The 70,497-nt window shown below is 51.2% G+C and overlaps 2 protein-coding genes across 2 annotated transcripts; both read right to left on the reverse strand.

The window, feature by feature from the left end:
• Nucleotides 1-1,281: 1,281 nt before the first annotated feature.
• On the reverse strand, nt 1,282-3,531 carry CST3 (cystatin C). The gene is made up of 3 exons (XM_040981004.1): nt 3,202-3,531; nt 2,287-2,400; nt 1,282-1,603 (listed from the first exon to the last, which is right to left on the reverse strand). Exons 1-3 carry the CDS (start codon nt 3,436-3,438, stop codon nt 1,520-1,522), a joined length of 435 nt encoding a protein of 144 aa, XP_040836938.1. The 5' UTR covers nt 3,439-3,531; the 3' UTR covers nt 1,282-1,519.
• Nucleotides 3,532-27,681: 24,150 nt separating this feature from the next.
• Nucleotides 27,682-32,537, reverse strand: LOC121157181 (cystatin-like 1). Its single transcript, XM_040981209.1, has 4 exons — nt 32,397-32,537; nt 31,860-32,114; nt 28,314-28,424; nt 27,682-27,765 (listed from the first exon to the last, which is right to left on the reverse strand). Exons 2-4 carry the CDS (start codon nt 32,076-32,078, stop codon nt 27,682-27,684), a joined length of 414 nt encoding a protein of 137 aa, XP_040837143.1. The 5' UTR covers nt 32,079-32,114; nt 32,397-32,537.
• Between the last annotated feature and the right edge of the window lie 37,960 nt (nt 32,538-70,497).

Consider the following 70,497-nt stretch of genomic DNA (forward strand, 5'->3'; position numbering starts at 1 on the left):
TGTCTGCATGAATTTCAAAGGCATTTGGCCCCTAAATAAACTTAGCATGCTACTTTTCCATGACCTTTCTGAAATCCCTGCAGTGCACATGCCCAGGGTTCCTCCCAGAGCCATCACTGTTCCCTCCTGGGGTGTTCATGCCCAGGGACCCTCCCAGAGCCATCACTGTTCCCTCCTGGGGTGTCCATGCCCAGGGACCCTCCCAGAGCCATCACAGTTCCCTCCTGGGGTGTCCATGCCCAGGGACCCTCCCAGAGCCATTACTGCTGCCCCCAGGGGAGCACATGTGCAGCAGGCTGGAGTCTAGGGTGTGGCCGACTTCGACTCGGGCATTCTGAGGAGAGACGTGGGGTGTCCCAACTGGCATCTTCATTGTTTAGGAAAATATCCACCCTCTAAACACATTGAGAAAACCAAAGATTTAAAAAAAAAAAAAAAAAAAAAGAGTGACCACTTTATTAAAGTGTCATAGTTGGCAAAAAAGCGGGAACAAAGAAAAGGAATCAGCCAGACTGAAGAAACTGACATGTGATGCTATAGGGAACTACTGCAAGATTATGGCTCCTTGAAGCAGGATCTGGAAGTTTCCTAGACTTTTAAGATGATCACTTATTTGCTTGAAAGGCAGAGATAGACAGTCAAAACTCTGGCACCTGCTGGACCCCTCCCCTGGTGCCTCTGACAGCAGGGGCAGGGCCCGGCCAAAGCCAGGAGCCCAGAACCCAGTCCAGAGCTCCCCTGTTCCCTTGGAAATCCGATCTCCCTGTAAACAAATGGGATCCGCTATCTGGCTGAGTCCACACAGAGGCCTGGCCCCAGACCCTGGACGCCACCCCCACAGTTCCTGCAGCTCAAGGCCTGGGTTCCCAGCTCCTCATTGCTCTAATATGTCCTGGGTCTCTGACACCTAGGTCCCTGCTTGAGATCTCCACCAGCAGCTGGAACAGGACGCAACAACCAGTGTTGGCGGTGGGTGGGGTAATGGGGGACACTGGCTGTAATGATTGTATTGGGGGGGGTGAGTGTGTTGGCAGGTCTTCAGAATAAGGTGGGCTGCTCCAAAGGTGGTTCTCTACAGGGCTGGCTGCACAGGCCAGACACCAGTTCACCGGCAACACTCCATCAGCCACCTTCCCTGCTCCCCACATACCTGTAGGCCCACAGAGCCCCCAACCTGGACTGCGGACCTCCCCAGCCACATGCTGAGACAAGCCTTCCCTCCAAAATAACTTATCCCGGGCATTTTGGTTCAGGAAGTAACAAAAGGCCGACTAACACAGCAAGAGCTGATGCTGTTTTTTATTCAGTGCAGTTGAGGCAGCACACATGCACCACATGGCAACGCACTTGGTAAGCAAGGAAAGATGAGAACAAGGGTGGAGCCACTCAGCTCTTCAAAACCTGCCTTGTCCAGCCTGCCAGCGGGGCCAGGGGCGCCTGTGGATGACGGGGTGGGCACTGGGAACAAGGGTGGGCACTGGATGGGGCAGCAGGCGAGGTCAGGGCTGCCGCAGATCCCCTAGGCATTCTGGCAGCGGGAATTCAACATGGAGATCTTGTTCAGCCAGGGCACACTGTAGATCTCAAAGGAGCACAGCAGTCTCTGTGAAAGGAAGAGACAGGTGGCTGATGATGCACACAGATGCTCATGCAGATGATCAAAGTGTGGGAGGTCCCGGGAAGGGGGGACTCTATGGGAAGGGGGCAGCCTCGGTCCTTCCTCTCCACCACCCCCCCACCGCCACCCCCGCCTAGCATCATCCTCCGCAAGGCTGCCCAGGGCCCTAAGAGCAGGCCGGCTCCAGGAGGGGTACAGAGGGAAGACCCCAGAGGGCAGGAGGAGGTGGCAAGGGGTTAGCTGTGCTCCCCACCAAATCAACCTTGCAAGAGCTGGCAAGGACCACAGAATAAGCAGGTAGAGGAATGAGAGGGGGCAGCCTCAGGGCGCTGAGCCGCTCACAAGCTCTAATCCCTCCCCTAGTCTGCTCAGCGGGGCTGTGGGGCTGTGAGCAGATGGCCAAGGCTGGGATCACACACAGCTCCCTCCTCTCTTCCTGGCAGCACTCCTGCAGCTGCCTCCCCCAGTCCCACAGATAAGCAGCCCTGCCCTCGCAGTGCCCCAATTCCCAGGCTGGGCTCCCCCAGCAATCCCAATGCATCACATGCACCCATTCCCCTATGCCCCTCTACACACAACACACACCTCCCTGTGTGCAGCCCACCTCTCCCCCCACCCAGCACTGCATGTTGGGTCTCTCCCTTCCCCAACTGCCATCAGGCACATACCCTCTGCATCTCAGGCTGCTCGTGGAAGGGACAGTCGGCCAAGTTCGGCTGCGATTTGGTGCACGTGGTTCGGCCTAGCTCTACATCCAAGTAGTATTTCACGCCAGCAACGATCTGCATGTGTGCAAAGAGCCAGAATCACCAACACTCCCCATGGGTTCACACACACACACACACACACAGAGTCACTCTGTTGCTGGCCAGGGCAGCCCCTGGGTTCCTCTCTGTCAGTCACTCTGTTGCCGGGCCCGGAGAGCCCCTGCAAGTACAAAAAGCAGCGGGGACAGTTTGGGAAAGGGGCCCTGTTGTTGCGCACCATTAGAACGGAAGGCAAGCAGGGTGCGGGCTGACTTTGACAAGTGGCTTTAAAGAGGTAGAGGGAGGCCTTGTTTTCTGACGGTGCACCCCGGGGCGTTTTACTCTCAAAATGTAAACAAGTGGGAGGTAGGATGGAGCCAGGCGAAAGATCTTGAGTAGTACTCTGCAACATTTTGACCACTGTCGGCCTTGCAAATTCGAAATGAAGTCAGGTTAGAAATCTCTTGAAACTATTTAGGGGCAGGCCTGGAGGACACAGCAGTTAAGAGTCGTTTTTCTTCCGACACCCACGGTGAGCCCCGCTGCTCACCAGGCAGGACAGGACAGAGCCAAACCCTGACTCCGCGGCGCCTCCCGATGCCGAGCGCGTGGACGCAGATTAAGACGCCAAGCGCCGGCTTTGCTCGCCAAGCAGGATTCCAGATCGGGCCGGGCCGGGTCGGACAGGGGCCGCCCGGGGACACGCCGGGAGGGCGCGCGGCGAGCGCAGGCGCGCTCACCCCGGGCGGCTCCCTGGACTTTGGGCCCGGCAGCGGAGGCGCAGGGAGGGCCGCTGGCCGTTCCCGCCCGCCCCAGGCCCGGGCGGCCAGCACGCACCTGCCTGCGGGCGCGCACAACCTGCACCGCGCGGCTGTGGTATGCGTCGTTGCTCCCCTTGTTGTACTCGCTGATCGCGAAGCCCACGGCGCGCTGCACGCCCTCCTCGTTCACGTCCACGTCCTCCACGCCACCCAGCCGGCGCGGCGCTTGTCTGGCACCGGCTGCGGGGCTCACGACCAGGCTCACGGCCAGGGCGCCCAGCAGGAGCAGAGGGACGCTCAAAGATCTCGCCATGCTTCGATCGGACACGCACCTACGGCAGGAGAGCTGAAGCTGCCTCCGGCACGACAGTTGGCAGGACCGAGGCGACAGTGTTTTTATGCGATGGGGACTCCGGTCCTCCCCCTGCAACCCCGGCCCCGCCCGGCCCCGCCCGGCCCGCCTCTTCCGGGCCCTCCCCGCCCGTCCTAAGCCAGCGTCCCGCCCCTCCTCCCCAGGCCAACCCCTTTCCTGTCCCTTTGCTTCTCCCCGGAGCGCCCGGATCTTAGGGCCAAAGTACTCTGGGGTGAGGGGCTTTTGCGCTTTCTCAGGGGTCCCGGGAAGACCGAGTCTGGGCTCTGTTCTGTTCTGTACTGGACTCAGGGAGAAAAGAAAGGGGCTGTGGGTTCTCTTTAAGGCCCCGTAGCCCTCAATTAGCAAATCTTTTGCGAGCTCGGCCTCTGGGCCAGGCAGTCTAGAAGCTGGGGCTGCAGGGGTGCGGAGGCGGTGGCTGAAACACGACGGGATAACAGCGCTGCCGGCGCTGCTTCTGCGTTGGCTGCTTGGAAAACATCACCCGGGTGTATTTATTGTTTATTTTCCTACAATACAGATTTATAACCATAGGGGATCAATCATCTCCCTCCCTATAACCTCTCTCATCACTTACCTCCAAGATACTACAATAACATAGTCATTCATTTCAGTTACGGGCTGACTTGATGATGCATAAATGTGTCATGGTGTGGCAGGTATGGAAACGGGAGAAAAATGTAATAACATAAAATTACAAATAATAGTAGCAAGCTTCCTGTAATTCCACAGTAAGGATGCATTCATTATTCCCCACTGTGCAAATTTCCCTTGTAGAGTTTGTAGTGTTTTTTTTCATCCTTTGGTGATCTGTGTACTGTCACATACAAGCAAGAACGCATGGTGTTCCTTGTCGGGCGGTGGCCCAAGCCCTTAGAAGCCTCCTGCTGCTTTCCCAGGGAGCAAGATTGGAGGTAGAGAAGTGAGGACAGACCAGGGATCTGAAAGGGGATGTGCAGGGTGTGGCTTAGGCAGCTCCCCGACCGTGCCGGCCCGACCTGATTTGCAAAATCACCAGAGACAGGTATAATCTCAGACATGCACAGGCACACGCGGCCGCGTCGTCACAGCCTGGGGATTCTGCCTGAGCCTCCACGGCTGCTCCTTCTGCTCTGCTGTGGCCACACCATCCCCGCAGGGCTGTTCTGCTTGTTCGTGAGCTTCTCATAACCAGCATCGTATGGGGGGCGGGCGGGGGGGACATGGGCCTGCCTGCCTCCTTTCTCCTGCCACCCCTCCCCAGTTCTGTCTGGTTAACCTCATTGCTGATTAAGAGGCTGCAGTCAGCTGGGTGTCCTAAGTGGTCACGTAGAAGCCCACAGCTGGGAGAGGGTGCAGGCCTGGGCATGAGTGGAGACGCTGGCAGAGTTTCTGGAATGCATGGTTGACTTCCTTACTTTCTTTCCTTAGCTCCACCCTCTGTGCCTGAAAATGACCACATGGCAAATGATGCGTGTGATGATGGTAGACTTTTCTGGAAACCCCAGGAGGCCCCTGGTCTCTTGGCTTGCGCCATGGGAAAAGTGAGGCCATGGCCACCAGCATAGGCCCAGGGGTGATCCCAGGGCTGGTGCCGGGTGGGCTGCATAAGCTGAGCTCTGTCAGGCAGTGACTGTATTGCTAATGAATCTTTATGTTTCAGGTTACCTCTTGCAGCCTGCTTACCATCCACTAATGCCATAGCTGAGGATAACATAACAGAGTTACAGGGCCAGCTGGCATAATGCTGGCATTGGTCACTCAGTAAACAGGACTGAGCAGGAGGCTTTGCTGGTTGGCTAAGAGAGAGTGGCGATGGACAAGGTGGGGGAAGGCGGGCCTCACTGGCCAGTGTGTTCAGAGTACAGTGGTTAACTCTGATCCAGGGAGATTGGTCGGGTCTGTATTTGTCCTAGGCAGTAGGCATATAAGGAGAGTACGTTGTATTGAGTGTATTTTAATTAAAAACAAACAAACTAACAAAACCACTTTATCTGAAAGCAGAGTTATAGAGATCTTTCTAGAGAGATCTTTCATCAGCTGGTTCTCCGTCCCATCTCCCACCGGGGACAGTAGCCCAACCATTTGCACATCCTCGGCTGCTCTCTCAGTCACATTAGCAGGGAGTTAGATTGGAGGAGGAACCTCCAGAACTAAAAGTTCTACTTCGTGGGGACACTTTCCTGTTACAGAGCCAATACCCCAGTTACGCCCTGCTAGTAGAAGCTGAAAGTCAGGCTGGAACTGGGAGGCTCCGGTGAGTGGCTTTGGTCAACTCTTGCCAAATGAATCAGACTCCCAAATCAGCCAGCTTCCCCGTCTTTTACCTGAGTTTGTAAGTCTAACGCCATGGTTTCTGCAAGACGATCCAGGGTGGAAAGCTACAGCCCACAGGACCAGTACAAACCACTGCCTCACTGATAGCTCAATGATGCCTTCTGTGGAGTTGCTAGCGGGACAGCAGGCCTGAGAGCTCCTGCCCCAATGCCACAGGGAGGCAGGCAGTACCCGCTGCAGGTGCCTCTCGGGAGAAGCAGCAGTGAGAAAAGTAGCTTGGTGCAGGAGAGGATTTGGGTGAGTCCGAGGGAAAGTGCTAGAAGGTCCTTGGTGAGCCAGGCTTGCCTCTCTGGCCAGTAGGCAGTCTGTGGTATTGCAGGGGATCTGGTGACAAAAGGGATGTGTGACATGGAGGTTGTTGCCGGGAGGCTGATCACACCTGGCTGTAGCATCATCACACAGCCCAACGAGGACATAGCACAGCTGGAGGTGAGGCACTCCCTGGCAGACAACCTACAGAGGTCTTCAAGGAAGGAGCTGGCTTGGGAAGGACGTCCTAGCCAATGCAGGGAGGGCGGGTCTTCAGGCGCCCGAGTGAGACAGGAAGAAGTTGCTTGTTCACTGGGCCCAAAGCAGTCACTGACAAGTGAGCGGTGACTTCCGGGGGTTCTGGTTAAAGTGCTCTGGTTTGGTGGCACTAGAAGGCATTGGTCAACGAAGGTGCTGTTACCCCCTTGGCTTGTATTCTGATTCTTGGCACACGTGGGTTTGATGTCACTCGGCATATGGAAGATGGCAGTTTGAAAGAAGCACCAACATCATCAAGTCTGATTTGTTTCGCAGAAGTACCCACAGCCCATTGGAGCCTCGTCGTGTGCCTGGGGCAGCTGCTGAAGTGGCCCAGGTATGCTGGGGAGAGACCACCTGCTTGGCTTAACGACCTTTCTTGGGCACAGAAATTAGCACTGCAAGGGGTGGTCCCCTTTACCCCTCAGAGTTCTGGCCTTTCAGCTTCTACTTAGCAGGAGATAACTGGGTATTGGGTTTGTAACAGGAATGTGTCCCCAGATGGAAAGGTTAGAAATAAAAAGATCAAATAAAGGGCCTGGCACAGTAGCCTAGTGGCTAAAATCCTCATCTTGCATGCACTGGGATCCCATATGAGCAACTCCAGTTTGTATCCTGACTGTTCCAGTTCCCTTCCAGTTCCCTGCTTGTGGTCTGGGAAAGTAGTTGAGGACGGCCCAAAGTCATGGCACCCTGCACCCACATGGGAGTCTCAGAGAAATCTCCAGGTTCCTGACTTCAGGTAGGCTCAGCTTCGTGGCCACTTGGGGAGTAAACCAGTGGATGGAAGTTCTTTCTCTCTATCTCTCCTTCTCTTTGTAAATCTGAGTTGCCAATAAATATAAGCCTTAAAAAAAAAAGATAATATCCAGAATATGATATTTCCGTGCACTGGGGAATGATGTTCCACCTTAAGAGGCTGGACTGAGGGCCAGTGAGTTAAGCCTCTGCCTGCATTGCCAGGTATCCCGTATCAGCACTGGTGCCAGGTCTGGCGTCTCCGCTTTGGATCCAGTTCCCTGCCAGTGAAGCTGGGAAAGCAGCAGAAGATGGCCCACATGAGAAACCTCATGGAATTTTGGGCTCCGGACTTTGGGCTCCTGATGCCATCCTGACTCCTGTAGCCGTCTGAGCAGTGAACCAGTGGATGGAAGCTCGTGCTCTCTGTCTCTCCCTCTCTTGCCAATATGCCATTCAGATAAATGAAACAAGTATTTTAAAAAGAAAGACATTCTGATGCATGCTGCCACTGGTTGGGACTCGGGCTACATGGAAGAAGCCAACACAAAAGCACAGACACTTTACCCTGCAGCAAGAGGCAGGAAGGAAATGGATGGAGCCGGGGAAGAGGGAGGATGGGGGTGCAGATGGAGCGACGGCCCCCAGCCGACCACAGAAAGGTCTGTGCTCCCTCCGCAGCATGCCTGAGCCACTGCAGCAGCCACCCCGACATGAAAAAGGCTCCACTCTGGAGCGCCCCCAGCCCACCTTTCTTCTGTCTGGGAGCAGCTCTCTGTCCTGGAGTATCTTACCTTGTGATGTCATCACGCATCATGCCTATCACTTCTTTCCTTGTGAAGTCATGTCTCACAGTGCCATTTCCTCTCTTCTCACGTGATGCCCTTCCTGACCTCGTGGTAACATTTCTTGTGCAGTCATCTCCTTTTGATATCGTCTCTGGCTTGCAATGTCACCTCTGACCCTGGAATGTCATCTCTGAGCTGGAGCTAATTAAGCTCATTTTTCAAGACTCGGGTCGTTCCCTGTGTTGTGCCGGATTTTGAAATCCCCAGAAAATCATCAAGTCCGAAGTCGGTGCTAAGGCATAAAGGCGGTTTATTCAGGTTAGCCTCGGTCTCCCAGCCACCCCCACCCCAGCCCATTTCAGGCTATTAATTATAGACTCATGATTTAGCAGGCTTCTATTGGTGGATTTGAAGCAAGCAACTTTCTTTTTTTTTTTTTTTAAAGATTTATTTATTTTTTTTTTTATTGGAAAGGGGGATATACAGAGAGGAGAGACAGAGAGGAAGATCTTCCGTCCGATGATTCACTCCCCAAGTGAGCGCAACGGTCGATGCTATGCTGATCCGAAGCCAGGAGCCTCTTCCGGGTCTCCCACGCAGGTGCAGGGTCCCAAAGCTTTGGGCCATCCTCGACTGCTTTCCTGGGCCACAGGCAGGGAGCTGGATGGGAAGCGGGGCCGCCGGGATCAGAAACGGCGCCCATATGGGATCCCAGGCATGCAAGGCGAGGACCTTAACCACTGCACCACAGTGCCAGGCCCAGCAAGCAACTTTCAAAAGCACAAATCGAGGAGCTATAGGGCGGTGAATCTTATCAAACACCAGGTACCTCCTTCCTGAGGAGTGGTCTGCCAGGTGACCTGCCAGGTGTCCTGCCGGGGTGTCACGTAGACTATCAGGCCTGGAGTTCACACAGCCCCCAGCCAAGCGATTAAGGCAGAATCACAGAAAGCAGAGAACACCTAGGTTCTTCACCTGCATGGTGACAACATCCTCTCCTGCCTGTCTCCAGGATCCCCAGCAAGGAAGCACGCCCAGGAGTGAATGGTTCAAAGGTCAGCAAAATGGCCACCCCTTTCTGAGCAAGCTTCCAGCCTCTCCCAGGGCAACCCACCCTTGTGAATTCTGACTCACAGCAAGGCCGAGCAGTGGGATTGCTGGACTACCTGGTTTTGGGGTTTTGGGGTTTTTAAGGTACTGTTTTCAGGAATAACTGTTCTGATTGACACTCCCACTGACAGTGGTTCCCCTTCCCTGTCTTGTTAGCTTTGTGTTGGTTCCAGCCAGTATGCCTGGAGTGACGTAGAATCTCATGGCGGTTTGATGATATATCAAGGGAAACATTTTAAATAATTCTTCTTGGCCATCATGGCATCAGACAGAATCTGCACTTGCATGTGTATTGCACCATTAGTTGCAGTAGCTGAGCTACAGAACCACGTAACTGGCCATCGATGGAAGAAGAGTGGATAAAGAAAAGGTCGCGGGGCCAGCACCATGACGTAACCAGTAAAGCTGCCACATGCAGTGCCAGGATCCCAGTTTGAGTCCCAGTCGCTCCACTTTTGACCCAGCTTCCTGCTAATGCACCTGGGACAAAGGATAGCCCACCTGCTTGGGCTTCTGCACCCACCTAGAAGACCCAGACAAAGGTCCTAGTTCCTGGCCTCAGACCTGCCCAGCTCTAAACATTGTGGCCATTTGGAGAATGAGACAGCAAATGAAAGATATTCTCTCTATCTCTCTTTCTTTCTCTTTCTGTAAATCTTTCAAATAAATAAATATTTTTTTTAAATAAAGAAAGAAAATGCAGTATAAATACATGATGGAGTATTATTCAGCCGTACAAGGCCTGTCATCTGAAAAGATGGAACTGGAACACATCTAGGGTAAGTAAAATCATCCTGACACAAAAAGATACATACTGCATGTCCTCACTCATAGGGAGAAGGAAGTGAAGAATGTCAGATAATGGTTAGGTTACCAGAGTCCGGGCAGGTAGGGAGAGGGGGGTTAGAGGGAGATTGGAAAACAGGTGTCAGAATATGGTGAGATCGGAAGTCTGAATGTTAGTGCTCTACAGCATAGGAGGTTGGCCACAGCTTAGGACTATTTATTACACGTTTTATACAGCACTGGAACATAGAGGCCAATGTGGTGGCATGGCTGGCTGTCATCTACCTGTAGCACCAGCATGGCATATGGGCATTGGATGACGTCCCAGCTGCTCCACTTCTGATCCAAACCCTGCCTATGGCCTGGGAAACCAGCAGATGACCGAGTCCTTGGGTTCCGATACCACACGGGAGACTCCTGGATCCCAGATTCAGACTGGCCCAGCTCTGGCCATTAAAGCCATTTGGAGAGTGAACCAAATAGATGGAAGGTGTGTGTGTGTGTGTGTGTGTGTGTGAGCGCGCATGTGTGTCCTTCTCTAGCTCTCTGTAATTCTTTCAAGTAAAAACAAATAAACTGTTTACAAAGGGTCCGGAAGATAAGGCCCCCCAAGCATTCCAACATGAAGAAAGGAGAGAGAAATGTTAATTGCCCTGTCCTGATCACCACACCTTGCAGACATGTCTCCAGCGATCTCACTGCACCACATACAGATGAGTGCTATGGGCTGATTGAAAAGGAAACAAAAATAAATGTTACAGACCCTGTCCACTGCCACCCTGGGTCCCTGTGTCCACTGCCCTGTCCGTTGGGCACTTGCAGGGAAGGTCAGCCCATCCATTCTTAGCCTGGGCCCAAGCCTGTGATCCTGGCTTAGCAGGGAAGTGAAAGAGGGAAGAAGCAGAGCTGGGCTTCAGTCCAAGCGGGGGGCAGAGATGTGTCTCCTTTTCTAGTCCCCACCCCGTCTCTGAAACAGGAACTGAAAGAGGAATGAGGCATAGGTTCTCTGGACTGGCCCAGGTCTTTATGCCACTTTGCAAGAGGGCTATGTGTTTAGCCAGATGCAAACCAAGGCCTGAACCCCACACGGGTCCTCTCTTGGCGACACATCCTCTGCCAGCGTGTCCCAGCTGCTGTGTCTTCCACACCTGACAATGCTGGTGAGTTCTCAAGTCTCTGGCCTCAGAATTGATTAACAATAAAACCCTTTTTTCTCCCCCTTTCTGTTCCCACAAAGAGAAATTTAAATTCTGGAAGGTATGGAGCTTGCACTTAGTTAAGGAGGAACTCCAGATCCAGCGCTGAAAACTCAGTCTGCGTAAGAAAGCAGAGTTCACAGCGAACCGAGCAGTATTTCCTAACCTCAGACCCCTGTTTTCATCAACTCCAGGACAGGCTCACCACACACACCAATGCCCCTGAGAAGCACAAATCAGATGAAACGTGTGTAAATGAGTATGTGAAAGTGTTGCAATTGGCAGTGATAACCCCTGGTTACTGACATCGGTCATTGTAATTAGCGATCAGCCAGCCATCTGCGAGCTGTCTGCTGCACTGTAATTGGCGAGGCACACACTTGGCTCCCAGGTGCACATGTTCTAACTTTGGGAGCATGCAGGTTTCACAAAGCATCTAGCTCTTTTCCCAGTTCCCTGAAGAACCTCCTCCTTGCCTTTCCAGCCACCCAGCCTGTTGCCCCTGTCTCTGGCACACTTCCCACTTCCACCAAAGATGAACAGCCTTGATCTGGTTTCCCTTTCTGCCTAGATGAGTGTGTGCGGTGCAACTGTCTTCCTAAAACTCCGTTTCGACATCCATACAAACTGAGTGATGCCTCCCAGGGTGGATTGGACCTTGAGTGGGGAGGAGCACATAGCAGGATGTGGTACAGCACCTGGCGATTGCAGATGATGCTAAGCTGTTCATCTTCCTGCCCTATCCTCCACTCCAGCCTCCTCCTTCCTTCCCAGCCTGTCTCCATCCAGCGTATCCCAACTTCCCACGCCTGCTCCGCCTTCTGCTGCTCACAACCTCCATCGCCAGAGATGAATCTCATGAAGTATATTTAATATCTTCCTCAAATATTTTAAGGGGGGGCGGATTTCTCTGCAACTGTATTCTATCAGGGATTTATTCAAATCAAAATCTAAAAAAAAATTTAGCAATTCCCATTCATGAACATTTTTATGTATAAGTCGATTAAAACAGACCACATAGCTTGTCACATAGACATGCACACGTGTAACAAGTAGCTCACGTTACAGGACAATAATGCACTTTCAGTAACAGCTCTTTAAAATTTCAGTGTTTTAAAATTACCAATGGCTTAGAATTACATCTTGCTCGTAGTAACCTAAGTCAATTCAGTACTTTCAGTTGGAACCTGCAGCTTAGGGTTTAACTTCAGCTTTGTCTGCAATGAATGCAACAAGTCTGCTGGAACCTGGAGGATGAAACATCCATGATTAGAATCATAAAAAACAACCAGCAAGCAGAGACTTCTGTCTATTTCACACAGCACTGGCACCATCTGGAGAATTTTACACACACTTGGACATGTTAGGCCTCCAGGCCTTTCTCATTGGGATAACAATGGTGACTAATAATGCAACAGGATCATTAGGCTTCATAAATGCGTGGACATTTGGACCAGTACAGCTTGTTATGTTAACATTTCGTTATTATAACCTATAGTGTGTACCACTTCACATCTTGGCACTACCTTTGACTTAATGCAAATAGCCTAACCAACAGTCATCTCTATAAAATGAGAGATACTTCTTCAACACTTGCAGGATGCCTCGCCGGAAATACCAAAGTCTGCAAATTTGAAAATTTTGAGCTTTTACAGGACTGTCTAGGATGCCAAGAAGGCTTAAATATCTGGTTGGAAGAGGCACAACAAAAATCGATTATTGACACAAAGTGATCACTTAAATACTTCCAACAAGCATACAATTTTTGCTGTTCTTAAACAAAGAGAACTCAAGAAAAACAGAGAACACAAAGATTTCCTCAACAAGACACAAAAAGTATATATTGGGCTTGTCACTAAAACAAACAAAAATCCTTGGATAAGAGCTAGTGCCTTGGTTTGTCTCATACCTTGAAGCAACTTAAGAATCAGAATTAAAACTTACTGGAAGTAGCTAGAAGGTATAGTCACCAATAAGATGGAAATCACTTAAAAGGAGATGTTAAAGCTGTGTTGCTTTAATGGAGGATCAGATTTTTAATTCCAGGCACCAATGATAAATATCTAGAAAATGCTGCAAGCAATATGATCAATTACACCACACATCCTTTAATAATTTTCCATTTTCCTATGGGACAAAATATCTTACAACAATGGTTTTTTTTTGTGTTTTGTTTGTTTGTTTGTTTGTTTTTGTAGATAGGAACTCATGTAATTATCCCACAACATGGAACAGTTTTACAGTTAGAAAACATCCTGACTGGTACACACAGGCACTAATATACAATAACCACTTTTGAAACTTTACCAAAGATCGTTGTAACCATGCAAATTATTCACTCACGTTAATAGAACATACAAGTTCACATGCAGAATTTGCTCCTCCTTATTAGGGCAACAAATTATAACATATTTACAACGTATACTTTGCATGATCTAAATTAACCCAAATGACCATCAGATGATCCAAGTGGAGTCTCATTCTTTGAGCATTCCAGGGATCCTTCTGGAAACCTCAAAGTCGTTTTAGAACTTTGAAGAATTCAGGGGTCCAAGTAATTTGATCACAATGAAGTACATTTAACTGTGCCTATTAACAAACACTATAGGCCAGATCTGATCGGAGTTAGGATAATATTAGAAACAGGTAGATAGCTAACTTTCTAAAGATCCAGTAAACAATAAAAAGGAAGGAAAATCTTTCAAGACACATGAAAGCTCTTTGCTGGTCAGCCGCAGTAGCACAGAAAAACCTTGCTTCAGCACGTGAACCCATTGTTTATAACAGATAAATCATGAGACAAAAAGGTATAGAATCACATACTCTTATAGCCATGGGGTCAGAGGAAATTGCAGCGAAGAGGGAAAAAAAAAAATCTGCCACATTAAAAAGGATTAATGGATTCAAGCCTCTACCGAGCTGGGATGAGGAGCCCAGTCTGGCCAGCTGTTAACTAGCAACATTCCCTTTTGTCCTGAAGACCAACAACCAAGCAGAAACAAAATGAGCTCAGGCTAGATATTTCTGATCGTGCCTGCAAGGATGCAGCCAAGAGAATGGCCAAAAGCAAGACCGAACAGGGAAGGACCAACGTGGATTCAGAAAGCCAGCTGTGTGGTCCTTCATAGAGATAGGACTGGTGGAGCAGTAAAATTACTGCAATCAAGCGATGCAAAGAGGACCCATTTAGGCTAATTCTCTCCATCCACTAGTTCGAAAGCAGATCAGGCAATGATGTAGAAAAAGAATCAGGCGCTTTCTCTTTAAGCTCTCGTGCTCACAGGAATACCCGTGCCTAAGGTGGCACCCCAAGGGGATGTCTCTGTTCAGTTCCCTTTACCAGCAGCATGCTAGAACTGGGATTCTGCCTGGTAGTTTCAGAACAGCACGTGCAGGGAGACTGAAACGAGAGGCTAAACACAGAAGCATCCCCTAGTTCTTGTATCTCCTGAGTTTGAGACCTCTCTCAAGACTCCTCAGCCAGCCTGTGGCGTGCAGACATTCACTGAAGCCCACAGGGTAAGGAGGAAGGTGAGGGGAAAATCAGCACTTGTCACCCGCTGTAGCTCAGCCTTCCACGCCTTTGGGCTGTGTTTGTCAGAATCGCACGTGCAGGGAGTGATCAGTTCCTGTTGCCAGCCCCTTGCAAGATTTGGGCCTTTGCCTGGTCAAATATATCCTGGTTTTACTACCCTTGAGTCAACAACGAGCCTGATTTTAACAATGAGCCTGAGCTTGGAGAGAGAATGTTAATCCTGGCTACTGCTTAGATTGGCAGTTCAGGTGGAAGAACGGATTAAGGGTCACTAAGCTTGCCTGACAACCGAATCCAAAAAAGACACCTCCAAGGAAAAGGAGACACTAGGGATCCTTGCTGAGGACCTAACTGCTTAAGTTCAGATCACCTACTGAGGAGCCTAGTTAGGAAGGCCACCCGCCTATAGAAGAATTATTTAAGCCCTCTTACAGACCTAACAAGATATTTAGCAAACACTGCCTAGTAAAAACCCCAAACCTGAATCCACAGGAATTGAAGAGATGTGCTGGTAGTGAGAAAACACTTTTGGGAGTGTCTAGCAGAAAGAGAAATGGAGGAGCTGTCAGTGACTGGGGCAGGTTGGGGATTCATTGAGGCACACAGCACAAGGCTCATGGCCTCGCTGTGAACTGTACCCAATCTGATCTCCCAAACTGATCTCCGTGGAAGGAAGGACAGAGGCAGATTTCAGCCCAACACCCTGGTGGGCTGTCAGAGTCTGGGATACAGTCAAGGAGCCTCCCTCCAAAATGCCAGAGAGTAGCCCTGACTTGCGACGGGCTTGATCCACAAAAAGAAACTGAGTTTGGACAGGACCAACGTTCTTGGAGCTGATATGAGAACTGCAAGGGGTGGGATCGTCCCCTTCCACGGAGATTGTGGAGGGAAGGTACTAAGCATGAGGAATCCAAGACTCAAGTGCAGTCCCCTATGGAAAGTGCTCCACAGTCCCCTGCCCATGCAGGCTCACTGGGGACTGGAGCCCAGCAGAAGGACTTTCAAAAAACACCAGCGTGTTCTTTGGCCAGAATCCTTAATCATCCCAAGCCCTTCTTCCCATCCTTCACAAGCAGCCTATCTGCAAAAAAGTGTTTTGCAGCAACCCTGCCCAGGCAGGTTCGTTAGGGACTAGAATCCAGCCTAGAGACTTTCAGAACATGCCAGGAGTGTCCGGGCCAACGTCTTCTCCCTGTTCTTCCTGAGATGCTGATCCATGGGAGGAGAAAGATCAGCACAGTGCCCCAGCTCCAGGGGACTGATCCCGCCTCACGAGCAAGCCTGGCTCCTGAGTCTTGTGGGCTCCCAAAAAGAGAAGCTAGAAAAGTCCACTTGTTCGCCATCCGACGAGATGATAGGATGCTGGCTGGTTGATCCAGGTATCACTGGCAATGTCCGAGTCACAACACCAAATCTGTTGCAAGGAACTCGATGTGAAACGCAGCAGCAACCTTATTTCTTGACTCACACAGAAGAAGAATTTTCATGCAGACAACTGTAGTTTGCAAAGCAGGATTTACTTAGGAATGGAAGAAAGAAGACTCCTGTCTCTAGGACAGGAAGGGACTCGGAGGGGGGGGCAAAATTCAAGGTAATGATGGAAATGGTGTCTTATGCACCATCTCAGGGAGGGGGTTCAGTGAGTCACCCCAAGGACAGAAAGAGAAAAAAAACTCACTCGCAGTGGGCAGCAATGTCTACCAACCTCACCCAGAAATAAGAGGGTGAGCCTTGGGGCTTCCTTCTCCCATCCGGAAGACAAGCCTAAAACTAAAGCACCATGCCTTTGATGTTGACCCAGAGAGGAGATCGGCGCGGGCCAGTGGCCTTGCCTTTGATATGACAACAGCCCTAAGAGATGGAGATTGATATGTTAATTCTGTCCCTTTGTTCCCTCGCAGGAGGAGAAGTGCTCCAGGGAGGGTATGGAAATAAGGGAAAGCACCGTTTTGTTTTGTTTTGTTTTGTTTTGTTTTGTTTTGTTTTGTTTTGTTTTACACCTCACAGGATAATTTTACCAGGGACCTGGAGACCCTAACTGCTTACTGTCCAGGCTGACTCTTCACACTATGAAATACCAAGGCATAATTTTTCATAATTTTTTTTTATTGTTGCTTACATTATATTATGTAGTACAGTTTTATAGGCGCTGGGGATCCCCCCCACCCCTCCCATACCCCTCCCCCCATGGTGGATTCCTCCACCTTGTTGCATAACCATAGTTCAAGTTCAGTTGAGATTCATTGCTTGCAAACACATCAAGGCATAATTTTTCAAAAATTAGTTAAACTACCTTTGTATTGACGGTAAAAAATACCTGCTAGTGTTTCCACAGGCACAAGCGGCAACCTCCCACAGTGACAGCTTCTCCCAGTGCCCTCATTGTCCGCTCTCCCACTCCAGGCTGGGCAGCCCCACTTGGGAAATATGCAGGTGTGTTAGAAACCTGACCCTTCCCGTGGCTTTCTCGAGTCCTGTTATCAGAAGTTAGTGACTGGTATTTTTCTTATGGGAAAAGGAAAGGATATGGGGTATGATGTGAGCTGTGCGCTTTTCAATCATTTATCAGGTAATAATTATGCATACAATGGGAAACAGTATGATATTTCAGTACAAGATGAACTGCTCAAAATAGGATGATCAACATTTTTCCTTTTGTACAATCACAGACTTGAAACTCTGTGTTCATGCGCCATGTCCTGGTTATACTGGCCGCACTCTCACTCCCTCGATCTGGTTCTGATTTGGTATCTGCCACCCAGCCGCCTTCCACCCCCTGCCCTCTGCCACCCAGCCGCCTTCCACCCCCTGCCCTCTGCCACCCAGCCGCCTTCCACCCCCTACCCTCTGCTACCCAGCCGCCTTCCACCCCCTACCCTGCACAGCCAGTAGGAATCACCATTCTGTTTCTAAACTGGAGAATGTTGTTTGTTGCTTGGTTTTTAGCTCCCATGTTGGAGTCAAAATATGGTATTAGCCATTCTGTCTGGTTTGTTTTAGTTCCACACATTTTACTACAAATGACAAGCTTTCACTCTGCAGTGGAGGGAGAGAAGGTTGAATTATATTTCACATTTCACACTTTTTAGCCATTTGTCTGATGACGGACGCCACCTTGATTGATGCCGCGTGTGACTGTTGTAAATAGTGCTGCAGGAAACATAGTGAAGCAGGTGTCTTTTTGCTTCAGGGAGGTCACTTTTTTTGGATACATGTCCAACAATGGAACTGTTGGAGCATAGGAAGATTCTATTTCTAGTTTTCAAAGAAATATCGTCCATTTGGTTTCCACAGTGATGGTACCAGTTCGGATTCGGACTAGCCAACACTGCCTGAGTTTCCCGTCCTCCAAATCCTCTGCATTCCTACCTTTTTAGTAATAGCCGTTCTCACAGAGGTGAGGGGCTATCTCATTGTGATCTTGTTGTGCCGGATTTTGAAATCCCCAGAAAATCATCACGTCTGAAGTCGGTGCTAAAGCATAAAGGTGGTTTATTCAAGTTAACCTCGGTCTCCCAGCCGAGGCTACTGCAGGATCCGCAGGGAGGATAGCAAAAAGGAAGAGTGAGCACGAGAGAGCCCCTGTTGAACAGCCCAGCGTTCTTATACATTTTCAGGCTATTAATTGTAGACTCATGATCTAGCAGGCTTCTATTGGTGGATTTGAAGCAAGCAACTTTCAAAAAGCACAAATCGAGGAGCTACAGGGTGGTGAATCTTATCAAACACCAGGTACCTCCTTCCTGAGGAGTGGTCTGCCAGGTGACCTGCCAGGTGTCCTGCCGGGGTGTCACGTAGACTATCAGGCCTGGAGTTCACACAGCCCCCAGCCAAGCGATTAAGGCAGAATTGCAAAAGGCAGAAAACACCTAGGTTCTTCAATTTCAATTGTCTTTCTCTGATTACACGTAATACTCAGTGTTTTTCACATTTTTGGACCACTTTGTTTATCTTCTGAGACTATTTTTTTTTTCCTAAGAATTGTATCTGCTTTTCTGAGGCTTTTGTAAATCATAAGAGTTTTAGAAATGTTTTTTCTAAATGTTTAAAGGATGCCATTCACAGGCTAGTGTGACTGCTCAGTGACTAAATCCTCACCTTGCCAGCACCGGGATCCTGTCTGAGTGCCAGTTCATGTTCCAACTCTTCCATTATCCATCCAACTCTCTGCTTGTGGCCCGAGAAAGCACAGGGAGAGACCTCAAAGCCTTGGATCCTGCATCAATGTGGGAGACCCAAAAGAAGCTCCTGGGTTCTGGCGGTGGCTTGGCTCAGCTCTGGCCATTGTGGCCACTTGGGGAGTGAACCAGTGAGACAGTGTAAAGTCAGTTGGCGATCCTGTCCTCTGCTTGTCTTCTTCTGAAATCACTCATCAGCTAAAGGAAAGAATGAATGACATGATGGCAAAACCAACACGTGTGTCACCCATATTGTCACCTAAGTGAGGGGGAAGGGTGAGGACAATGCAACGATGATGAGAGCACCCCACTGTGATCAAGAAGGTGGAGGAGCCAGCACTGAAGGTGTTCCAGTGTCCTTGTGTCCACACAGCCCCATTCCTGCAGTGCTCACACAGAAACGCTACCAGCCACGGACAGAACTATGCCCTTGTGGCATAGCAGGCTAATTCTCTGCCTGTGATCAGCACCCTGTGAGGGCACAGGTTCAAGTCCCGGCTGTTCCATGTCTAATTCAGCTCCCTGACTATAGACTGGGAAAGCAGCAGAAACAGGCCCAACTACACCCGCACAGAAGACCCACAAGAACCTGCTGGCTCCTGGCTTCAGCCTGGCCCAGACCTGACCAATGCAGTCATCTGGGGAGTATACCAGTGGATGGAAGATTCTCTCTCTCTCTCTAACTCTGCCTAAATTAAAAAAAAAAAAATCTAAAAAAGGTGGGGTTTAAAAAACAAAGGAATCCTGTCTGCTGGGGTTCACTAACAGCTCAGACATTCCTTGGGTAATTGGAGTTGTCCTGATGGAGGTCTTCCTGTCAACTCTGATCAAGAGGGGAGGGGCAGGCACCGGGCCACATGGCCAAGCTGCCATTCCCTGTACACACAGACAGTGCACCTTGGCCAGCCCCACAGCAGACCACAGGTGCTCTGGGTAAGAAGGACACCAACGTCCCTCCAGGTGCTCAGTTGCCTGGGCTCAGCAAAGAGGATGTGTACAGGGGCTTATGGGACTAGGTGGGGCTGGCCAGCTGCAGTCAGGAGCAAAAGAAAGCCAGGATCTGGGAACAGGAGGTGCACCCACCTGTCCAGGGCCCAAGGGCAGAGGGGAGCATGCCAGGTGTGCTCTGAAGGTGCCCAGGCAGCAGCATAGTGGGCCTCCTTCCCAGGAAAGGGGTAAGATTCGACCAATAATTGCTAGACAGCGTCCCCTTCCTGCCCCTGAACTCTCACACAGCCCAGCACAGGGAGGCTGCTGTGCAACAAGCCTGGAAAAGCACCATTCGACCCAGCCTCCCCAGGCAAGAGCCCCAGGCTGCCCCACAATGGACCCTGAGTTTCACATTTGGGTAGTCCTCTCCATGCACCTTCAGATGCTGAACTTGAAACACAAAGTCAAGTGCAAGTAGTTGCTTCAGAAGGGCTCTCATAGGCAGCAGATGGCCTGTGATAGTGTGAACAGCTGTGCCTCAAGCTGGTCGAGCACGCCCCATCGGACTGGGGACTGCTGGCTGGGGACAGAGGTAGGTTTGTCCCTGACCTCCAGGGCACACCAGCCTGCCTCTCACTGGCCAAGAAGGCCTCCAGTGGCAGAGGGGCAGGGGGGCAGAGGGGCGGGTGGCTGCAGCCTGGGACCTCAGCAGCCCAGCCTGCCTCTGAGCTGCAAGCTGCCCCTGGGTCACAGCTGCTGAGTCCCTGGCTGCTCTCCGCCCGCACACCCCTGCTCAGCCCCCACAGCCGGGGGCCAGAGGGCCTAGTTCATGTCAGGCCAACAGCTTCCTCCACTGAGCCTATCGCTCCAGCCACAGGCTCCCATGAGGCCCCAGCGAGTCCCACTTAGAAATCTTCACTCAATGTGTGGCCTTGCCAAGCCTCTCTAACTACACCCTGCCACCTGGTCACAGGGTGCCTGGAGAGCTGGGGAGGATGCGAACTGATGTAGTCACAAAAGAGACCTGCTTCCTGGGCCTGGTGCCAACGCTCCAGCAGCCACGGCTGGGAACCCCTGTCCTCCTGGCACCATGCCCATGCCAAGGCTCTGTGCAGCCTCCCACACAGCCAGGGTGGCCCAAACTCAACAAGCACGATGTGAGAGACACGTCCAACATCAAGGTGGCCCCAGCACTCAGGTTTCTATCATCCGTGAAGAGACCCAGGTTGAATTTTGGCCCCTGACTTCCCCTGGACATTTGGGAAATGAAACAGCATACTGGCATATCCCTCTCATCTCACCCCTTTCGAATGAATCAAATGATAATAAGCAAAGTGATAGAATGCGTGCTCTCTAGCCCGTCACCGAAGACAGCTGACCCCAGGCTGCCCCAGCCCACGGGGTCTTCAACAGAGACCTGGGGAGAGAACCGACGAGTGCGGGGGACAGGAGACACAAAGAATAGGAGCAAGACAAGAGGTCTGATCAAGCTCCGAAAACTTTTATTTTCTCAGGCAGTACTTTAGCAGCAGGTAAGGGTGGGGGAGAGAGGAGGGAGTGGGGAAAGTTTTACAGCAGGATGAGGGCCAGATAGGGTGGAGGTCACCGTGACAACCCTTATCTTGGGTGAAAGGTTACCAGGAAACTAGGGAAGGATAACTGGATCTTGCATTCCAGGGCCATTACAAAATGAGGAAATAACAAAATGGAGTCACTCCTGCTGTTCGGCAGTTCTCTGGTCCCCGGTACCAACCCTGATCCATTGACTTTGTGTTATCCAAGCTGTGCTGGGTGATTCTGGGGAGGCTGAGGGGGTGAGGAGGGCACAGCCAGGCTGGCTTGGTGCCACAGGCCACTGTTTCCAGTCACTAATAGTTCATCAGCTGAGCATAGAGCCGGGGCGGGGGGAGGAAGGTGCTGGCAGCTGCCACAGTGAACATCTGAACCCCAGCAAGATGGGAAGATGTAGGAAGTTTCCATAAAGGGATCACACCCCCAGGTGGGAGCAGTCAGCAGTGAGGAGTGTTTCCTCCTGGATCCCTGATTCAATTGGTCAAGAGCCACAGCATCCCCCTACTCCGCATCCTGGCTGCCAATAGGGAAAGGAAGGTCAGGCCAAAACTTTGGGATCTCATACCAGTGGTGAGCTCTAGGGGGCACTATAGAACACACACACACACACACACACACACACACACACACACACACACACCAACAACAACACCATCAGCAGCAGCATCATTCAACTGTCTGACTGAGGAGGGAGAGGAGTGGCAAGTTGTACTCAGCTCTGCCTGAGGGCAGCTCCTAGGGGACAGATAATCGCTGCCAAAGGTACACAGGTGCCAGTGCCTGGCAGCTGAGCAGGTGCACTGACTTGGAGCTCACGTGAAGCTGAGAGCATGCAAGGCCAGGGCCAGCAGGGCTCCCTAGAACATGTGGCCTGTGGCCCAAGAGACACAGCAGCACACCCAGGTTCCAGCACAGGGACTTCGAAGAAGCCCACTCCACCAGGTTCAGAGATGCTCATAACCCCACTTCTGGGCTCAGGGGGCTCCCCTAGCTGAAGTTGGCTATTCCAGCCACTTCCTCATCCTTACCAGAAAACAACACCTGTCTCTTAGAGTAGTTTGAAGGAAGCAGGATAAGTCACCTGAATTGCTCACAGCTCAAAACAGTCATTCATGTTAAAAACATGGAGGGTGGGAGTGTCAGATAAGCTGACCCTGTGGTGCCATCAACATATACAGGCACAGGTTCAAGCCTCAGCTGCTCCACTTCCGATCCAGCTCCCTGCTAACGCACCTGGGAAAGCAGTGGAGGATGGCCCCCAAGTGGTTGGGGCTGTGGATCCACAAGGGAGACCCTGATGAAGCTTCTGCTTTCTGGCATCTGCCTGGTCTAGTCCTGTTCATTGTGACCATTTAGGCAGCAAACCAGCTGATGGAAGATTCACTCTTTTTCTCTTTTTAACATTGTTTTTGTAATTGGGAGGGATAAACTTCCATATAACTGCAGTAGGGAGGGTCAGGTATGCAGGAAGGTGGGTAGGACTAATGTTTCAGCTTTTATTTTCCTCCTGTATCCATAAGGGAGGAAGGGGAGGGGGCCCCTTCTTGCTAACAAACTGCATCAGCACCCAGGGATGAGGGGACGGTGAGCTGATGACACCATGGAGACCACATTGTGGGAAGGAGTGTTCTGAGGGCATTCCTTGAGTGGTTTTGAGAGTTTGGAAAGTCGTTGGTTTCATTGCTCCTGGGCTGAGAAAAGCTAGCCAAGGTCTATAAGGTCTATTGGAAAACAGAGTTCACCTCACACATCCGCAGACCCAAGAACATGCTGCAAAGTTTAGTCTGAATTGTCCACAAAGGCGAACTCTAAAAGAAACTGTGAAATATGTCTTGACAATAGGATCCTGGGCTCTCTGACATTGTCTGTATCTGCAATGTAAGGTTATACTTAGCTAGCAGAGTGATGGACATGTGACTGTTTATGAAGGACTATTCCACTGTAATAAATGGGAGAAATTAGTGGGGGAAGGAGAAATAAATCCCACAGGCTATGGAACTTCATGATAGAATAATAAAGTAGTCACTTACAAAAAATAATCATTGTCTGGCCTTTTCTGCTGTTGATCGTCTGACGAGGCACTGGCCATCCCTGCTGGCCTAGATGAGCTGGCTACCACGTCCCCCATGTGCATGTGTGCATGCTGGCCACTGCACAGGCATAGTCAACTAAGCAGACCCAGTCCAATATCAGACCACACACCCTGTGACTGTCCCTGTGGCTGGGATCTGAGTCCAGCAGTCTAATTGTCTGAGGTGACCTCAGACTCAACTCTGTGTGCACCAGCCAGTACAGGGTGAGGTTTGGTCTGTCACCTGTACCAGCCAACGCACATACCAGTGGGTGCAACTGCCTGCTCAGTTCTGCCCAAATCCCGTATCTCATGCAAGGTGAACCACTGGGTGCTGTAGCCCAGCCCAGCCAGCCTGCCACACATACCAGTGGCTGGGGCACTCCTCCAGTAACCCCCAACCAGGGCTCCACTCAGCCATGGTTTTTGTATGTACCAGCTTCTGCTGTGGCCTTGCCTGACCCAGTATACATCCCCATCTGGCTCATGGGCACACCCATGGATACCATCTGGTGATGCTACCTTGTCCACTCTGGCCTGCCCCCTGGTTCTCCTGCTCATCAGTGGTAGGTACAGCCTAGCAGGGGAGCGCCCGCAGTTCCACTGCCAGGCATGCTCCCAGCTCCAGATCTTGTTTGGCCAGTAGGTATTGCAATCCAGACTGATATGAGTTGTACTCAGTCATAGCTCTTGGCAGCTAGTGCAGCCGCCAACTTGACTGGCTCACACACACATTCTGACTCTATCATGCCAGTGTGTATGGTAGACTACCCAGACCAGCCCACCCGCAGTCCCAGCTCTCACAATCACCCATGGAAGCAGCAGTCCACCAGGGGGTCTCAGAGGTTCCCCTACTAAGCCTGCTCCCCATTCCTGGGTCTTGCAGCATAGTAGGGACTTCCACAAGCTCCCTTTCCAGGCCTGCTACCAGCCCTGAATCCCATACAAGTTGTGGGTGCCATGGCCATGCTTGGCATGGTGCGCCCTCAGTCCCAGCCTTTGCAAGTACTGGCTGGTGGTGTAGCCTGACCCAGTTTGACTACCTCCCAGCCCTGGCTCCCACAAGTGTCTGGTGGGTTCCTGTCAGATGAGTCTGTGGTCCAGTCTGTCTAGGTTCATTAATAGCACCAGCTCTCCATGTAAATTGAAAGGTGCTATAGTCCCACAGAGGTGAGCCCACAAATGTCTTATAGAATCTACCCCAGAACCAGTTGTCTCTCTTGCTGATGGGTGCTGTGGCCCAGCCTCTGCTCTGACATTCCCATTCAGGCTTGTCCTGTGGCCAGCCCCTGCTCTGACAATGCCATTCAAGCTTGTCCCACAGTCCCACCTTTGTATGCATCAGGCAATGTTATTTAGCTCAACCCATGTCTCCCATATGGACAAGTGCCTTGGCCCTCTGGGTTTCCCCCTTTCAACCACTCCATCTGAGCTCCCTTGTCTATGTGCAAGTGCAGTGGTCCAGTCTGTGGAAGACCCCAGAAGTCCTTCCTCCTCTGCCGAACATTCCCTCAGCTGCTCTCACCCCAATATGTCCCCATGTCACCCTTCCCAGGAAATCTGTTACACCCCCTCACCTGGGGGCTGGGGTGGCATGTCCCTGCTGGAGGCCAGCTCAAGCTGAGTTCAGAGCTCGAGAAGGGTGTGTGGCATTGGTGAAAAGACACGGACACTGTCCCTTGGTCCCCTCTGTAACAGCTCAAGAAAAGCTGTCCTTTTTATTTACTAGACACATCACAAAACTCTGTGCAAACGTTTGATTTTACAATCTTTAACTTCAGAACGAAGTCGAATTGCACAGATGTTCGATTAATTCATTTCTACTTTATGGTCAACCAGGTGCTCTTAAAGATAATTCTGTAAGTTACTATAATCTTTCTTCTTCAAAGTAAGCCACTATTCATTCTTCAGTAGTGGCCATTGGGTGACAGCCAGGACTCCAAGGCCCAGGCACATGGAATTACCTACTAAGCAACAATATTTTCCCACTACGGTTCTGTTTCTACAACTTATCTATCACTTAAGGGGAAAAATACATCAGAAGGGGAAAAAAAAACAAAGATCCAAGACAAGAGTTTCAAATACTAAATCCCCCTACAACTGCAGGCTCCACAACCCCATAAACAGTCAAACAACAATCAAAATCATTTCTCTATGATAAGAATCAAATCACTCTATAATTCCTCTAGTTAAAGAATTATAAAAATGGCTAAAACAGCTGCATTTTCTATGCTCTAAAGGGTTGCAAGGACAGGCTAACCTTTAGAGTCACAGTAACTATGTTTTGTCATAGCAGTTCAGCTCATACTCCCATCACTCCCGTTAGTTTGTAAGATTCTTATCAAGCCCTTTCTAAGAAGACATGCCTCATGTCTGGGCCAGATTCCGGGGCAATGGGTAGGCACACAATACAGTGTTCAGAAACGGCATGGGTTTAATTGTACTCCTGTGTGTAGTTAAAGGCCCACTCACCTAGACATTATCAGTAACATTAACTCCCAAGCTCACATCAGTTACAAAAGCCATCTCTTGGGGCAAACAACAATGTCTCAATTCCTAGTGGGGTGGCTGAGTGTCCATGCAAAGGGGGTGGGGAGACTGCGTTGAAGTGGTGAGAAGAGACATTCACCAGGCTTTGACACAGCTGGAAGCTCCTCTAGGCCCTGCCAGCAGAGGAGCAGTTCTCTTCACACCTTCGGGTCATCCATGCCTACTGCGCCGACCCCAGCATGTCCCAACCCAGGGTTCCCTACCTCCCCACATAGCTTTTCAAAACAGAATAAGCAACCATGCTGGCATACTGGTATAGTTAACATAAACATAGCAGTGCCCAGGCCAGGAATGCCTGCTGGCTACCCGCTGCTTGTCTCCCAGCAATGTAGCACTTGTTAGGTACAAGGTAACCTAGCCAGCTGCCTGCACCTGGGGAGGATCTTTTTAAAGTAAGAACCTGGCAGCTTAAGCAGAGTTTAAATCAGTAAACAACATCAGAAAACAAAATAAAGTATAAAAACAGGTTGAAGATTCACAGCAAACATAGCCAAAAGCTAAATGAATGCGCATCTTGTCAGTGTGTTTCCATCCTGGGCACACACAAAAGGTGGTTCGGCCATTGCTGAGTGCTTTCTGTGAATACATGCTTATCTTTTCACCTTTGGGGTTCCAACAAAACTTAATTTACAAAAGCAAGTAGACATCACTGCCCTAAAAGTCCAGAAGCAAGAGATGGATACGTACAACAGGGTGTATGTTACACAATGGAATTGCAGCCAGTAATGAGTGAATCACAAGCAGACAACAGTATGGCCATACTGAACTCAAGAGGCCCCAAGCCACAGGGGGCATGGCTTCCAGCCCTAAGGTCAGCCTGACTGGGGGACGCATCTGGACTGGGGGACGTGGGGAGGCTCCTCGCCCATGAAGGAGGCACCGTTTCCAGGGCTGTGATGAAGGCAGAGGAGGGGACACGAGGCAGCCCTTGGTGAGGTCAGAAGTGCAGTGGGAGTTTCACTCCCTTTCCCTCTTGGCCACTCTGGCAGCCGTGGAGGTCACGCTGGTGTGTTTCCTGTCATCCTTGGCAATGCCGTCTCATCACCATGGAGGCAGGAGCCCAGGCAGCAGGTCAGATGGTCATGGACACACTTGGTGTACTCTGGGTCTATGTCCAAGCCTGGCTGTCCGGGATGCACCTTGTCCAGGGGACCATGAGTGTCATTCCACTCCAAAGAGTACCTGCAGGCCACCCTGGCAAGGCTGAGCTGAGCTGGGCTACAGCTGGGAACTTGGGTGGCAGACAGATGTCAGCATTGAGCACCAACTCTGCAGGCAAGAGTGACTCCAGGGTGCCTAAGCTGTTGGGTGGGCCTAACGCCCGCTGTCCTCCTGGGAGCAGGAGTCTGGACACTTGGGGTACAAGCTGCAGGCCTGACTGGTCCCCAGCAGAAACCCTGCACATTTTGCCTCTGATGTGGGGAAGCCCCATCACTCAGGTGCGTTCCGTGTGGTCACACCGCAGGAAGGGTCTGGAAGCTCCCACCTGGGCACCCTGGTCTCGTCTCCACCCCTGGCCTCATCTCTTTGCTGATTTTGCTTCCTGTCTCCTGCCTGGGGCAGGGTCACAGCTTCCAGAAGCATGGTCCCTACGAGGGTTTCTAGAGAATCAGTCAACCTGGCTTGTCTCTGACCTCATGTGTACACACTCTGGTGCAAGGGGGAGCCACCATGCTGTGTGCGCACACAAGTCTCAGGCTGGCTCAGGTCACAAGTCAGGGTGTGCCTGGATCCAGAGGGACGGGCAAATTCAGGGCAGAGCCACGTGTGTGTGTGTGTGTGTGTGTGTGTGTGTGTGTGTGTGGTGGGGGAAGGCCCCAATGAGTGAGACTAACAGCCTTTAGAATTTTATGACAGCCAGAGCCCCACACAGCTATCTGGGGCCACATCAGGGTCTTCACACCAACACTCAGTTGTCATGGCAGGAATTGTTCCACATCCGGTAATAATTAATCCAGGGCACCGTGTAGATCAGAGACTCACAAATCAAACTCTGTGGACGAGGAAGGAAACAGTCAGTTTTCTTAGGCAACGGAGGCTGCCCGTCCTCCCCCAGGCCCCAACCCTGTGGCTGCTCATGGACCACGCAGGCACTGGGCGGGGACACACAACCCCTCAGCAGGTGAACCTGGAACCATGTGGCCTAGCAAGACTCTGGGCCCATGGCCTTGCCCTCCTGCTCCTCACCTGGCCCCTGGTACCTACAGCAATGGTGAGTGGACATGACCTCCAGTCTTCTGCTGGTGTCAACATGGGCAGAACTGGGGGGGTAGTGTGGGAAAACTGGACAGTCCCTAGGGACCCAGAGGCAGAAGCTGATCCCAAGCAAAGCAGGCCAGGAGCAGCTGCAGAAGCAGCCAGGTGACCAGAGGCCCTGGCCAAGGAGCCTTCTTCCTTCCCTGTGTGTCGTCAGGGAGGTGTGAGGTCCTAGGGCCAGCCAACACAGCACTCATGGCTGGGCGGTACCTTCCTTGGTGCCCGTTCTTCCCCCTCTAGTGTGAGTTCCCCGGCCCCTATGACATGGATCTGGCCGCTGGTCACCTTTTTCAACTTCTTTTTCTGCAGGGGACAGGAAGAGTTTGTTCTGGAACTCCTCTTGCACTTGGTGCGGCCGATCTTCACCGTGACCTTGTACTCTACTCCGGTGGTCAGCTGCAGAGAAACCCCAGCAGCCCTCCATGATCAGGTGTGCCTCTGTGTGTCCAGTAGCTACGCATGCACCCCAACCCCGCAGTGCCTCTCTCCCCGAGACTCCAGGGCTTCAGATGAAACCCCGGGAGCCACAGTCCTGCTGCCCAGAGCTCCCCACCACCAAATGTGGCTCCCCTTCCCCTCCAGCCCGGATGAGGCACCAGGACACTCACTAAGGGGCCTGGCCAACCCCTTCTCACACCTGGCACAGACTCTCAACAGAGCACGTGTCTCACCTGTTTCCTTCCATTTTTGCCACAAGGGAGGTGACAGCAAGCTGGGTTGCCTAGCAACCACAGGTCACTCCCAGGTGGGCCCCAGATGGTCCTCATAATGGAACCAGGCACCTTGCCCCTGCCCTGTCAGATCCTTCCCGCCAACCTGAGGGAGGCCACTTAGCAACAAAGACAAGGAGTCTAGAGCCCCACGTTGTAGCTCGTGCAACACGGGCATCCTGTATGAGCACTGGTTCCAGTTCCCACCACTCCACTGCCCATGCAGCCCCCTGCTGATGCACCTGGGAAAGCAGTGGAGGACAGCTGAGTGCTTGGGTCCCTGCCATCCTTTGGGAAACCTGCAGGAAGCACGAGTCTGGGAACCAACTGCCTTGGGACCTGTGTCCCTGGGAATATCAATGACAACCTTGAGTAGGTGACTCAGCCATGTCCTAAGTGCAGGCGGCCAATGTGCTTGCTCATGGAGCTGTTCTGTGGGCGAGGTGCAAGCTCCTGACCCCCTCAGCGCACACAGATGAGTTAACACATTATTGAATGTCTTAGCAACGTGTCCAGGGCACAGCTATGGAGTAGGCAAACCAACAGAGCAGAGAGAATCATGCTGGAGGTCTGACTTGGTCTCTTGTGAACCGTGTCACACAGGCTAGCCCCAGCCTCTCCCTGGGCCTCAGTATGCTCATCCAGAAAAACAGGAGAATCCTGCCCTGTCCCCCTCAGGGTACTGAGGCTGGAGGGAGGGGCTGTGATGGCCACACAAGTCATGGGGCATGTAGCACCAGTGCCATGCCCGTTGGCCAGTCTGTCTTCTTTACCACGTGACTAAGTATGAGGCCAGGGAGACTTGAGGCCGGGGCAGGATGCCTGGGTAGCCTTGGTGAACAGGGGAGTGAAACAGACTTAGGATTCTATGGCCACAGTTCCCCTGCTGGGAACTGACACCTCCATGGGAGAGCTCTGCTGTGTGGAGGAGAAGTTCCTGGGAGCCCCTGCTGCCTTGCCCAAGCATCGCGGGTCCAAGGTCCAAGGCCAGGAGAAGCTGTTGTCCTGCCTGGGATGTTGGAAGATGGGGAAGGCACCTTTGAAATTGTCAGGACGGGGCAGGGGATAGGCGTGCTAGGGGTTAAAATACATTCTGTGTCGCATTTCTTGGGTTCAGTTCTCAGCTCTCAATCCTGACTCCAGGTTCCTGCTAATGCAGGCCCAGCTAGGCAGTCACTGTGGCTGACAGGCCTAGGGGAGCCCCCTGCCCTGCCCTGCCCTGCCCTAGGCAGTCACTGTGGCTGACAGGCCTGGGGGAGCCCCCTGCCCTGCCCTGCCCTGCCCTGCCCTGCCCTGCCCTAGGCAGTCACTGGGGCTGACAGGCTTGGCAGAGCCCTCTGCCCTGCTAGAGACCTGCACTATATACTCACACCAGACCAGCAGCAGCCCCGTTGCTATTGGCGTTTACAGAGTGGGCAGGTGCCTGGGAGCAAGCGCTCTCTCTCTGTCTCTCCATCCTTCACTGTTGAAACATCAACTGTGGCATCCACTGAAAGTATCCCCAGGAGCAGGTGTACCCTGTTCTTGACCAGAAAACAGTTGCACCCACACCTGGGCAGCATGCAGGACTGTGCCAGGCTCTGGCCCTGCTGCCCATCACCCACTGTGTGTGTAGGTAAACGCTGAGACCCCAGCTGCACACACAGCATGCACAGTGTCCTGTCACCCATTCCCACACTCCAGTGCTACCGTGTCTCACGAATGCTCGTGGGTTGGTATTGCTCATGGCTAATCCAGCTGAGGAAGAAGAGCAATTCTCACAATTGCAGTCGTATCTTCCACAAGTCTCTATTGAGGGCGCCTCTCTCACCCTCAGCCATCTTCCAGGTGAGCATCCTGAGACCAGGAGACCCTTGTGGGCCAAGAGTCCCACAAGTTAGTGAGCAGGCTGCCAGGCCTTAGGAGGATCCCCCCACTCCTTGTGCACCTCCTGTGCTGTCCCCGTGGATCTCAGAGAAGATCCCTCATGTTGGGATCCAGGAGTGCCCACCCAGCTTCCAGGGGCAGACCTGCCGTGCACATTCATGTAGGTCATAGTGGACTGATGGCACAACCCGGGCCTGCTGGGGGATCCCAGACTTAGCTTGGAAAACTGGTCAGATCAAGCAGCCATGCGAGCAACACTGCCACCTTGTGGTTTAAGTGTATGCTGGCACAGGGACCTGCTGGAAAGCCTGCAGTGCCAGTGGGACCCCATCTGGCCAGGGGACACTGTCACCCTTCCCCACCCACAGCCACCCCTTTGCTCCTTTCTCTAACTAGAGGTCTTTCCACCCCTCATCGACTCCCCACAACACACACACACACACAAAGGACGTAGGGAGCCAACATGCGGTGGCATCCATCTGACACAGAAATGGTTGGATCAACACAAGTGATTTCCAAACAGGTATTCCTTCCTCTTCCATCCTTCAGGCGATGTATATGTAAACATAAGAGGGATGATCCCTTCTAAGCCTATATTTTTTCCTTTATAAAATTAATTCTGTACTTACAATGCAGAGCGAGATACAGAGATATGTCACGTGTGGTTCACTCCCCACGAATGCCCACAACAGCCAGACCTGAGCCGGGACGCAGGAGCCCAGCTGCATGCAGGAGCCCCACGTGGGGGGCAGGGAGCCAAGGACCTGAGCCATTCATTGCTGCTGCCTCCACGTGAACAGGAAGCTGACCTGGGAGTCAGCTTGAGCCCAGGCGTCTCCACTATGACATGCAGGCACTCCAAATGGCCTCTTAGCCACTGTGCCTCAGGCCTGCCCCTGTCGCCGACCTTCCTCCCTTCCCCATCCACCCCCTCCCAAAGTGAAAACAAGACCCTCTGTGTGATGCCAAGGGTGTGTGCGACACAGAAATCCAGTCTTGGATTGCACCACCCTGAACGTGGACAAGAGAAGCTGCTGTTGGGGAGGGGAAGTGGCAAAGAAAGTCGAGATTTGCCAAAGGAGGCCTTTGGGGGGGCAAGGACAAACACAGCCCAAAGACATGCCCGTTCAGAGGGAAGATGCTTCCCAACCTGAGAAACTGTCCCTTGGCATCCCGGGAGGGACACCAGAGCCTTGTTGTGGTCAGGGGGACCAGGGAGGGGTGAGGAGGGCTGCCACAGAACCCACACACGAACCTGCATCTGACTCCGGAGGAGTTTCTGCACCCGAAACAGGTAGGTGTCGTTGCTGTTGTTGTTGTATGACTGAATGAAGAAGTTAAGTGTGGAGTTCATGTTCTTCTTGCTCATTGGCTTCTCCTGGAAGCCACCCCAGTGCTGAAAGTGGCCCAGGGTCACCGCCAGAGTCAGGACCATCAGCACCATCAGGGGCATCCTCCAGCAACCTCCCTCCATCTCTGAAGGCTCAGAAACTTTCCACCCAAAATGCACCTGCTGGGAAGGGTGGCACCAGTCACTCACTTGCCAGGGGGGTGGCCTTGCTGCAACAGAGAAACAGACACTGAGATGCCCAAACTGGTCCCTCTAAGATCCCTACGGAGCTCTGAAGCTCCTCCCCCAGCCCTCATGCTGACACAATCTGTAATGCTATGTCAGGTGCAGCAGACAGGGCAGAGATGCTGATGGGAAGAGGGGAGCCCATGGAGGGAGGTAAACTTGAACTGAGATGCAGCAAATCAGCCACAGGGCGTATGAGGGATGATGTCCTCGTGCCTACCTCGGGGTCCAACCGAGCCAGCACAGCATCCACCACTCCCCCTGGGTGCCTGCAGAGACGGGCTGTCCTGACTCGCCTGCGTCTCATTTGTCCCAGATTTCCACCTGCACCTGCAGGCCCTGTGCCAGCTCATCACACCTCTCTGTGACGCCAGGGCAGCCTTGTGAGGTAATGCCAGTGTTTATGAGGAAGGAGCGGCTGGGAGCCTGGTTCAGGTGTTAGTACTACAGGGCCTGGAGGCAAGCTGTTGCCTGTACCTCCAAGCCTGCAAGAGTACCCCATCAAAAGAAAAAAGTGAGTTAAGATGAGGTCTCACTCCAGTTGGTCAGGATGTTTAGATGAGTGAATGTATGCTAAGGAATAGGAAAGTGGGATAAGAGAGCTGTGTGCTGTTTTGTAACCTCTTCTACAACTGAAGTTGATTCAAAATAAAGACATAATTTAAAATAAAATAAAATTTGTATCTGTGAAAAATAGGAAAATAAAAAGGAGAAAAGCCTAGTGTCAAAGCCCAGCTGCCTCAGCTTCAACTCCTTTGCTGGACACCAAATCCTGGACCCTCTGCTACCTGCAGTTCATCTGTCACACGACACTGAGACGACACGGTCTTCCTACGCAGTGCTGGACACCGTCACCCTCCCACCCACCCCAAGCCTGTCGAGACTCATCAGGCGTCCCCCTGCACCTGCACAGTGGCCTCACAGGCAGTGGTGGCAGCTACGAGTCCCACGGAGTCCACTCGGTCCCAGACAAGCCGAGCCAGTCCTGGAGGTCTGGGAGAAGCCAGACAGAGGGTAGACCCGAGAGAGAAGCAGCAATCTTCAGTGGGTGCCATGGGAGGGAGATGAGAAATTGCTGGCCGGATTCTATCCATAGAATTACAGGGAGTCAGGCAGCATTACAGGGGACACGGAGAATAAGATGATTCTCTGCCAGGAACATGGACAAATAGAAAATGGAGGCCTCGTGTGCTGATGCAGTGAAGGCGAAGTCGGGACGTTGGTCACGGCTGTGCAAGCTGAAGGGCGTGGGGGACACGGACATACCCGTGTACTATGGTAAAACTGGGGCCTGACTACGTCCGCGAATGAAGAGGAAAAAACTGAGTCTGAGGACTCGTACCAAAAGTAAAATGCCAGATTTGGGTAGTTGTATGCAATGATGATAACGGGATACCCAATCGCAGCCCCCTAACCAGGAGGAAATAGAGGACTTGGCTGAGTTCATGAATGAGGGGGAGGGGAACTCTTTATTTCTGTACCATCCTGGGGTAAGGTTCCACTGTGGCACAGCGAGTTAAGCCACTGTTGGCAAGTCCAAAATCCCATCTAAGAATGCCAGCTCCAGTCCTGGCTGCTCTGCTTCCTGTCCAGCTGCCTGCTAATGTGCCTGGGAAGTAGTGGACCATGGTCTAAATGTGGGAGACCCAGATGGGGTTCCTGGCTCCTGGTTTGCCCTGGCCCTTCCCTGGCTGTTGTGGCCATTTGAGAGTGAACCAGTGGATGGGAAATCTCTCTCTCTCTCTCTCTTTCTTTCTGTCTCTGTCTCTCTCTCTTCCTTATCACCACAGGCAGACAGGCTCTGCTGGTATAGGCTATTGTCCTCTGACTGCCCCTGCCTCCTGCACCCCAGCCAGAGGAACTGCCCAAGCTCCTCCTTGGCCTTGGCAGGAGCCCCTTTGGGCCTACAAGAGCCACCAGATCAGCTTGGCTGAAGTTCACGGCTCACAACGCCAAACTTCTGGTCAAAAACCAGCGGGGGTTGCGGGGGGGTGTCCCTGCTCTTCTCACTGGAGGACACCCAGCCAATGGGGATGTAAGGCCAAGGATACAGCACAGATAGCTGCATACAGACACCCCCTGCCCAACCAGTGGTGGAGGCGTTGGGGCAGTATGGAGGGGCAGAGTTGCTGGGTGCGGCTTCCCAAGGAGAGAAGGAGGCAGCCTTTTAGCATGGCAGCCAGGCCAGCTGCTGTACCTTCTGATTGTTGGCGGCTCCTGCCTGCTCCACTGAGATGACTGTGAGAGTTAGATGCCAGGATGCCAGGGGAGCAGGCAGGGCCACTCGAGTGCCACTGTGCTGATTCCAATCAAGAGGGCACCGCAGGGGTGGGAGGGAGAGCCAGCAGGACAGCCCTAGGCTGCGGACAGCTCCCTGCAGACCGCCTGCCCTCTGTCCACCCAGGGCCATCCTTCCAGCAGTGTTTCATTGACGGGCATTGAATCAGGGCAGTGAGGCAGGTCACAGTAGTGACATGCTCTCCCCAGCCTCCATCTGGTACCAGAACCTTCTGGTCACTATGGAAACAGAGGGAATCTTGTACACCGCGACGCTAAGCCCTGTTTGTTTTAATGGAGCACTTTTGGATCATTTTGATTTGTTTTGCTCTCCCTTACATGCTCCTCATAAGTTAGCTGCGATGGGTGTGTCAGCCGGCCAGGAAGTGGTTCTGTTTGAGACACCACCCCCCCCACCCAACTTCCAGGTGCTGTTCCTAAGCAGCCTACTGAGCAGCAACATTCAGACCTGCAGGCAGGGGAGTGGTCCCTCTTGGTGGGGGTGAGGCTGCAGGGAAACATCCTCCAGTGGCCAAGACAGCCATTGCTCAGGCCCAACCCTGAGCCCTAGCCTGAGCCTTGAGCTGAGCACTGAGCCCAGAGCCTGAGTTGACTTTGAGCCTAGTCTTGAGCCTGATCCTGACCCTGAGGTTGACCCTGAGCCTGAGCCTGAGCTGAGCCTAACCCTGACGCTGAACCTGACCATGACCCTTACCTGAAGTCTTAACACTGATCCTGAGCCTGACTCTGATGCTAAGCCTGAGCCTGAGATTGACCCTGACCATGAGCCTGACCCCCAAGCCTGACACTAACACTGAGCCTGACTGCAAGATCTGAGCCTGAGCTTGAGCCCTGACTTTGAGCCTCATCCCAACCAGGACCCTGAGACTTGACTGTGACCCTAAGCTCTGACCTTGACTCTGACACTGACCAGGACCCTGAGCCCTAACCCTGACCATGACTGTGAGCCTGACCAGGACTGTGAGCCCTGACCCTGACATTGAGCCTGAACTCAATCCCTGACCTGACACTAATTCTGACACACAGCCTGAGACTGAGACTGAGCCTAAGCATTAGCCCTGAGCCCTGAGCCTTTACCCTGAAACTAAGCCCTGAGCCAGACCTTGACCGTGACACTGAGCCTGACACTGACACTAAGCCTGGAACCAAGTAGTGTTACACTTCAAAAATGAGGGATTTCTGCCCATAGAATGCACTGTATTGAAAACAGAATGGAACAGAAGGTGCAGGAATCTCCTGAACTGGCTATGAACTCTATATCCAGAGAGAACTTCAGAGCGCAAGCGACTTTGAGCTAGCATTGAAAACTGCTCTGGCACCACACACTGCTGAACATGCATTTGGTATCTAGGGAACTCAGCACATTGCTGGTGGATGGCACAATCTAGAAGATAGAGTGGAGGTGTTGCACTGACAGGTCAACTCCATTTGGGTTGATAAGTAAGTTCACCTACTATCAGGCTTACAAGCAGTGCTCACAAAAACCCGGTTTTGTCACTTTTTGTGTAAAGCCCATAGAGTGCATTATACTAAAATGAAGCGTGTTGAGCACCCCACAAACCAATGTCATAGATTCTTGTTCAATTTGCTATGAACTCCATATCCCAAAAGAACTTCAGTGCTGAAGTGATCTTCAGCTAGCATCCAAAAAACTTTGTTGGCATCACATAATGCTGAATGTACTTGTGACGCCTAGGGGACACGCATGTTGGGGAACCGCAAAGTCCGGAACATACAGTGCAGGGGGTCTGCTGGCAGGACAACTCAATTTGGGTTACTAACGTAACACAAAATTAAGCGTGCAAGCAGCTGTCACAGAAATTCCATCTCATTACTTTTCATATATGAACATAGAGTGCAAGGTATTGAAATGAAGCATGCTGAGCACCCACACAAATCAAGGTTGTAGGTTCTCACTCAATGTGCTTTGAACTCCACATAAAAAAATAAATTCACTGCCCAAGGAATTTTCAGCCAGCTCTGCGGGCCGAGTGTGGTAGCCCAGTAGCTACATGTTCCAGAATCCCATCTGAGTGCTGGTTCTAGTCTCTGTGGCCCGATTCCCATCCAGCTCCCTGATTATGGCCTGGAAAAGCAGTCAAGGATGGCCCGACGGTGGGACCCTGCACCTGCATGGGAGCCCCAGAAGAGGCTCGCTACTCCTTGCTTCGGATCAGCAGAGCTCCAGCCCTTGGAGGTGCGTGGAGAGTGAACCCACAGACGGGAGATGTTCCTCGCTATCTCGCATCACCTCTGTGCTTCTTTCTATTAAAAATTAAAAGAAATCTTAAAAAAAAACCTGCGCTGGCACAACTTACTGCTGAAGTTCATGTGACACTTATGAAGCTCAGACTGTTGGTGGATGGCATTGTCCAGAAGATACAGCAGAGGTTTCTATGGCAGAACAACTCCATGTGGGTCACTATCCTCACATACCACCAGACCTAAAAGCAGCTCTCGTGGAAACCCAGAATTGTCTCTTTTCATCTAATTCCCATAGAATGCACTCTATCGCAATGAAGCATGTTGAGCACCCACACAGAAAAACAAGGTTGCAGATTCTTGCTCAATGTGCTACGAACTCCACATCTTGAAAGCACTTCTTTGCCCATGAGATTTGCAGCTAGCATTCCAAACAACTTCTCTGACACCACAGAAACCTGAATCTTCAGGTAACAAATACTGAATTCAACATGTTGGTAATGGCATAGCCCACCACATACAACTGAGGTTTCTAATGGCAGAACAACTCCATGTGGGTCCCTAACTTCAAATACCATCAGGCTTACACGTAGCTCTCCCAGAAACCCAGTTTAGTTACTTTTTGTCTAATGCCCAGAGACCACACTGTATTGAATGAAGCATGTTTAGCTCCCCACGCAAGCCAAGGTTGTAGATTGTTGGTCATGTGCTATGAACTCCATATCCATAGAGGACTTTAGCTTTCAGATAATTTCCAGCTACCATTGAAAACAACTGCTCTGACACCACATAGTGCCCAATGTGCATGTGACACCTTGGGAACTCGGTGTGTTGGTGAATGGCGTAGTCCCGAAGGAGCAGCACAGGTGTTCCAGTGGCAGAACTACTCCATTTGGGTACTAACATGACATCCAATCAGGCTCAGAAGCAGCTCTCCCAGAAACCCAGTTTTGCCACTTTTAGTCCAATGGCCATAGAGTGCACTGTTGAATTGTAGCATATGAGCATCCCATACAAAACAAGGCGGTAGATTCTCACTCAATGTGCTAAGAACTCCTTATCCTTAGAGAGCTTCAGTGCCTAAGTGATTTTTCAGCAGAAATTGAAAAGAACTGCTCTGATATTATTATTATTATATTTTCACAGTAAAACAGCCCTGGAATGAGACTTAAAGGCAGTATGATTACAGTTGACCAACATGAGTTGTCTTTTAAATGTTCATTACAAAATCTATATTATGAAAAAAAATGGATATATTTATGTTTTCTTAAAACCCTTTTATTTCTATCCCACAAACCTTTTGAATTCAAGACTAGTAAATTATCTTGAACCTTTTACAATGGTTCTTCATTATATCCAATAAAACATGGATGAAAAATGGAAAAAAAAAAACCCAGAGAAAAAAGAAACCTAGAAGTCTAAAATACCCCAGGTACATACTTTTGGTTACATATAGTACACTGTATACTGTTTAACAGTGATATTCCCTTTGAAAACAATCCTGCAAGTGTGACAGTAATAAAGAAAATGTAACCTGCCCATTCCAGGAAGCTCCTGATCAAGGTTATGAAAGAAGGTCTCTTTGTCAGAGTACAAGTCCACTGAAGGGCTGGCCGGTGCTGTGCACATGGTTTTAGGTCACTAGGAACGCTGCTCAAGCCCACCCCTCCCTAAGTTCCCTTTTCCACTCTTGTTCTCGCTTCCTTCCTGCTTTGGTGCACAGACAACGAGACACAGTACCGTCCTTGTCTGCCACGCAGGAGTGTTTTTCAGAGCTCCTTTAAATAACCAGCTCTGAGACACAGAGGCAAGCGTACCAGAGAAGTGGATTCTGGTAATGACAGTACATCCACCTATCATACAGATATTGACACTTCATAAGACAAAGAAGGGTTGTTTACAAATAAGACAAATAGGAAAGGTGAATCTTCAATTTGCAACAATGCAGAACATCCAGCATCTATGGTCTCTCATTCAACCATTCAACTGCCTGTGCCAGAAAAAAATCAGAAATTCTTCCTGTGACATGTAATTGGCTTTGAAAAGACTCAGAGGAAGGATGCAATAGAACAAAAGAGAAACACAATAAACAGGCTTTCTTTTTTTAAGATTTATTTTATTTTTATTGCAAAGTCAGATATACAGAGAGGAGGAGAGACAGAAAGGAAGATCTTCTGTCCAATGATTCACTCCCCAAGTGGTCACAATGCCTGGAGCTAAGCCAATCCAAACCTACAATTCAGGAACCTCTTCCAGGTCTCCCATGTGGGTGCAGTGACCCAAAGCTTTGGGCCGTCCTCGACTGCTTTCCCAGGCCACAAGCAGGGAGCTGGATGGGAAGTGGAGCTGCTGGGATTAGAACCAATGCCCATATGGGAGCCTGGCACCTGCAAGGTGAGGACTTCAATCACTAATCTACAGCACCAGGAACAACAAAACGGCTTTCACATGAGCTCTGGTGTGTGTGTGTGTGTGTGTGTGTGTGTGTGTATGTGTGTGTGTGTGTGTGTGTGTATCCTATCAGGCAGAAAACTGTAATAATCCTCAGATTTATTTGAAAAGTCACAAACCAAGAGGGAAAGATACAGAGATCCTTCCATCCACCAATTCACTATCATAAATTATCAACCAAAAAGATTGAAAGTGTTTTATCTAAAATGCATAAAACCTCAAAAATTGTACAAACCGAGAGATTTCTCATCTCCAGTTGAGCTAAAAAAACTGAATACAAACTCAAACTGTGTTTCAGCGTTGAATTACTCCGACGAATTGGCCAGTAAGATGATGTGCCTCCATGTTGGTCATATGGCACAAGCAATGCAAATTAAAGCAGTGTGAATTTGATTTCAAAAAGGTTCCAGTTCAGAGACCAAACAAATAAGGGCATAAATAAAGTGAATACTTCCAAAGGAACTTCGTCAGATGTCTGATTGTGTAATATCATGCCAAGTTCAAGTAGCTAAATGAATCGAGACAGAATACACAGACAGACCATGTTGTGCACTTGGTCAGATGTCTTATTATTTGTGCCTTACCATCTGTCAAACTTCTCAGAACTCTTCCCCACTTGTGGGTTGGCTGAAAGCCAGTCTGTGAGTGATGGATTAGTTACAATGTTAGTAACACATTATAAACATGCTTTTAGTTATATTATTTTTGATCCTGACATAAATATGAACAGCTAAACTTATAAAGGATGGTGTAATTCCAAATGGGTATGTTGTTAGCAAACTTGTAAATGAGGTCTGAAGATTTTAAAACCAAAATAGAGTGTGAATGTCCCAGTAAATCTGCATCAGCTGTGCTTCAGGTCGAAAGGAAATCATGCCAAGTTCAAGTAGCTAAATGAATCGTGACAAAAGTGTAATCTGCACAGACCATGTTATGCAATTGCTCTGCTTGTAGCAGGCTCTTTATAGGGAAAACAACTCCCTCATTATTTCCAAAAATACGTGTAGTTGGTTATTTCTCTGCAGCTGGGTGAGAGATTTCTTCATAATATTGCCTAAGATGTGCCTGAAAAAAGAGTTCTATTCATTATGATGGGAAGCAATAAGGTCTAGCAGTTCAGAGTAGATAACCTGGAGTCTCATTGCCCACCATTTGAATCATGGCCCCTGTCCGAGCTGGTGTGACTACCGTGGGTTTCTAAGAAGATATAAAGGAAGTGACAAAGTGGTTCAAACACATGCTTAGCTATGGTCAAATATTGTATTTCTGTAAGAGGCATAAAAATGATACTGGTCTTTGTTCACTTGAATAACTGATATGTGTGGAATAAACAAATATTTGCAAACAAGGGTAACAAAGATCATAAATGTGCTGCATTCCATAAAAGACATCTGCCTAGCATAGCTAACATGATACAATGAGGAACCATCAGAAGGAAGAAAAATGTAACACTCTATGCTATAAAACAGAAAGTTGAAATCAATATTAATATGAAACCTCATTAGAAAAAACCTATATTTTGAGGTACTGATTGATTATAATTATACTGAAATCAAGCAGCTTCCACCTTAGCAAACCATGCTTTCGATCAGTTTAATGTAAACAAGGCTGTATTAAAGGGTTAAAAAGTGATATTAGGGCCCGGCGCCTTGGCCTAGCAGCTAAAGTTCCCACCTTGAATGCCCCGGGATCCCCTATGGGTGCTGGTTCTAACCCTGGCAGCTCCACTTCCCATCCAGCTCCCTGCTTGTGGTCTGGGAAAGCAGTGGAGGATCACCCAAAGCCTTGGGACCCTGCATCCACATGGGAGACCTGGAAGAGCTCCTGGCTCCTGGCTTTGGATTGGCGCAGCACCAGCCTGCGGTCACTTGGGGAGTGAATCATTGGATGGAAGATCTTCCTCTCTGTCTCTCCTCCTCTCTTTATATCTGACTTTGCAAAAAAAAAAAAAAAAATCTTTTTTTTAAAAAAAGTGATATTGATCTGAACATTTCAAGTACTGTACTTCAAAGCAAGCCTTATTTCTATCATTTTTTACAATACACAGAAGAGAGTGTGGATCATATCTAAAAGCTAAATATGTTTAAACACAAACATACTTTCACAAAGAGTGCCTAGAAGGATCTGGAAGTTGTAATAGAATTCCCAGGAGTTCAGATAACTGCTAGGTGGTATCCAAAGCTAAGTGTTTGCTAGTTTGTTTGCTAAGCTAAGTGTTTGCTAAGTGTTTGTTGTTCTTGGGGGGATCAAGAGTGATCCTGACAACCTCTTAACAGGAGATCATATGCACAGAGCCGGGGAGGGACCCCAGAGTGGAGAGGTGGACAGGAGGAGGCTCGTATCCCAACCCTGGATACTCCTGGATCCTCACCAAGGACTGTCAGTACAGGCACCAAGGACTATATCCCAACTGCCAAGGAGAACATGGGGAATTTGAGTGCCTTTGGAGGCCGAGAACTCTGAGGTCATCCACCCCCATTTGGATCTACCACATGGGATGGAAGAAGCCTAAATCCTACACCGCAGGAGCCAAGTCATCAGAACAACAGCCAGGAGCCAGGAGCAGTCCATAGAAACAGAACAGTACACTTCCTTCGGGAATCGGGAGAGGAGCTTTCTCTGGTCCTTCTTAGTTCCAACTTTGGATCCCCACCCTCTCTTGCAATGACAATCAGGGTTGCTCCGGAGCCTACCCGCCCCCCACCCCCCCCAAATTAGATTAGATAGACAGAGAACAACAAGGAAATTTTAGTACCAAACAGGAAATGGTTAGCCTGGACTCACATATACCTTACTAGGTAGGACACAAAGATAAGTTACTCCTCTCTAAGGTATTGAAGATTTCTGTGCACACCCCTCCTAAAACTGTTCTGCACTTCAACTGTTGACATATGCCTTGTTAGAGTTATAAGCCAGCATGGACTATCCCCAAATCCACCAAGTTTAGTAAAAATTATGCTTCAACACTATAAACTACTAAATACAAAAGTGAAAATAGACACGAGACAGCTGAATAGTACCCTACAGCCATTTTAAGGTGTATAGCAGCCAGTTGTGTATAAACTAAAATTGAAATGTCAATGAAGTAATCACAGGATGTGGTTAAGAACTTGCATTTTCTAACATATTGGTCACTCAATATCATGTCATTTAACTCCATAAGGTTGTAAACAGTTGTTGATGTTATGTTGTGGCTTTTAATTGGTCGGGATGATATTCTGCCAGCTCTGCCTTCAGACCAGAGATGGTCTCCCCAAGAAACCATTGAATTTATCTGGACAATAATATGCTGGACACTATGCAAAGTACATGCTTGCTATGAAAGAATTATGACTGGATTTGAACTGTAATATTGTAACAAGGTGGAGGAATCCACGATGGGGGAAGGGTATGGGGAGGGATTGGGGGAATCCAGAGCCTATGAAACTCTGTCATAAAATAAAATGTAATAATAAAAAAAAAGAAGTTCTGTGTCCCTTCTTACCAGTGTATTCTTTGAAAAAATAAGTTATAAAAGAGTCATGATTATGAAAGATTCATTTGAAAATTATGCTGCCCTCAATGTTGCAAACTTTATAATCATTTTAAATGTAAAATTGTCACAGGGTAAAAATAATGCAAGGCAGGAGTTAAAAACTTTAAAATAAAGTATGTCTATATTTTAAGTCTATCAAAATGTCAAAGTGCTTATATTTCAAAAGCACTGCGTAAGTGAGATGTAGATCAGCTCTGCAGCAGACATTTACAACAGAAATGCATTGAAGGAATAAGCTTCAATGATAAAAACTGAACTCTGATTATCAAACATTAAATACAATCACTGTGGATGGAGAACAGGAGATGATTTATTCAAGGCTGCCAGGTCGTTTCGTTATAATTTTCCACTGATTTAAATATGTAGCTAAAATACAAAGATTATTAAATAATAAGCAATGATATGGTAAACAGAAAAACCATTAGAAGATGGCAATGATTTCCCTGTAGATAACTTTGGAAATATCAATTATGTCTATTTGGAAGTCTTAGCATTACTCTCACATGTTTTTAAAGCATTTTATAAGACCAAACGTTTGTTGAAATATTAAAACACAAATTATCACAAAATATAAATATATGTATATATTGTTACATGTTCATACATATGTATCCATACGACTTTCATATTTACATATTTTTTCTTACCCAACCACTAATTTTGTAGTGGCAACACTATCATTTTTATTAATTAATATCTTTTTTTTAAAAAAAATTTATTGGAAAGGCATATATACAGAGAGGAGAGACAGAGAGGAAGATCTTCCGTCCGATGATTCACTCCCCAAGTGAGCGCAACAGCCGATGCTATGCCGGTCCGAAGCCAGGAGCCTCGTCTGGGTCTCCCACGTGGGTACAGGGTCCCAAAGCTTTGGGCCGTCCTCGACTTCTTTACCGGGCCACAGGCAGGGAGCTGGAAGGGAAGCAGGGGCTGCCGGGATTAGAACTGGCGCCCATATGGGATCCCAGGCGTGCAAGGCAAGGACCTTAACCACTGTGCCACCACGCCAGGCCCAACACTTCATTTTTATTAATTACCTGTTTCTGACCATCTAATATCATTCTTATGAAAGATGGTAAATGATAAATATAAATGTTACAAAAATATTCTCATAATTTAGGAATAGTGTTCATTCTGTACAAGATATCATTTACATGGACGCGGAAACTTCCAAACGTTCTCAGCATGGTAATCAGAAATCTACAGATGATACCCCACATCACCCTCAGTAACACGTCACCCCCAAACAACAAGGAAGGTTAGACAGCTGTCTGCAGATGTCACCCCCACATCACCCTCAGTAACATGTCACCCCCAAACAACAAGGAAGGTTAGACAGCTGTCTGCAGATGTTTGGCAGTCAAATTAACATAGATTAAAACATATTACCAAGAAACAGAAGTAACTGAACAATGCCCACATAAATTATTAAAGAAATGCAAACAATCATTAGGAACAGTGAAGGCAGTGTACATTAGCCTTAAAAACATCTAACTCTTGATCTATTATTTGTATTCCTAGCAACCTATCCTAAAGAAAATCTCTTAAAATTGAAGAAATGCTTTCTGAATCGGGCTTTCTCTCCTAATATTTACAATAATAATCCATAAAAATTATATAGCATATAAGAGTGGATCGATAAGGGAAAGGTTAGTTAACTAAATCACGTACAATTTACTACTCTGAGATGCAGAGGCATTGGGTTCTTCTACAGTTCACTCATCTTCCCTGTATCTGACTTTGTTCCTATTTGTAAAGGAGGACAACACCTATCCCATATATGCTATAAATATTAAAATAATACATGTAATAACTATAGCACATAATTATTACTGTACAATTACACGCAGTCATTAGAAACAAAGAACCAACTTTAGAACATGGAAAAGAATTAGAATACAGTGGTCTGTTGGAAAGACACTGTAAGATGGCGCATGGTATGGATATGTAATATGGTAATAGGGTGCTATGGTTTGGGCACAGTTTGTTCTTCATAGTTTCCTGTGTTGGGAGCTTGGTCCCAGCGTGGCCATGTTAGGGGTAGTGGTATGGTTAAGAGGTGAGGTCTAATGAGAAGTCCTTAGATCATGGGGGAGTGCCTTAGGGCTTTCTGGCTCTCTGTGTGATCTGTCCCTACCATCCTCCATCCTGCTGTCCTGATGCCATCTGCCTGAGGTCCTTACCATAGCTAAGCGGATACTGGCACTATGCACCGGAACCTGCACAACTGTGTGCTAGCTAAATCTCCTTTCTTTATAAGGCACCTGGCCCCCGAGATTTCATTATAGTGACAGAAAGTAAATGAATGCATCCACCAATATCCAAACAGAACTACATTAAAATGCTAACAATAAAAACAAAAATCAAAAAGATCTGGCTGAGGAATCAGCATAAATTATTGCATGGGTATTATGGTACAGTCGCTAAGCCCCATTTGGGATACCTGCACTCCACAACAACGTGCTGATTCTAGTCCCAGCTACTTCGCTCTACCCAGCTTCCCAGTAGTACATCCCAGAAGGTCCAGGTGATAGTTCAAGTCTTGGGCCCTGCAACGCACAGGGGAAACCCACAGAGAGTTCTGGGCTCCTGTCTTTGGCATGAGCCAGAGATGCGTGTTGCAGGCATCTGTCTCTCTCTCTCTCTCTCTCTGTTGTGTATATGTATCTCTATCTGGTGGTGTCTACTGTTCTTTCAAGTAAATGAAAATAAATATATTTTTAAAAGAGTTTACTGCATTTTAGCTATGCAACTTGTCTTCTCTGGCAAGGAGAACTTGGTTGAAATGACTATGGGTGAAAGTTTCTGCATCTGACAATTCCTCACTATACAAACATCTAAATTGAAAGCTCTCCTCCCAGAACACTTTCCACAGACATTTAAGTCTATTGGCTGCCAACCACGTTTTCCAGCAAACATCTCAAGTATAGCACCCTTGTAACTGACTCGTCCAGAGTACAATGTCTGTTCTAGTTGCGCTGTCAGTATCAGTGAGTTAGAATCCATAGTTTCTTAACAGAACCATCTGTTTTATGGAGGCAAAAGGCTGTTTGTTTTGTATTATGAGAAAGGATTTTCAAAGCCACATTTTTCTCCCTAAAGATAAGCTTCAGTATTAACCAGAGGTCACATCGCATGCTTTTGAGAGAGAGATAGAGAAGGAAAGAGAGGAGAGAAGAAGGAGAAAAGAGAGATGGGGAGAATGAAGGAAAAGAAAGACAAAGTGTAGGAAAAAAGAAAGGGCGAGGGAAAGATGGGAGGTGCTCGGCACAGCAGTTAAGGGAGGGGGAGGTGTCTGCTCCAAATCCGGGGGTCGGCGGGCGGGGGGGGGGGGGGGGGGGGGGGGGGGGGGGGGGGGGGGGGGGTTTCTTTGGGGGTTTCTGTTTTTTCGGGCGGCGGGCGGGGGGGGGTCGTTGGGGGGGGGGGGGCTATGGTTTGGGGTGTGGAGAGGATATTTTGTAGGTTTAGGGTAGGGAGGATGTTGGAGGGAGGGAGCGGAGGAGACAGGACGGAGTATGCGTTTCTCGGGTGTGCTTCTCTTCGGGGGCTGCTGCACTGCCGAGTGCTGTATTTATTTGGTTGAGGTCATGGAGCGAGGTATCACATGCTCGTATGAGGATATCCACTGTGGTTAGCTAGGGCCCAATGTAATGACTTCAGGCATCCGGTCACTACTATTCAGGCTAGAAAATAGTAGAAGATGAAGCAAATCCTTTACAGGAATTAATTGGTGCGAGCATGGTCGGGGTTGATGGACGGATGCCTATGTGACGTGTGGAATGCCAACACCGCAGGTGGAGGCTTAACCTACTACACTATGACACTGGCCCTTCACCTTCCTTCTTTTCTAAGATTTTATTTACTTTTATTGCAAAGTCAGATATACAGAGAGGAGGAGGGACAGAGAGGAAGATATTCCATCTGATGATTCACTTCCCAAGTGACTGCAACAGCCAGTACTGCACCGATCTGAGGCCAGGATCCAGGAACTTCCTCCGGGTCTCCCACGTGTGGGTGCAGGGTCCCAAGGCTTTGGGCGTCCTCCACTGCTTTCCCAGGCCACAAGCAGGGAGCTGGATGGGAAGTGGGACCACCGGGATTAGAACCGGTGCCCATATGGGATCCCAGCGCTTTCAAAGTGAGGGCTTTAGCTGCTAGGCCACGGCACCGGGCCCCTAGTTTCCTTTCAGTGTATACTCTGGGAGGCCGCAGATGATGGCTTAAGCACTTGAGTCATTCCCATCCATGTGGAAACCTGGCTTGGGATTTGAACTCCTGGCTCCTGGCTTTAGCCTGGACCCTATATGGTGTGGGCATTTGGGGATTGAGCCAAAGGATCAAAGAGCTCCTCTTCCCTGCCCTGCCCTCTCCTTCCCTCCCATCCTTCCTGTCTGTCAACAAAATGAACATACATTATGAAGCATTTTTTAAAAGATTTATTTATTTTTATTGGAAAGGCGGATATACAGAGAGGAGAGACAGAGAGGAAGATCTTCCATCTGATGATTCACACCCCAAGTGACCGCAATGGCCGTCGCTGACACAATTTGAAGCCAGGAGTCAGAAGCTCTTATGGGTTTTCCACAAGGCTACAGGATCGCAAGTCCGTGGGCCATCCTCGACTTCTTTGCCAGGCCACAGGCAGGGAGCTAGATGACAGTGGGACCACCGGTGTCAGAACTGATGCCCATATAGATTCCAGCACGTTGAAGGCAAGGACTTTAACCACAACGCTATCGTGCCAGGGCCATTATGAAACATTTATAAATACAGAGCAAAATAACCAAGTAAGGACTCCAAATTGCATTTTGGATGCTTTCAAAACAGGTGCAATGGCAAGAGCCACCAAGAGTAAATGACAAAATTGACCATGGAGTCCTACTCAAAGCTTAGCAACCCAGCTGGGAACATGCCTAGATCATACTTGCAGACATGTTTTATGCCTACAACCCCAAATCTCATTCATTCTATCATCACAAGATGCCATGTCACACATCAATCATGGCCCCAATGTGGGGCAGCATAATCCTTTCTGTGCCAGTCCTCTTTGGTGTCATCCCATCTCTGAGTTGGTGCAATACTACTAGCTCTGGATTGGGGGTGGGGGAGTTCATGGGTCCCACAGCTGTTTGGGGTCCAGACACTGGAGGGCACCCTCCAAAGAAAGTGCTACTATGAGGTCCTACAAGCAGAGGAGAGGTGGGAGGCTCTGAGAGGTGCCAGGAGTGCTCCAGGAACAAAGGCCTGGAGGAAGCAGGGGCTGGGTGTGACACCAAGACCATCACCTCCCAGGGCGGGTCCAGCAGTCCCAGATCTGCACAGCGAGCTGGCCTTTGCCTCTGAAGTGATGGGTGCACCCAGCTGTGCACAAGGCACCTGTGACAGCCACAAGGAGCCCACCAGCCTCAGGACAATGGCTGCTCTCTGGAGGGGGCTCAGCCAGGAAGTGACATCACTTCCTTCACAGTGGACAGAACACAGCCTGGGTAACCCCGGTAACCAGGTGCCCTCACTCTGGCACGAGTGGCCCAGCCGTTCAGTTGTTCAGAGCTTCGAGGAGACGATGGATCTCCGTTGTTTCCCGCGTTCGCGAGGCCCAGACCTTGGTCAGCCCCGCACACAGCCCCGCTACAGACAGTGGATCAGTCCACGTCATGATTCGCCTGCACACTTCCGTCCGAGGGTCCTAAAGGTGACATCAGAGAGCCAGGGCAGGTCCACCCGGGCTGGCCTCCACTTGAGTCCTGCAGGGTGGCCCTGTCACTCTGCCCTGTGTGTGTGTGTGTGTGTGTGTGTGTGTGTGTGTGTGTGTGTGTGTTGTATTTTGTTAAGGGTATATTCTTGGGAAACCCAACCCACGGAAGGGACAGACGGTTGGGGTGGGGAGCTTGGTGGAGCCAGGACAAGGCTGGGAGTGCTGGGCAAGCAGATCTGGGCCCTGCTTGTAGCAACTTCCTTGTCTCACCCCAGAATGACAGTGCCTTCAGGACACCCCAGAGGAAGAACTCCAGTGGAGTGCACACCATCCAGGCAGGCCGGCCTGAGGGGGATCCCTCAGCCACAACACAACCCTCAGCTCCAGCAGAGCCAAGCCCTGCCAAGCAGGCCGCAGCTGAGGAGCCAGGAGCATTCCCGCACCCAGAGAAGCCAGCACCAATGTCCCCTGTGCCCTCCTCGGGACCAGGACAAGTCCTGAGCAGTCCTGAGATAGAGGAGCCAGGAGGCGTCTCATCTGCACCCTCTGGGGCTGCTGTGAGAACCATGGATGCAGGCATGCTGAAGACAATTGTGCACCAGCTAGTGCCTGCGCAGCAGAGAGGGGACCCCTTCTTGGTGCCTGCATTCTTGCAGATCTACAAAAGGTTCACCACCACCCACCAGGTCCTCGACCTGCTCTTGCAAAGGTGAGGGCTTGCACCTGCACGCACAGGGGCCCACACTCACCACTCACGCTTGGGTCTGGCTGATGCTCTGATGCGGTCAGAGGCCCAGCTTGCTCTTGCAGCCTCTTGGGACTCAGAGGACCAACCCCACCCCGGGCTGAGAGAGGGCTTCCAGGTTCCTGGCCCAACAAGTGGGCTGCTCAGGGCTTGCTTCTCACCTACGATTCTCCTGCCACCATGTCAAGGTTCTGGACCTCAGGGCTCACATCCACAGCCATGGACAAAGCACTCCCTTCTTCTGAAAACAACTTTCAGATTCCTTGTGACACCCTGTGTTTGGAACCCAAGCCCTGGGGAGGAGCTGGCTGAGGTCACACATTCACTCCCACAGTAAAGTGCTCACGGTGCAGAGGCACCTGTCCAGGCCACACGGCAACCCTCCAGGCACAGCACAGACCCAGGAACTTTGCCTACTAAGACTCAGGGAGACGTCCCACACTCCCCCCCGCCCCCAAACACCCTTCCCCAAGACATCCTGGCAGGTGGGACAAAGGACATCTCAGGTGACACCTCCTGTCCTCCTCTAGATACCACAACTTTCAAGAAGGGAACAAAGATGAAGATTGCAAGGAGTGAGTGAGCTTGGGCCACGAGGGAGGTGCCATGATCCATAGCTGGGACCTTGGGGTGTGGAAGACTGGCTGTGTTCCCGACACGCAGGCTTGCTCTGCTTCCTGCCAGAGGCCTGAGACAGTCAGTGTTGCCTGCAGGAGTGGGACAGAGTCCTGGGATCACCCAATCACAACGCATCCCAGGGAGGCTGGACACTACAGTCCTGTGCCATTGGGCTGATGGGAGGTGGGGAGCAGCCAGCTCCAAAAGAGGCCTCCAACAGCCCTCCTGCACATGCGGTGAGCATCCTGTTCCAGGATCCTAAAGTCACAGGCACCTGGGAGAGCTGAGGGACAGGAGAAGCCAGGTGTGTGACTCTGCTGCCCACGTGTCTGTCCCCAGGGCCCTCTGCTCCCTCCTGGAAACCTGGCTGCAGCACTCTCCTGGCCATTTCTATGAGGCCCATGACCTGAGCTGCCTCAAGAAGCTGGCTACTTATGCTTGGACCCAGATGCCATATAGTGACTTGGAGTTCCAAGCCTTAGAGCTGCTCACGCAGCTGGTGAATGAAGACCAATACGAGGAGCTGGTGGCTGAGCTGGAGGCCAAGGCTGAGCCTGAGGGTGAGGAGTGCTGGGCTGGGGGTCTGAGTGTTCAGAAGAATATCAGGGCTGGGCCACACTGGGAGGAGGCTCTGAGCCTGGTGTTGATGGGCTCCAAAGAGCAGGCTCAGAGCCCTTAGGACTGCAGTTCAGTGTGGACAGGGTGTTGCTGTGAGCCAGGGCAGGGACTTCTCTGCAGGCAAGGGGGCACCCTCTGTTTTTGCTCCAGCAAGTGGGAAGAGCAGTGGTGTTGATGCTATTTTCTTCCTTCCTGTCCTGACCTGTGCATCCCTCTCTGCTTACATATTGTGCCATCCCCAGCAGCTGCTCCCCAGCCAGAGCCACAGGAACCATCTCTGCCCCAGGCAGCCCATCCTCCTGCCATCGAGGTGCTGCAGCCCACCAAGGGTCCTACCACAGAGCCAGACTGCAAACCCAACAAGGCACAGGGACATCCAGGACACGTCCTTTGTGCACCCAACTTGTCGACGGCCAGCCAGCTGGGGATGCTGGAGGCAGGCATGGTGCAGAAGCACATGAACCTGCTGCTACCTGCACAGCAGACAGGCACCATCCTGTGCAGGTTCACTGGCACACATCGCGTGCTTTGCCTGCTGTTCCCCAGGTGAGCACCTGCACCTGCACACACGGGCATAACTCAGGGTCTCCTGGCTGGGTCTCAGTGATGCCCTGAGACTTGCATCTCCTCCAATCACTCCTGCCAAATCTGGGTGCTCAGAGGACCAGACCCTGAGTGATGTCAGGACTACTAGGACTCAGCCCAGGAAGGGCTGCAGGTGCCTGGCCTTGAGGTGGGGTCTGGCTAGGGATCTGATTAGGATTTTCCTCACCCTGGGAGACAGCTCTGGGCCTCAGCCCTGGCTTGCAATGTCGGCCTTTACCCACTGCAGGTGGGGGTTGAGTTAGGATCCTAGGGGCTGGAAGAGGATCCCCAGGCCCATGCAGATACCTACGGAGGAGGTGCCTAGTTTGCCTCACTCATCCAACCACATCGGCCTAGCTCCTTGAATGCAGATCCCTGTCCAGGACCTCAGCACACCTGCAGGCACAGCCCAATGTCCCTGTCCTGCTTGTCGGGGAGTCAGTCAAACCCCAGGACCTGCGGGAAGGTGCAACAAAAGAGAACAACAGGTGCCACCTCCTGGCCTCCACTGGGTCCCATCCGCAGGGAAAAGCATGAGCAAGAAAATGGACCAAACCAGTGAGAATGTGTTGGGACATGAGGCGTGACGCCATCTGCACTTCTGGGACATGAGTTGAGGCTGTGACCTCAGCTCTCACATTTCCTCTGATTGCTGCTTGAGGACTGTGGACGAGGGCATTGTATTCAGCAGGGGACAGAAGTGTCAGGGTTCCCAGCCCAAGGGAGCAGGCAGAATCTTGCTCTACCACAAAGCATTGCATACAACTGCCCCGTGCCTTTCTTTTTCAAGGCTTCAGTGTGCGGTGGAGGGCAGCCTGCTCCCGAGTGGGGTTTCCAATGCTTTCCTGCACATGGGGCTGAGCTTCCTCTGTGCAGAGACCAGCCCCACAGGAGGAAGAGAGGACTCAGGGCCGCGAGAAGCCAGATCCCTGACTCTGCTGTCCTCATACCTGTCCCCAGGGCCTTCTGTTGCCTCGTGGGAACCGGCCTGGATTGGTGCCTGACATACATCCACCAGCCCCAGCACCAGGCCAGCCAGAACCCGCTCATGATGTACCACCGGCCTAACATGCCTCTGTCCTACGTGGCCCTGCGTGTCTACCTTCTTCTGAGCCAGCTAGAGGACCAGGAGCCCAAGGAGGCAGAGCCTGAGCCTCAGGGTGAGGAGGGCAGGCTGGCTGGCTGGGTGGCTCTGTGCAGCCCTATGGGGTTTGGGGGGCATCGGGGTGGTATCCTGCTGGCTGGAGGCTCTGAGGGTATATGCTATGTTCCGAGGGTAGACTCCAGGCTCAGAGTCCCAGGCCTGAGCACAGTCTGCTGGCAGAATGGGCCTCCTCTGCATGGCAAGGGCTGTCTCGGGCTTGGCAAAAGCAGCAGCGGGGCTGTGGTGCTCATCTTGTCTTGCTTCTGCTGCAGGTCTCACCAATGATTCTGTGCCAACTGCTGCAGCTGTTCTCCAGCCACAGGCCCCAGCACCTGCTCTGGGGTCCCCAGGATTCCCAGGAGCTGAGACCAAGCGAGAACGTCCTCGCGGCAAGACCACACGCTGGCCCTGGAGCCACCTCAGGCTGCCATGGCCAAACCACAGCCAGGGCCGTGCGCAACATCGACTCCCCGGCTGGGCGCGCACCCTGGCTGCGTGTTTCTGCATCCAGCGCTCTGGCCAGAGCCAGGGCTGAAAAAGAAAGAGAGCAGCAGAATGGACTCTGGCAAAACTGGAACTCCCAGGACTCCCAGGATCACCTGTAGCCAGAGTCACCCCCTGACCCCCAACCATCATATAGCTGCAGTGCTTCTCCTTTCCCCACATCTCCCTTTCCCCTGCACTATGCCCTACATTAATAAATACATTGCTTTCTCTGGTTGGAGCGTGGATTCCAGTGCATTCAGTCACACCCCATGCTGTGCAAACACCCCTACTCTCTGCTGCCCAGGGCAGGGACTGGTGTGTCCCTTGGAGTCTCAGGGTCCTCATCTGGGACCTGGGGTCCTGGTCCTCCCTGTAGGGCACCTCAGGCGAGATGAGATGACATGCCCTGGGGTTCCCTATGCACACCTCGTGCTCCCAGCTCCCACTTTGACCTCCTGACTCCTGGCTCCTGGCTCCTGGCTCCTGGCTCCTGGCTCCTGGCTCCTGGCTCCTGGCTCCTGGCTGAGGACCCAGGACAAGATCCCAGTGGACAGGGTGGCCTCTTTCTCATGGGGCTGATCCTCAGTCGCTCTGTACATGTCCTCGTGGGTCACTATGCTGCGAGCAAATGTCCCTCTGCCCGTGGGTGTGACTTTGACAGGAGAAGCCCAGCAGTGGTTGCCAGAACTGGTGCAGGTAGCAGTGTCCATAGCACAGGAGAGAACCTAGGCCGTGCCAGGCCCCACCCAGCTGCTGCCCTCTGGCATCCAGCTGCACACTGAGTTGCCTGCAAGTGGGGACATGTGCGGAATCCCTGTGATGGGCTTGGCTCCCTGCATGCTCCCTGCTGTGGCCGGGTTCCTGGCTTGGGCACTAAGGCCCTGCTCACCTGTGAAGAAGGGGCTGCTCTCACCCCCACCTTACACGGAAGCAAGCAGCTCAATCACTCCATCTCAGCTCCCGGGTCTAACAGCTGGCTACATGGAAGCCACCACAAGCCATGCTTCCTCTACCAAGCATGCCCTCAGCTGCTGCCACTCCAACATGTTCCCAGAACCCCTTCCCAAGCAACCAAAAGCCCACTGCCTTGGCCACAATGCTGGCATGGTCTCAGCCTGCTATCCCATGCTTTATCCACATATCTTAAAAACAAACAAGCACTCGGCGGCGTTGAATAGTGGCTAAAGTCCACGCAGGTGATCCCATATGGGTGCCGGTTCTAATCCCGGCAGCTCCACTTCCCATCCAGCTCCCTGCTTCTGGCCTGGGAGAGCAGTCCACGATGGCCCAAAGCTTTGGGACCCTGCACCCGTGTGGGATAAACGCAAGAAGTTCCTGGATCCTGGCTTCAGATCCCCATAGCATTGGCCGATGCGCTCACTTGGGGAGTGAATCATCGATAGAAGATCTTCCTCTCTGTCTCTCCTCCTCTCTGCTTATCTGACTTTGTAATAAAAGAAAGAAATCTTTAAAGAAACCCAGCTGGGAACATGCCTAGATCATACTTGCAGACATGTTTTATGCCTACAACCCCAAATCTCATTCATTCTATCATCACAAGATGCCATGTCACACATCAATAATGGCCCCAATGTGGGGCAGCATAATCCTTTCTGTGCCAGTCCTCTTTGGTGTCATCCCATCTCTGAGTTGGTGCAATACTACTAGCTCTGGATTGGGGGTGGGGGAGCTCATGGGTCACACAGCTGTTTGGGGTCCAGACACTGGAGGGCACCCTCCAAAGAAAGTGCTACTATGAGGTCCTACAAGCAGAGGAGAGGTGGGAGGCTCTGAGAGGTGCCAGGAGTGCTCCAGGAACAAAGGCCTGGAGGAAGCAGGGGCTGGGTGTGACACCAAGACCATCACCTCCCAGGGCGGGTCCAGCAGTCCCAGATCTGCACAGCGAGCTGGGCTTTGCCTCTGGAGTGATGGGTGCACCCAGCTGTGCACAAGGCACCTGTGACAGCCACAAGGAGCCCACCAGCCTCAGGACAATGGCTGCTCTCTGGAGGGGGCTCAGCCAGGAAGTGACATCACTTCCTTCACAGTGGACAGAACACAGCCTGGGTAACCCCGGTAACCAGGTGCCCTCACTCTGGCACGAGTGGCCCAGCCGTTCAGTTGTTCAGAGCTTCGAGGAGACGATGGATCTCCGTTGTTTCCCGCGTTCGCGAGGCCCAGACCTTGGTCAGCCCCGCACACAGCCCCGCTACAGACAGTGGATCAGTCCACGTCATGATTCGCCTGCACACTTCCGTCCGAGGGTCCTAAAGGTGACATCAGAGAGCCAGGGCAGGTCCACCCGGGCTGGCCTCCACTTGAGTCCTGCAGGGTGGCCCTGTCACTCTGCCCTGTGTGTGTGTGTGTGTGTGTGTGTGTGTGTGTGTGTGTGTGTGTGTGTTGTATTTTGTTAAGGGTATATTCTTGGGAAACCCAACCCATGGAAGGGACAGACGGTTGGGGTGGGGAGCTTGGTGGAGCCAGGACAAGGCTGGGAGTGCTGGGGAAGCAGATCTGGGCCCTGCTTGTAGCAACTTCCTTGTCTCACCCCAGAATGACAGTGCCTTCAGGACACCCCAGAGGAAGAACTCCAGTGGAGTGCACACCATCCAGGCAGGCCGGCCTGAGGGGGATCCCTCAGCCACAACACAACCCTCAGCTCCAGCAGAGCCAAGCCCTGCCAAGCAGGCCGCAGCTGAGGAGCCAGGAGCATTCCCGCACCCAGAGAAGCCAGCACCAATGTCCCCTGTGCCCTCCTCGGGACCAGGACAAGTCCTGAGCAGTCCTGAGATAGAGGAGCCAGGAGGCGTCTCATCTGCACCCTCTGGGGCTGCTGTGAGAACCATGGATGCAGGCATGCTGAAGACAATTGTGCACCAGCTAGTGCCTGCGCAGCAGAGGGGGGACCCCTTCTTGGTGCCTGCATTCTTGCAGATCTACAAAAGGTTCACCACCACCCACCAGGTCCTCGACCTGCTCTTGCAAAGGTGAGGGCTTGCACCTGCACGCACAGGGGCCCACACTCACCACTCACGCTTGGGTCTGGCTGATGCTCTGATGCGGTCAGAGGCCCAGCTTGCTCTTGCAGCCTCTTGGGACTCAGAGGACCAACCCCACCCTGGGCTGAGAGAGGGCTTCCAGGTTCCTGGCCCAACAAGTGGGCTGCTCAGGGCTTGCTTCTCACCTACGATTCTCCTGCCACCATGTCAAGGTTCTGGACCTCAGGGCTCACATCCACAGCCATGGACAAAGCACTCCCTTCTTCTGAAAACAACTTTCAGATTCCTTGTGACACCCTGTGTTTGGAACCCAAGCCCTGGGGAGGAGCTGGCTGAGGTCACACATTCACTCCCACAGTAAAGTGCTCACGGTGCAGAGGCACCTGTCCAGGCCACACGGCAACCCTCCAGGCACAGCACAGACCCAGGAACTTTGCCTACTAAGACTCAGGGAGACGTCCCACACTCCCCCCCCCCCCAAACACCCTTCCCCAAGACATCCTGGCAGGTGGGACAAAGGACATCTCAGGTGACAGCTCCTGTCCTCCTCTAGATACCACAACTTTCAAGAAGGGAACAAAGATGAAGATTGCAAGGAGTGAGTGAGCTTGGGCCACGAGGGAGGTGCCATGATCCATAGCTGGGACCTTGGGGTGTGGAAGACTGGCTGTGTTCCCGACACGCAGGCTTGCTCTGCTTCCTGCCAGAGGCCTGAGACAGTCAGTGTTGCCTGCAGGAGTGGGACAGAGTCCTGGGATCACCCAATCACAACGCATCCCAGGGAGGCTGGACACTACAGTCCTGTGCCATTGGGCTGATGGGAGGTGGGGAGCAGCCAGCTCCAAAAGAAGCCTCCAACAGCCCTCCTGCACATGCGGTGAGCATCCTGTTCCAGGATCCTAAAGTCACAGGCACCTGGGAGAGCTGAGGGACAGGAGAAGCCAGGTGTGTGACTCTGCTGCCCACGTGTCTGTCCCCAGGGCCCTCTGCTCCCTCCTGGAAACCTGGCTGCAGCACTCTCCTGGCCATTTCTATGAGGCCCATGACCTGAGCTGCCTCAAGAAGCTGGCTACTTATGCTTGGACCCAGATGCCATATAGTGACTTGGAGTTCCAAGCCTTAGAGCTGCTCACGCAGCTGGTGAATGAAGACCAATACGAGGAGCTGGTGGCTGAGCTGGAGGCCAAGGCTGAGCCTGAGGGTGAGGAGTGCTGGGCTGGGGGTCTGAGTGTTCAGAAGAATATCAGGGCTGGGCCACACTGGGAGGAGGCTCTGAGCCTGGTGTTGATGGGCTCCAAAGAGCAGGCTCAGAGCCCTTAGGACTGCAGTTCAGTGTGGACAGGGTGTTGCTGTGAGCCAGGGCAGGGACTTCTCTGCAGGCAAGGGGGCACCCTCTGTTTTTGCTCCAGCAAGTGGGAAGAGCAGTGGTGTTGATGCTATTTTCTTCCTTCCTGTCCTGACCTGTGCATCCCTCTCTGCTTACATATTGTGCCATCCCCAGCAGCTGCTCCCCAGCCAGAGCCACAGGAACCATCTCTGCCCCAGGCAGCCCATCCTCCTGCCATCGAGGTGCTGCAGCCCACCAAGGGTCCTACCACAGAGCCAGACTGCAAACCCAACAAGGCACAGGGACATCCAGGACACGTCCTTTGTGCACCCAACTTGTCGACGGCCAGCCAGCTGGGGATGCTGGAGGCAGGCATGGTGCAGAAGCACATGAACCTGCTGCTACCTGCACAGCAGACAGGCACCATCCTGTGCAGGTTCACTGGCACACATCGCGTGCTTTGCCTGCTGTTCCCCAGGTGAGCACCTGCACCTGCACACACGGGCATAACTCAGGGTCTCCTGGCTGGGTCTCAGTGATGCCCTGAGACTTGCATCTCCTCCAATCACTCCTGCCAAATCTGGGTGCTCAGAGGACCAGACCCTGAGTGATGTCAGGACTACTAGGACTCAGCCCAGGAAGGGCTGCAGGTGCCTGGCCTTGAGGTGGGGTCTGGCTAGGGATCTGATTAGGATTTTCCTCACCCTGGGAGACAGCTCTGGGCCTCAGCCCTGGCTTGCAATGTTGGCCTTTACCCACTCCAGGTGGGGGTTGAGTTAGGATCCTAGGGGCTGGAAGAGGATCCCCAGGCCCATGCAGATACCTACGGAGGAGGTGCCTAGTTTGCCTCACTCATCCAACCACATCGGCCTAGCTCCTTGAATGCAGATCCCTGTCCAGGACCTCAGCACACCTGCAGGCACAGCCCAATGTCCCTGTCCTGCTTGTCGGGGAGTCAGTCAAACCCCAGGACCTGCGGGAAGGTGCAACAAAAGAGAACAACAGGTGCCACCTCCTGGCCTCCACTGGGTCCCATCCGCAGGGAAAAGCATGAGCAAGAAAATGGACCAAACCAGTGAGAATGTGTTGGGACATGAGGCGTGACGCCATCTGCACTTCTGGGACATGAGTTGAGGCTGTGACCTCAGCTCTCACATTTCCTCTGATTGCTGCTTGAGGACTGTGGACGAGGGCATTGTATTCAGCAGGGGACAGAAGTGTCAGGGTTCCCAGCCCAAGGGAGCAGGCAGAATCTTGCTCTACCACAAAGCATTGCATACAACTGCCCCGTGCCTTTCTTTTTCAAGGCTTCAGTGTGCGGTGGAGGGCAGCCTGCTCCCGAGTGGGGTTTCCAATGCTTTCCTGCACATGGGGCTGAGCTTCCTCTGTGCAGAGACCAGCCCCACAGGAGGAAGAGAGGACTCAGGGCCGCGAGAAGCCAGATCCCTGACTCTGCTGTCCTCATACCTGTCCCCAGGGCCTTCTGTTGCCTCGTGGGAACCGGCCTGGATTGGTGCCTGACATACATCCACCAGCCCCAGCACCAGGCCAGCCAGAACCCGCTCATGATGTACCACCGGCCTAACATGCCTCTGTCCTACGTGGCCCTGCGTGTCTACCTTCTTCTGAGCCAGATAGAGGACCAGGAGCCCAAGGAGGCAGAGCCTGAGCCTCAGGGTGAGGAGGGCAGGCTGGCTGGCTGGGTGGCTCTGTGCAGCCCTATGGGGTTTGGGGGGCATCAGGGTGGTATCCTGCTGGCTGGAGGCTCTGAGGGTATATGCTATGTTCCGAGGGTAGACTCCAGGCTCAGAGTCCCAGGCCTGAGCACAGTCTGCTGGCAGAATGGGCCTCCTCTGCATGGCAAGGGCTGTCTCGGGCTTGGCAAAAGCAGCAGCGGGGCTGTGGTGCTCATCTTGTCTTGCTTCTGCTGCAGGTCTCACCAATGATTCTGTGCCAACTGCTGCAGCTGTTCTCCAGCCACAGGCCCCAGCACCTGCTCTGGGGTCCCCAGGATTCCCAGGAGCTGAGACCCAGCGAGAACGTCCTCGCGGCAAGACCACACGCTGGCCCTGGAGCCGCCTCAGGCTGCCATGGCCAAACCACAGCCAGGGCCGTGCGCAACATCGACTCCCCGGCTGGGCGCGCACCCTGGCTGCGTGTTTCTGCATCCAGCGCTCTGGCCAGAGCCAGGGCTGAAAAAGAAAGAGAGCAGCAGAATGGACTCTGGCAAAACTGGAACTCCCAGGACTCCCAGGATCACCTGTAGCCAGAGTCACCCCCTGACCCCCAACCATCATATAGCTGCAGTGCTTCTCCTTTCCCCACATCTCCCTTTCCCCTGCACTATGCCCTACATTAATAAATACATTGCTTTCTCTGGTTGGAGCGTGGATTCCAGTGCATTCAGTCACACCCCATGCTGTGCAAACACCCCTACTCTCTGCTGCCCAGGGCAGGGACTGGTGTGTCCCTTGGAGTCTCAGGGTCCTCATCTGGGACCTGGGGTCCTGGTCCTCCCTGTAGGGCACCTCAGGCGAGATGAGATGACATGCCCTGGGGTTCCCTATGCACACCTCGTGCTCCCAGCTCCCACTTTGACCTCCTGACTCCTGGCTCCTGGCTCCTGGCTCCTGGCTCCTGGCTCCTGGCTCCTGGCTGAGGACCCAGGCCAAGATCCCAGTGGACAGGGTGGCCTCTTTCTCATGGGGCTGATCCTCAGTCGCTCTGTACATGTCCTCGTGGGTCACTATGCTGCGAGCAAATGTCCCTCTGCCCGTGGGTGTGACTTTGACAGGAGAAGCCCAGCAGTGGTTGCCAGAACTGGTGCAGGTAGCAGTGTCCATAGCACAGGAGGGAACCTAGGCCGTGCCAGGCCCCACCCAGCTGCTGCCCTCTGGCATCCAGCTGCACACTGAGTTGCCTGCAAGTGGGGACATGTGCGGAATCCCTGTGATGGGCTTGGCTCCCTGCATGCTCCCTGCTGTGGCCGGGTTCCTGGCTTGGGCACTAAGGCCCTGCTCACCTGTGAAGAAGGGGCTGCTCTCACCCCCACCTTACACGGAAGCAAGCAGCTCAATCACTCCATCTCAGCTCCCGGGTCTAACAGCTGGCTACATGGAAGCCACCACAAGCCATGCTTCCTCTACCAAGCATGCCCTCAGCTGCTGCCACTCCAACATGTTCCCAGAACCCCTTCCCAAGCAACCAAAAGCCCACTGCCTCAGGCACTAGGCTGGTATGGTCTCATCCTGCTATTCCATGTTTTCCCCACTTAAAAAAAAAAAAAAACAAGGGCTTGGTGGCATTGAGTAGAGGGTTTCTTCGCCTTGAACATGCTGGGGATCCCATATGGGCACCAGTTTTAATCCCGGCAGCTCCACTTCCCATCCAGCTCCCTGCGGGCAGCTCTCTCAGGACGCCTTACCCTTCACAGCCCCGGACCATTGCTTCCAGCAGTGTTTCATTGACAGGCATTCAGTAGGGCAGTGAGGCAGGTCACAGGAGTGACATGCTCTCCCCAGCCTCCATTGGTACCAGAACCTTCTGGCCTCTATGGGAACAGAGGAAGTCTTGTACACCGCGACGCTAAGCCCTGTTTGTTTTAATGGAGCACTTTTGGATCATTTTGATTTGTTTTGCTCTCCCTTACATGCTCCTCATAAGTTAGCTGCGATGGGTGTGTCAGCCGGCCAGGAAGTGGCTCTGTTTGAGACACTCCCCCCCCCCAACTGCCAGGTGCTGTTTCTAAGCAGCCTACTGAGCAGCAACATTCAGACCTGCAGGCAGGGGAGTGGTCCCTCTTGGTGGGGGTGAGGCTGCAGGGAAACATCCTCCAGTGACCAATACAGCCATTGCTGCAGCCCCAACTCTGATCCCTAGCTTGAGCCTTGAGCTGTGCACTAAGTCCAGGGCCTTCAGCCCTGGCCCTGATCCTGACCCTGATCCTAAGACTGAACTAAGCCCAGAGATCTGACCTGATCCTGACCCTGCATTAGAGCTGGGACATGCCTAGGACATGGCTTACCTTGGCTGGGAACATCCTGTTCTGGAAAGCAGCCCGGTAACAGGCACCTAGCATATCTGCAATAAGGTGATGCTGCAGATGGCTGGAGCTGGCATTGGCCCAGGAGAGGAGGGCACATTTGTGTGAAACAGGAATCCCTAAGGGCCCTGCTGCAGCTCAAAAGAAGCATCTGTACTCTGCAGGGTCCCTTGGGCCTAATAATGGTGCTGCACAGGGAGTCTTCCCTTTCCACTAGCTCTGCAATAAGTAGCATTACTATTACATAGACGTCAAAATTCCACAGTTTAAAATCAGAGAGTGGGGTGGGGCACTGTGCCGTAGTGGGTAAAGCTGGTCTTTGTGGCTCTGGAATCCCAGTCCCAGTCCTGGGGGCTACACCTCCCATGCAGCTCCGGCCTGGGAATGCAGCCACGTCACAGTCACTCTGTGTGTCCCTCGCAGTGCATGGACACTTTGACACTTAGGACAAACTCCAGAAAAAGCACGGACCCCACAGCCAGGTAAAGCACACACGGCAGCTTCCTCAGGCCTGTGAGTTTGTTCATTTGTGCGTGGGCAGGAGGTAGAGCGGGACTCGGGAGACAGGGGAGAGAAGACTCCGTGCCTGGACTGACCTGTGCACCTGCTGCCCGCACCTCAGTGGACAAGGATGCAGGAATAGAGAAAGTGGTAAACGCAAGCCTCTTGGAGTGGCAGTGGGAGGGACTGAAGTCCGGTTGCAAGGCAAACTAGGGGGTCAGAGGCGGCCTGTGCCGCTGTGGTAATGGCAGCGGCAGGAAGGCTCTGCCCACACACGGGGTGGGGGCCGTGGCGGGAAGGAGCCACCTGCCGGCCGGAGGTAGGGTGGGGCAGTTCCTTCCTCTGTGGATGTTCCTTCTCCCCTGGCTGAGCAGCTGGGCACCTGGCCTTTTATCCTCCTCCACCTTCCTCCCCCTTTCTGCCTGGGTGGCTCTCTTGAGCACGTGTTTACAAATCAGGTTCTTCTAAGGAATCAGTTTTTGCCCTTTCAAACCTGGCCAGGTCTGGGGGCGGGTAGGTATCCTGGGTACATACCTGCCCAGGCACTGGTGGGTCAAGCATGCCCCGCCCCCGTGGCCTTTCCTCTTCCAGCCCTTCCTGATGCAGCTGCTCCAGCTGTGACACTGAGCAGGTGCCGAGAGTTGGGGTGCTTCTGGGTTCAGGATTCCTATGTCTTCTGCCCAAGCTCCTTCTGCTGCCTGTGCTGGCTCACCCCAGCCCATAACACTAACACAAAAACTCAAGTGTCCAAGTAGATCCACAGTGGAAGCAAGGAGACTCCGTCCCCCTCACTGTGCAACCCTCCCTGCTCCAGACCCAGGCGCCCTGCTGGTTTAAGCAGGCATGCTGCCTTCCCAGGTTGCCAAGGGGGCTAAGGGGTGAGCAGGTGTCAGAACTGAGACAGGCCACATCTATCGCCATACACTAAAATCCAATCTAAATGGATAAAAGACCTAAACCTACATCCAGAAACCTTCAAACTCTTGGAAGAAAATGTAGGATTATACCCTGCAAGACCTAGGAGTAGGTCCTGACTTTCTAAGAAGGACACCAAAAGCAATAGCAGTTAAGAACAGAATAAACAAGTGGGACCTCATCAAACTAAGAAGCTTCTGTACAGCAAGGGAAACAATCAGCAAAGTAAAAAAAGCTACCCACAGAATGGGAGAAGATCTTTGCGCACTATGTAGGGGATAGAGGGCTAATCTCCAGAATATACAAAGAACTCCAAAACAACCAAAACACCAAAACAAACAAGCCACTCAAGAAATGGGCACGAGAAATGGGCAAACATTTCACAAAGGAACAAGTCCAAATGGCAAACAAACATATGAAAAAATGCTCCAGCTCCCTGGCAATAAGGGAAATCCAAATTAAGACATCGATGAGGTACCACCTAACACCAGTAAGATTGGCCCACATAAACAAGAACACCAACGACGCTTGTTGGCGAGGATGTGTGGAAAAGGGAACCCTACTCCACTGCTGGTGGGAATGCAGGTTGGCACAGACCTTATGGAAATCAGTATGGAGAACACTTAAACAACTCAAAATCTGCATACCATATGATCCAGCAATAGCACTCCTAGGAATATATCCAAAACACCTGTTTCACGACCTACCAACATGCACCCCTATGTTCATAGCAGCACAATCAGTAATTGCCAGAACATGGAAGCAACCGAAATGCCCATCAACAGAAGATTGGATAAGAAAACTTTGGTTCATCTACTCCATGGAATACTCAGCTATTAAAAAAACAAATTGCAGTTCTTTGTGGCTAACTGGGCCCAACTGGAAACTATAATGCTAAGGGAAATGAACAAATCCCAAAAGGTTAGATACCACATGTTTGCCTTGATTTAACCTGTAATTTTTGTTTGGTTGTTTGTTATTTTTTGAACCTGTCATTGATACTGTCTCAACCCAGATGTTTCGAAGAATGGAACTTGCATTATTTTTAACATATTGTTTACTCAATACTATGTCAATTAATTCCATAATGTTGTATATTGATGCTGAGGTTTTGTTGGGGCTTTTAACTGACCGGAACTTTATTCTGTTAGCTCTACCTTCAGACCAGAGAAGGTCTCCCCTAGAAACCGCTGAATTATCTGGACGATAAGATGCTGAACTCTATGCTAGGTATATGCATGCAATGAATGAATCCCAATTGAACTTCAACTGTGAATATGCAGCAAGGTGGAGGAATCCACCATGGGGGTAGGGTTGTGGGAGGGGTAGGGGGAATCCCAGTGCCTATAAAACTGTATCACATAATACAATGTGATTAACAATAAAAAAAAAAAAACCTAAAAGAAAACTAAAAAAAAAAAAAAAAAGAACTGAGACAGGGACATATGTCTTCTCATCTGTCCTGAGCCCTCTTTCCCACTACAGTGTGACCTGAGGCTCAGAGGTCACACAGTTGCCACACCGGCCAGGCCAGCTGGACTACCAGACTTAAAACTCATTCCCTTGTACCCAACACAACAAAGAATGTCATTAATAGGACCAGTCACCTGGGCACCTGTAGGAGGGGGCTGGAATTGCGGGTAGAGGATCTTGTCACTATCTTCCTGCCCTGCCATGCCAGCAGCCTAGCTGGGCCCTACAGCAAGGACAGCAATCCAGGCAGGGCAGCCCCCATGCGCAGCTCAGCATCTCACTGCCAGCACCCTGCTCCAGGTGGGGCAGCCCTGCCAACCCCCTCCCCCCCTGCCCTTCTTCTTCCCCCACTCACCCAGCTCAGCGTCTCACACCACCATGCTGCTTCCACATGCCATCCTGGGGCTGCGCGTTCCCCCCTTGCCCAGGCTGAGCCCTTTGGATGTGGCTGAGATGTAGGAAGGCCACCCATCATCCGGCTTCTTCCATAAGACATGTCTCACCCTTCTCTGATTTTTGTCTTATCCAAAAGATTTGGATTACGGGTCACTCAGTGGCATTTTATTTGTATTTTCTCACTGTCTCTCAGAGTGCATTTCCCAAGGACAGAATTCTTTTTCACTCCACCTAACTCTCTTTGCCTAAACTGATCAAATGCAACAACTGGAATTCCCACAGGTGCACGTTAGCTGAGCTTCCACATTCCCTGGAGATTGTCCCCAGAGCTTTATTTTCACAATATTTTTGTGCATGGAAGTGTGCATGGTTATTATGAAAACGCATGCAAAGATTCAAAGATTGCATCCACACACATGTATATCTACACTCATGGGCACCCACACACACGTGTGTACATCCAGGCTCATGTATATCCACACTCATGGGCACCCACACACGTGTGTACATCCAGGCTCATATGCACCCACACATGTGTGTACATCCAGGCTCATATGCACCCACACGTGTGTGTACATCCAGGCTCATGTATATCCACACTCATAGGCACCCACACACACGTGTGTACATCTAGACTCATGTGCACCCATACATGCAAACATACACGCATGCAGGTGCACACCCACACACATGCAGTTCACCCTTCAGGCTTTTGCCCTTCTCTCTTCGTGACTATTATGCAAGAAGTCACAAATCCCGTAATACACAGAGAGTACACAGGGAGGGCAACTGGCTCTGCCACAGGGACTCCACTCTCCCCCAGCCCGGGGCACCTGTCTGCTTGGAAATCTCAGGCAGGAGAGAGCCTCAGACCCAAGCAAGCATCCAGAACAACATGTTGAAGAGTTGCCCCACTGGGCTCACAAGAGATGTCCACTGCGGACTGCCAGGGCAAGGGACTCCGACCTCACACTGTGTTCTGAGTGTTTGTACACAAAGACATCCCTGGGGCTGACCAGCAAGCTGGATATGAACCCAGGATATGAACCCAGTGGCCATATGGGATCGTGGTGTGCAAGAGGAGGACTTTAGTCACTAGGCTGCTGCACCTGGCCCCCAATAAATAAATCTTACAAAAGAAAGAAAGAAAGAAAGAATATGGATAATGGAAATTAAAGTTAAATTCATTTGGGAGCCAAACACACATTCATTTCCATGCATAAGCTTTTATTCATCCCATTTCCCAGGAACCTTATGAAAAGTGTGTGCAAAGTGCTTTGACGGCTCAAGCATTCACGGACGGTGCTGCTCATTGCACACTGTGCTGCAGGTGCAGTATGCAAGTGAGTGCTCCCGAAGCTTCTAGGTTCACGGGTGTTTGGCCAGCCCACCTCCTCAGGCTGGCCTCACCCATGCGTGGCCCTGGTTCTCTGCCGAGCAACCCCCTCACCTGTAGCTGGGCTTGCAGGATCTTGGCCACCAGGAAAAGATAACTTGTCTTCACTCTCCCTGTTGTACTCTTGCATGGCGAACCGCACACTCTGCTTCACATTGGCGTTTGCGGTGTTCATGAGTTTTAACATTTTCAACACCTTCCCCTCATTGCCACTGTGCTCTGTACTGGCCAGGGAGAGGGCTAGGAGGAGGAGTAAGGAGAGCTGCCCAGGTCGGATCATGGTCCTTCGGTCAGGAGGCACTGGTCTGCGCCCCGTCTCGGGTGGAGCTGGCGGAGGTGGGGTGGTCACTGCTGCTGCTGCTGCAGGATGCAGAGGGCTCACCACACTGGCTGCCTGCTCTCTGTGTTGGTTCAGCTGGATCCTAGGCAGAGCCAAAGGGTCGGCCTCCCTGGCCACCTCCCTCCTGCAGGGACACCCTCCCCTGTCTGCCTTCCCCTCTCTTGTGCCCTTGACTGCACCTGCTCCCATGGGGTTTCCTGGCTCCTTCTTTCTCCTGCACCCCACCTCCCCACCCACACACACACACAGGAGAAGCTGGGCTGTGAATTGGCCAGGCCAGCCTGCGCTCACCTGAAGCTCCAACACTTCCAGTTCGTGCCTGAGCTCTGTGGGTTCTGATGTCTAGTCTTGTCTGAACCTTCAGAGATCCTGCCTGCAGGGAGGCCAAACTTTGTGATGTAACCCAGTACCTACGACCCTGAGGGTGGGCATCTCTCACCAGCTGGCCTCTGGCCCTAGGCTGCCAGCCATGCTGAGAGCAAACCCCATAGGAAGCACCCACCTCCAACTACCCTGCTCTGCCCTCTGGGTTTTCTGCTCACGGGTGCCAGGAGCCCCAACTTCTAGAATGCCTGACCCTGAACTCCCTCAGCTCGGACCCAGGCAGGGGTCAGCCAGGCCACCTTAAAGCCTGGATCTGAGCCCTAGAGGGAAGATGGACATGCACCCCTTCACGTCTCAGAGGTTCTGCTTTTCAATGAAATATCCAGCCTCATTCAGCAAGTTCCCCGAGAGGCAGACATGGCGAACTCTCAGCCCCCATAAAGGGAAACGTCAACGCATTCACAGAAATGGCTACTGTGGGAAAAGCCATGCGTGCCATACCTCAACTGAGACTGCAGGAGAGTGTCCTCTCTCAACAATCCCTCCTTCTCAGTCAAGTGGCGTTTTGCAAACCACACAATGGCCTAACGGCTAAAGTCCTTGCCTTGAATGCACTGGAATCCCATATGGGCGTTGGTTCTAGTCCCAGCAGCTCCACTTCCCATCCAGCTCCCTGTCTGTGGCCTGGGAAAGCAGTTGAGGATGGCCCAAAGCCTTGAGACCCTGCACCCACATGGGAGATCTGGAAGAAACTGCTAACTCCTGGTTTTGGATCAGCTCAGCTCCGGTCATTACTATCTCTTGCGGAGCGAACCAGCAGATGGAAGATCTTTCTGTCCTCCCTGCAATTTGCCTTTGCAATAAAAATAAATCCTTTTTGAAAATGAGACCCATAGCAAGCAAGCATGTGTGCTATAAACACTTCCAATATGCCTGAGGTCTATTAATGCGCATGAGGACTTTGGAGATGGGTACTGCATCCCAGTGGGGTGGGAGTCCAAGAACAATATTGGAGGAGGTGGTTCCATGAGAAATAGACATGCAAATCCCCAAACTGCACTGGTAGAGTGTGGGGTAAGAGATCCATAGACAATGTTTATTAGGTCCATGGACAATATGAACAACTGATGTGAGGGCCGAAAGCTAATGTTCAATTTCATGAACAAGGGATGTGAGTTCCCGGAGCAATGACAACAGAACCCAAGAGTTCAGAAGACCATGAGTGACATTAGCAGGGTCTATGGACAGTGTGCACTGGGCCATGAGCAGCAGGAAGTAGCTGAACAATGGTCATGAGGCCTATGCTAGTGGGCCTGGGACCCAAGAGAAATGGCATAGGGTCCACGAATGAGCAATCAGTAGGCCCAAGGGCTGTGAAAACATTTATGGCATCTAACAAGCATGGGATGGGATCAATGAACAGCATCCATGGAACCATAAAAATTCAGCCTAGGTTCCATTAAAAATGAGAGTGTTGGGGTTGGCACGATGGCTCAATTGACTAATCCTCTAGACGCAAGCACCGGCATCCCATATGGCCTCCAGTTTGTATCCTGGCGGCTCCATTTTCCCCCACTAGCTTTCTGCTTACTTCCCCTCCTTTCTGGGAAAACAGTGGAGCATGGCCTAAAGCCATGAAACCCTGAATCCCCGTATGAGACCTGGAAGAAGTTCCTGGCTCCTGATCGGTTCAGCTCTAGCCTTTGTCACCATTTGGGGAATAAAACAAGCAGATGGAACATCATCCTGTCTCTCCTTCTTCCTAAAGATCTTTCCAATAAAAATAAATAAAATATTTTTTTAAATGGGAATGTCATTCATGAACAACGGGCAAGGACTAAATAAAAATAGACATGTGACCGACATAAAGAGTAGAAAGGTGGGACTATTTCTCTTTCATTTCTAAGTGGCTGTGCCCTCGTGATTCTCATTGTTAATATGGCTGAGGGGTGGTTTTGCTCATCTTCTTACAGAATGGCCCTTTCTTGTTTCATTCTGCAGTTTTTTGGTTTCAAATGCAGTTATTTTTGCTGTGAATTTTATCTTTTCATGCCCGCTATTCACTTGTATCTTTTCTAATAAGTCCTTGTCATTCATTAATTGATCATCCATAAGAGACATTCTAATTGCTTGTAAGCCTATGAGGTTGTAAATGTCCCTTTCAAAAATGTTTTTGCTACATCTCATGGGTAATGTTGTCCTAGCTTTTATTATAACTTCTTCAGCACCATCGCAATGTCTTCAGGGTCATGCATTAGCATCAATTTCTACAAGAAGATTTTTTTATTTTTCATCACTCTAGTGACACATTGATATTTTTGTAGCATGTTCCTTAACTTTCATGTTGATGAAAATTTACTGTTCTCCCTGCTGTGGGCTGTGTTTATTGGCTCTGTATTTTTTTTTAAAGAATTTTGTATTATATTTTTGACAATCTTTACATTGTTAATTAGGGTTAAAAAGTTTAAGGATTATAGCAAAGTGGGTAAGACTATTATTTCCATATTGTTTCCTTCATGTTTAAAGGGGGATATTAAGGGAGAAGGCCCACCCAATTTCCCACCCTCCCCAGGTCCCAGATGTAGGGGGTGCTCCGAGGTTCTTGCCCAAGTGGTTCTGATAATTCACCAGTTAGGAATCGCTGCCATTCTTGCCACTCCAAGCACGATGAGGTCTTTGAAGAATCCACTGATTGACATAGTCTGTATAACAGAAGTGTAGCAGACACTGACATGTCCAGATGTGGAGACATAGTGCAGTATGCCTCTCTGCATCCAGACCAAAGGTGGACTCCCAGTGAAACTGTTGAATATATCCTGATGGTAGGAAGCTGGACTCTCTGACATTGCCCATGCCTACTACGTCAGGAAACACTTCAGTATAAGTTCAGATGGACTTATGACTATTTATGAAGGACCACCCATTTAATACTAGAGAGGAAATCAGAGAGTGGGGAGGGGACTTGGAAAAGAGAAGGGGAAATCCCAGAGCCTATGGAACTGTATCATAAAATAATAATAATAATAAAAGAAGAAAATAGACATGTGGTTCATGAATATGGACATGAGGTATGTGAATACACAAATAATGAGAATAAAGTTTATTAAAATGATCCAAAAACCCTTTGAAAATAGACAACTGGTATGTGGCCGAGGGCAGCACATGGGGACCATGAAGAAGAGTCCTAGAGCCCCAATCAGGCATGGGATTCTTGGTCAGTAGATACGGGTTCTTGTCAAGCCACTTGTAAGTTGCAAGTCAGCTTTGCTGGGCACACAGACCCACCTTGGCCACACAGACTGCTATTCAGTGTTGAACAGCACCACAAATCATACACACAGGCCAGCCAGTGCATCAAAACATTCAGGCCACCATGTCTTTGCTGTGTCCCTGCCACCAGTCACAGTTGCTTTTGAAAATCCTGTCCCATCAGGGAGGCAACAGATTCTGGGGTTTGGGCCAAGGAAGGGCAGCACTCTGCCCAAACCCAGTCTTACGGAAAACCCTCAGAAACCCAAGAGGAGGAGGGTGGACGCTTGCCTTCCCATCCCCAAGTATCCACCAGAGGGCACTGCCACTTCCTGTCTGTCTCACTGGAGCCCACCTCTCACCCAATCTCTGTCTTGCCAAGATGTGCCTACTTCTCCACCAGCACCCTGGCAGAGGGATGGACCACCAAGATGTCTCTCCCCAGGGCAGTTGGTGGTGCTGACAGCCAGAACCCAGGTAGGCGGTCAATATCTAGGCACTGCAGCTGGCATCTTCTGAGCTGCCATCCAGCCAAGCAGAATCCATCCTTGGCAATCAGGCAGGCTGCGAGGAGAGAGCTCCTCTTCTGCAGGAGTGGCCCGTAGGTACTGTGTATGGAGCCTGGTTCCCAGATGGAAGCAAAATGCTGGCAGGAAACTTCTCCTGGCAAAGCTTACATTCCTTTGAGTAGAACTGACCAGGAGCATAGACAACATGGAGAATGAATGCATGAACAAGGGACAGAATGTAAGGATAAATGAATACACCTGACAGCTGGTGGGGCATCTACCTGAACCACCTCCCAGGACTGGAGAGATTAAATCACTCAACACGCTGTACTGACGCCAACTAGTGACCGTGACCTCTGCAACAAAGTGCTGCAGGATAATGTAGAACTACTGAGGGATTGGGCTGGTGTTGCGCTGTAGTAAGCTAAACTTCTACCTGGAACATCAGCATTCCATATGGGAGCTGGCT

This window comes from Ochotona curzoniae, unplaced genomic scaffold (genome assembly GCF_017591425.1).
Source record: "Ochotona curzoniae isolate NIBS_2020 unplaced genomic scaffold, NIBS_Ocur_1.0 contig_3520, whole genome shotgun sequence".
Classification (NCBI taxonomy): domain Eukaryota; kingdom Metazoa; phylum Chordata; class Mammalia; order Lagomorpha; family Ochotonidae; genus Ochotona; species Ochotona curzoniae.

Excerpts from the sequence above, each read along its gene's own strand:
- LOC121157181 (XM_040981209.1), bottom strand. The coding sequence starts at position 32,078 with ATGGAGGGAGGTTGCTGGAGGATGCCCCTGATGGTGCTGATGGTCCTG. Across the intron at positions 28,425-31,859 it reads TCCTCCGGAGTCAGATGCAG|CTGACCACCGGAGTAGAGTA; the intron begins GTTCGTGTGTGG and ends GTTTCTCTGCAG. Across the intron at positions 27,766-28,313 it reads AGAAAAAGAAGTTGAAAAAG|AGTTTGATTTGTGAGTCTCT; the intron begins GTGACCAGCGGC and ends CCTCGTCCACAG.
- CST3 (XM_040981004.1), bottom strand. The coding sequence starts at position 3,438 with ATGGCGAGATCTTTGAGCGTCCCTCTGCTCCTGCTGGGCGCCCTGGCC. Across the intron at positions 2,401-3,201 it reads TTGTGCGCGCCCGCAGGCAG|ATCGTTGCTGGCGTGAAATA; the intron begins GTGCGTGCTGGC and ends GCACACATGCAG. Across the intron at positions 1,604-2,286 it reads AGCAGCCTGAGATGCAGAGG|AGACTGCTGTGCTCCTTTGA; the intron begins GTATGTGCCTGA and ends TTCCTTTCACAG.